At 38.4% G+C, this 72,089-nt stretch overlaps 1 long non-coding RNA gene across 1 annotated transcript; it reads left to right on the forward strand.

The window, feature by feature from the left end:
- Positions 1-854: 854 nt before the first annotated feature.
- On the forward strand, positions 855-55,108 carry LOC115485356 (uncharacterized). Its single transcript, XR_003946112.2, has 3 exons — positions 855-992; positions 54,331-54,507; positions 54,804-55,108. It is a non-coding gene; the product is annotated as an uncharacterized LOC115485356 (long non-coding RNA).
- The last annotated feature ends 16,981 nt before the right edge of the window (positions 55,109-72,089 follow it).

The following is a 72,089-nucleotide window of genomic DNA, read 5'->3' on the forward strand; positions in this document are numbered from 1 at the left end:
GGGTAGGCAGGGGTGGTTTAACCTGCTGGCCTAGAACTTATTTGTGCCTTTCAAAAAGCACATGTGTTTGGGTGAAAAACACCTACCACCCTTTTACCTCTGTCCAAACAGTTTTAAGTTTACTTTTCCAAAACAATTCCATTCACATCAGTTGCCTTTTAACTCTATCTGTATATTAAAATGTAATGCTCATTACTGAATGAAACAAAGTCTTGATTTTAGAGCTGAATATTTGATATTGCAGGGGTGTCCTATTGCTGCACTACCTTAAAGTTTTCAGATTCACTTGGATAGAATATCTCTTTTTTTAGTATTCAAATAAATGCAAAATGTCTCCATTTAGTCTTCTCATTAATGTTTAAAAGATAATTTTCTTAACAATTAATTTTTTGATGTTGCAGATATGGAAGACAGATGTAAAACACCTGTAGGATGGCTCCCCTTGGTCCTGTTTCTTGACTTGGGCAGCAGCAAACTTGGTACAGTTTTAAAATCTTTCTAGTTCTGGTCTAGGTTTAGGGAATTTTCCAGATGTTGATTCTGCTCCCTTGCTGAGTCTCTGCTTCAGCCCCAGCCCACTCCACTGGCCCACACAGGAGCCACAGGGCAGGTTATTGTCAGCTCTGTGGTCTGTCTCTGCAAACAGCACAAGAGGATGATACAACACTTTTTCTATCATTACTTGTGCATGGCACCCTGAAGGGCAATGGGAGCAGGAACTCCCAAAGGAACCACTGAAAGCTAAGCCAGTTTCTCTGCTTTGGCAAGAGGACCAAAGTCAGCCAGGTGGACAGGTTCTGGAGGGTGGGGAGGGACAGGCTGTCACAGGCAGGGAGTGACTGTGGTGTGCCTTGCTCCTGTCTGGTGCCAGGCATGGGTGCTGTGGCTCCTGCAGGCACTGCACCAGTGCTGTTGGTGCTATTGATCTCTTGTCTCCCAGCTGTTCCCTGGCTGTGCTGCAGTCTAAATCCTTCTGGCAGGCTTCAAGCAAGGTAATTGTCTATGCAGAGGCAGTAACAGAGCTCCATGTAATGCTCTACTCCTTTCTTATATGGGGCAGCTTTTTTGTTTGAGGGATTTTGGTAGTTTGTTGTTTGGTTGTTTGCTTGGGGTTTTTTTGGGTTTGTTTTTCTTTGGGTTAGGGCCTTTTTTTATTGTTTGGTTTGGTTTAGGTTGAAGTACTCACAAATGCCTGCCTGCTGTTGGTTGCAGGTGCACAAGTCAGGTGCCTAGAGAGAGGCTGATGAAGAAACCACAGTGTAACCACCCAGGACGTTGCTAAATGGCTTCCTCCATTAACTAGTGACATTTGAGTTAAACTAATGAGAAGCATGTCTGCTGCAATGCAGTACCCATTTATTCTTGGAGACTGCTTTCTTCAGCTTATTTACTGTTTTACCAACACTCTTAGTCACCATTACAGCTGATTAATGATGCCTTTCATTAAAGGGAAACTATTACAGACATTCTTATTTCATCTACTTTGAAACTTTTCTATTTCTGATCATCGTCTTCTGTCCCTCCTTTCTCCTCCTTCTCATCTTTTCTCAGAAATGATAAGTGAGGCAAGAGATAATGCCTTCACAGCCTTTGATCAACTGCTGTACATATGGCACATGATGAAAATCAGACAAAGTAAAGTGATATTCTTGATAAAACAGGTACTTCTACATTAATAATCTGCCATCATCTAAATTGCCATAAAATCCTCAGCTAAACTGATATAAACCTAATGCCTTTTGCACAATAGGCAGGTTTTAAAGTAAAAAACTACATCTCTTCTCTGATATAATCTGTATTTTAACAGAACCTGCTGTATTAGGGATGTTCTCAGGATTTCTACAGCTGGGGTATTCAGCTGCTTGCTTTAGGCTTATCTGACCTTGCCTGTTTTATAAGTAGCTCTCTGAAAGGAGATTTTAGTAATATCAGTAGTGCAAAACACTCAGTTCTGATTTTTTTTTTTAAAAACAAAAACCCATGCATGTGTGTTCTGGGGATTCTGTCCAGGATTCTGGATAGACCCGTGGATCTACTGGATGGGAAGCAGTGGCTGTGCCCCCATCAGGGGATGTCTTTTTGAAACCAATTTACACCATTTGATTTTCTATACTGATGTCTCATTTTGTACAATGAAAATAAAAGATGTATTTTGGGGATTTTTTTCCCATTTGTAAATACCTAAAGTCCTAGGAGTTTCTAAAGATATCTACATTTAATAGCAGGAATTCCTGGAAAAGTAAAGTCAAGACACTTTCTGGGGCTTTATCATTCCCCTCTCTCTGATATGCCAGTATGCAGAGGGCATGACTTATCCAAACCTCAATCCACAGAAAGTTAACCAGCCACAGAAGAGCTTTGTCTGATTGGGAAGGAGGAGCAGAGAGCACACAACAGAAAGAAAAGCACACTTTCAAAAGAATGTGTAGATCAATAATGTCTTATTCATATATCTTTTTCATAAAGAAAATATGATCCAGCTCATAAATGCCCAAAAAATATTCAGCCTACTGCAAAGACAACACCGTAGCACTGTGCTAGAAAGGTGAGGTAATGAGGAAGACCTCTCTTTTCTCACAGGTATCAAGTTACAAATATTTTACACCATGATTCATCAGCTATGTTTGACTTCCAATTTATCTACTTGATTTGCTACTATTCATCTTTCTTCCTTCTGCCACATTGTCTTCTTATGTTCTTGAGCAATATCTTCCTCCTTCTAGGTTTGATTTCCTTTCACCCCAAATCAAGGGAAATAAAGGCTTAGCAATATGTCAGTGGGGTATCTGGATTGAGGGAAAAATGAGAAAGGTAAAAAAGGCAAGATTTCCATAGATTTGTGATCTTGACTGAACAATTTTATTCCATGGCGGAGGCATTCTGCTTGGCAAAATATTTTTAAATACCTCTTTGCAGTGGTGCCACACAAATAGAGACAAAATCTCTTGTGAAAACATTATCTGATTTATTTCTCTGTACCAATCACTGTTATACTTAACAATGTAAGCACATGTCCCTCTAGCACATTTTCCCAATTCTTTAAGCATCTCTTATGTCTTTGTCCAATACTGAGGATGTGGCTGTGCCCTCATGACCCAGAACCCCAGAATATTTTGCACAGCAAAATATTTTCTGGAAGTTGCTCAGGAAAACATAGGTATGGTGCATTTTCTGCTTGAAAAAGGAAAGCTTTTTACCCCTGGAATTGAAGCTACAATTGAAGATATTGTACCTGTGAGCAGCTTCTTGAATATGACAGAGTGTATGAGGAATACAAGTACAGTGAATGGCTTCCAAAGGACAGGAGCTGTTTGCAGCCTTTCTCACCCATAAACACAATTTCTGTTACCCACCAGACCCAACTGGGTGATTACTAAATGTGGGACATGAGAAATCAAATCAAGATGGTGTTATGGAGCTCAATGGACTGTGGTATTAAAAATGTGCTTTACTTAAACAGCTATGAATTTTTTTTTATCTTTTGTCAGAGAAAGACACAACATGATGCAAAGAATTTTCTTGTGATGTCCAAAATGTATTTTAAGCTCAGTTCTTTGTGAATGTTCTCAATTCCACAGCTCCTGAGTGTTTTGTTTATATGATTTCCCTGATCATTACAATGCCTTAAAGCATTATATCCTCTTAGAGACGTGGAATTTGCAAAGTGTGCTATAATCACAGTAAAGGCAAGACAAAGTTCTGTGTTAATACAGGGCTTTTGTTCAGTATATGAGCACAAGGTCAATAAGCAGTACATTGATGAACATTCAGTCTGCACTGAGGTGAAACGAGTAAGACACACATTTAAAACAAATGCTGCAGCTGAGACATTTTCAACAAATAATTGGTGTCCCTGTAGTGGTTTACCTCAGCTGCCCTTTACATTCTGCACTGCAAATATCAGCATTTGCCTTTGTTTAACAGCGGGAGCAGGCACAGATTTAAAACTAAAAAAGACAAAACATGTCAGGGACACCTCATTCACAATCACTTCAAATCACAGAGGACCTTGTAGTGCTTGAGATGATATATTTTCCCCTACACTGTTGTTTCCTGGTTTATCCAGTCTTCAAAATTTCTTATACTCATTTCAGAAAGCTCATAATACATTATACACAATTACGCTCAGCTCTTTTCTCAAAGATTTATCCTTTCAATTTTTAACCATAGGTTGTGGCTTTGAACACCACCTTATCTGCTCAGCACCTGATAATTAAGGGAATTACACAGGACTTGCTAAAACAGCACATGGTGGTGATGGCTTGAATTTAACCTTAACACATCCTTGATAATGCTGGGGCCAATGCCTTAATCTAGATATCTACTGATATGCTCTGATTGTGGTTTATTTAGCTGCAGAGGACCTTGTCAAGCACAAGAGCTGCTGGCTGTAGATCAATAGCTGCATGAGCCCAGTCTGCTCTCCTGGTGATTAGTTTTGCACCAAAGGTCTGCTGGCAGCCTGCCCATGGCACTTGTTGGGCCAGTGAATCTCTTTGAACTGCCTGGCATTTGGATGGCAAAAATGTTTACTGTCTTTGGAAATTCTTATGTGGAAATTCTTATGTTCTATCTTATGACACACTTCTTGGAAGTACCTCATATTAGTTATAAATGGTCAATTTAAAAATATTAAAGAAAAAAGTTGATGAATCAGTTATGGTTGTTAACTGGAGATATATACATAAAAAAAAATAAAATAAAGTTTATTCAGGGTTTCAGATGAAATTACAAGGCATGAAGCTAAACATTTTTTGGTTTTAAACTTTTAGGCTCTTCTTCTTTCTTAGTGTATCAAAATGGAATGAGTAGCATTTCAACATTTTGTCTGTGGGAATAATCTGTGCCTTTCCCTTCCACTTCTTTCTCTATCTTCCCTCACTCTCTTCTTTTTGAAAATTGTTATGCTCCAGGCATACTTGTGGGCACTGTAATAACATTCAATAATACATTTCAAAATGTTATACTTCTGGAAAATTTAAAACTGCAGAGAATTCCAAAAGTTAGGCAGAGAAAATGAAATAGATTTTAATCTAAAAACATCATAGATTTCGCTCCTGCTATTAAAAATTTTCACAAAAGAATAAAAAAAAAAAAGGGGAAAGTGTACAAAAGGGGAGTTATTTTTGCTTTTATTTCAGAATTTAATATTACTATTTGTTCACATTACATTAAAAAAAAGATGGAGATTTTGAATTAAAAATTCATTTTAATTTTAAATGCCTGTCCTCGAAATCATGAGAAATGTCTTTGCATCTGGCTTCAGAATTTAACTACCTGTGCACATGATGGGTGCTGCAGGAAGTGATTCATGCTACCTGTTCAAGGATGCAGCGAGCCTGCCCTGAGAGGTGCCTGTGTATCTCCTGCCAGTGGAAGGAAAGTAGGCTAGAAAATAGTTCAGGCAAGACTGCTTAGAGGAGTGAAGTCAGAAGTGACTCTCCTCTTTTTTGAAATGTGCAGTGGGCAGTCCCATGCATTTGTAGGTACCCAGATCACTGTGATGATCTGCCCTGAAGTGCCTAAACTGCAAAACCTTGAGGCACAAAGAATTTATGTGTGTGTGTGTTTAAAGCACAGAGCATAATAGAACAGAATAACATAACAGAATAGAATGGTTGTGGGGATAACACAAAACTGTTACACAAACTTCAATGGTTATTGTTTTTTATTTTTTTCCAGACAGTTTTTTTGTAAAAATTATAAAGCTGCCAAGCCCATTAAACTGGAGCATTGTGAACAGTTGCTGAGATCATATTAAATAATTTCTAGGTGTTCATGTGATGTTTTTATAAATATTAGATAAGACAGCACAAAACAGCCAGGCATCTTTGAAGCTGAAAGCAATAAATATTTGGTATTTCTTTATGATGGTTCACATTTAATATTAAAATCCTGGTAGTGAGCCTGACTTTGGAAGTCTATATTACTAGAGGTAGATTTATAGCTATGAATCAGGATTTAATGAGGGCTGTACCAGGCCAGTAACTCCTGAGCATGTCTGCTCTTTCTCCCCTAACCCCTAATGGGATATCTATATTCTTGTTTTCTTTCTGACTCTATCAAAAAAAAAAAAAAAAAAAAAAAAAAAAAAAAAAATTAGGGATCATAGTAACACACTCTTCCTGATATTTCATGAGTCTGCTACAATTTCTGTATTAGAAGTTGTAGTTAGTTAGCTTCCAGAAGACTTTGCAGTCAGTGACTGCTTTGAGTTTATACTTTTCTCAGAAGTGTCATTAACATATCCACCCCATTAAAGCAGTTCCAACTGGTGACTCCAGTTAAGAAACAACATTCCGTGTGTGACCAACATTTTTAAAAAGTTTCATCTGTACCATGTAAACTCCTTGGTTAAACTGGAAAGCATTGGTAGCTCTACAACATTATTCACATTTCCTAGGACTAGAGGACAGTAGGACAGCCTAGAATGGAAGGGACCACAGGAGGTTTGCAGTGTGAACTCCTGCCCAAAATCTGACTGACATCAGTCAAATCTTCATACTCCACAGGAATTGGGTTTCATACTCTCTCTGGACAGCCTGCTCCACTTCCTGGCAGTCTTCATGGGACAAAAAAGTAATCTTTTTAAGTTATTCCAGTCATATTTATCAGCTACCTCTTCTGCAGCTTGAAGACACTTGGTCTAAAATTTTTGGCCAAACAGTTTCTTGGAAAATAGTATACAGAAGCACTGGACACTTTGGATTGTGTAGCCATTTAAATCAAAACTGTCAAAGAAAAGAATGGTGATGGAAGCATTTTGTTTTAGAATCACTGTCATTGAAAGAGACCAGAGTAAAATTCTGAATAGATATAAATGTGTATATCTATGTTTTTTTTCAATGGCACATCAATTTCAGGCATTGCAGTATATGACATTTATACAAACCCACTACTAAGAAGGAAAAAAAATAATACAAAACGGTAACTGTATAATGGCAGGCAAAAATATCTGTATTTTGAAAAAAATCCTTTAAATTGCAACTGAAATCGACATTTTTCTTAAATATAATTTTCAAGGTAAGAAACTTGTTGTTATAGCAATGTCTCCAAAGCATTCATTTCTACTGATATCAGAAAAAAAATCCAAATTTCTCTTAAAACACACAGACCAAATTTGATCAGATTTTAATCTAAATTCTACCTGCTGATGGTTTTACAAGTGTTTTTATGGAAGACTGAAGTAACCAATAGAAAAAACCTCAGTTTTCCTGTAAAGTACACAAATGTTATTGATCTTGATCTCCATCCTATCCTGAGACAAAATTTCACTCTATACTATTTACTAGTTTTGTCAGTTAAGGATACTGAAAATAATCTTCTTAGCATCATTTATACTCCCTTTATGCTGTATAATAACAATCAGAAGCTTTACATGCCTGTTTGATAGGAGGTTTACATATAGAACTCTATGTATATTTGCTCTTCAAGAGAGCAAAAAATAGAGTGAACTGTTCAGCTGTGGTACAACACAGATAAAGCTAAAGGTCTCGGATCAAATCCTCAGCAGGCAAAAAATAAATGACATTTCATTGACTTCAATGGAGGTACTCCTGTGTGTGCCAGGGAGGATTGGGAATATGAAAGGAAGCATTACAAGAGCCATGAAGAAAACAAAAGCATTGAAATATTCTAATATACTGTGATTGTGTGTGGATCCCCAGAGAGGTGCATTCTAGAAATAGACCAGGAACTGCAATTACAGTGTGGATAAAGAAAGACAATGAAACCATCTCATTTTAGATTCATAGGGTCAGAAAAGAGAAATTGCCTGACATATTCTCCTCCTTTGAAAACCACACATGCTAACAAGGAAGGGAGAGCACAGAACCTAAAGCAGAAGAATTTGCTGCATCACATTTAAAAGCTCTTGGAGTGGTTTTGTGTGCTTAAGGAAACAACAATGCTGAGTTAATTCTGCAAATGGGGCTAGCCAGAAATTTGAAGAGCTGAGGTGAAACCTGAAGTGAAGCTGAATATTTACAACTTCACTCTGCCCTAATCCTAATGCTGCAGCACGAATACATTTTCATAATCTCTGTGCTTGTGAGTCATCCTGGTGTCCTTTGCTGCACAAATTCACACTGGGCTATGTAATTATTTTTAGAAAATAGGAACTTTGTCATCTTTGCCCTGCAGAGGGATCGGGCGATGCCATTGGATCCCCATTGCTTTCCTGAACTTGTGACAATGAGGAACAAGTTCACACCAGTGATTATTCATGAGCTTTGTCATAATCAGGATGTGTATATGTAGATACAGAGCTTTTGGGAATGGTTTCAATTAGAGCTCTGTGTGATTGGGAGCAGTGATGTTTGCTTCAAGCCTTACAAGCTGATGAAAATAACCTTCCAAACATGGTATCTCAGCCCCAAAGAGCCTGAGGGGCTTCCCATCCTGAAGGAAGGATCTGGCAAAGGAAGAGAAATAGTGCACATGACTGAATGCTTTCTTTCCTCACATATAAGTGTGAGCCTGGCAAAAAGTGCTTGGGATTACTGGACAGCTAAGGGGCTGCATAATGAGATATGGAGACCTTCACCTCTGGGTCACCTGTGACATGAAGTCATTACCATCTGTCAGCTGTTTAGCAGTCTATGTGAAATGAATGTTGTCCTCTGTTCCCTGTGACCAGAACTGCAGCCAGCCAAAATGGCAAGTATTGGCATATTTCAAAGGACACCCAGACCACTAAGATTTCCTCTAGTGCTGAGAATGAACTGACTCCCCCTGATCATAGTTGTTCCTCTTGTGCATATTTCCAACTTTTGCTAGAAATTGATCTTGATTGTGGGATTATATATGCAGTTTGATGTCCCCCACTGCCTCCTGTTAATAACTGTTTAATAAAAAATGCATTTAAAAAGCGGGGAGTTGGAGCCACTTCCCCTGCAGAAGAAAGGTAATTAGAACAGCTCTTGGGGTTCAAATCTGGATTGTGCATAACCCAGCACCTTGTTCTGCATCAAAGTCCAGGGAAAGGTATGATAAAAAATATAAATATGGAAACACCCTTGTGTCCATCTATCCTAAGATGCATACCTATACATCTTCTCCCCGATCTGAAGACTTTCTGAGCAAGGTGAAGTTGTTTGTCTCCTAATGGACCTATCATTCATGAATTAGGCTGCTTCTTTCTGGAATACATTTGTATTTTCTCTCTCTGCAGCATGATAGCAAAGAGCTCAGAGTGCTGGGCTCCTTCCAGCATTTTACCTTCTCCTTACAACTCCATCACTTTACCATGCCTATCTCAGGGGTCATAGCCTCAGATGGAGAACCAAACATCACAGCTGAATCACAGCCTGATGGTCAGAGAACTTTCCAAGGACATTTCTGGACATGCCTTGACATTTCCCAGGGAAATGGAAAAAGCAGTTTTTCTGATGGCTGTGAGGAATTTAAACCCCCTCATCTTCCCACTTCTTGAGTACATAATTTAATCCTTACATGTTAAATGGAAGGATTAAATTAGCTCTCGATCTGCAGGTGGCCCTTCTCTGGGCAGTCTAAAGCCAGGAGAGGGAGACCCAGGGCACCTGTTTTTATTCTGATGGTTACACATATGAGCAGTGGAAAGCTAACAGGCTCAGACCAAGAAAATGTGTCCACACTGAGAAATGCACCCAGCAACCTTCCTCTCGTGCTTTGCCTTTGGCCTTTCCATATGCACAAGGAACAAAAGATGTGACTGATTGCCCAACACAGAGGACAAGAGGAAGAAAAGGAACTGAGGCATAGTGTGTCTGGTTTCCCCACTTGTGCAATGCTGTACAGATAGCTTAGGTTTCAAAGGAATTCAGTAGTAAATGAAAGCTCTTTGTTGTGATACCATTTTTGACAAAACTGCAGGTTATATTTGTGCAGTGACATCAAAATATTTTTTTTTGCCTGTAGATTTGCTATTCACTGCAATTTTGTACATTGATTAAACTGGGCCTTTGTAATGTTCAATATTTACACTATGCTTATGAACAATATATCCAGACTTGTGAAAATACAAAACAGACTCCGACCACTATTCCCTTCTTTTTTGCACAGTATCAAAAAAAATCCCTCATCCCCAAGAAGTGCTGGCTGAGGAGGCACACAGATAGAGATGGGCACAAGAGCCCAAAAAGTGCTGCCAGACACAGCTATTCCCTGAGATAAATATTTCCCTGTAATGCTTGCAAGGACTGAAAACTTATAAACAATAACTTTCAGCCTGCACAGGGAGTAAATTAAAGCAATTGATTGAATAGACATAGATAAAAAAATAAGAAATCATAGACACACTCCATAAAATCACAAGTCCATAAACTCCACTACAGTGGAACTCCCATGTAATGAAAGGTAAAACTCTGCAGGACTTCTCATACATTCCCTCTTTATTTAATACAGTGCTTGGGTTTTACACTGCTCCTGATAAATGAAAGCCATCACATTGTTGCCATGGACTACCCCTTGCTTAGGAATTTCCAAAGGAATAACCTTATGGGCTACTGCATAAACATGGGTCTGATGCATGGAGCCCCTGACTGCAACACTGTGTTGCTGAAGATGGTTTTAGGATGGCCTACAAATATTTCTGAGGCAGATTCAGTTGTGTATTACACACAGACTCATTGTGCTGTGTCTTGATTCAGTGACACTGGGAAGTGCAGACACATCTATCCCATGATATATTTAAGGAGTAACTTCCAGTGAAAACAGACATTTATGCATCTTTGAGTGCTGATGACAGCACTCAAATGTCTGAAAACAGACATTAAAGCATCTTTGAGCATTAATGAAACTAACTGTAAAGCTAATAGGGAGCAATATTAGTTTCTTACAAAATAATGAAAAAATAACCAAACTAAGTGGACAAAGACACAATATATTGATTGGGTTCTATAATTCCTACAATTTAGGGTTTTTTTTTTTGAAGTCATCTGGCTGACAACCTTATTAGTATAAGGCACTGTAGATAAAGTCATTGCTGCATCATGAAATCAAAAGTATCCACCCAGAGAAAGCATCACAGAGAATCACAGTGGTTTTTGCCTTGAGGTTTTACTCTGCTGTGTGAACCCCTGAGATTTCATCTGAATGAATATTTTGAGAATTGCCTATTTCTAAATTTGCCAATTATATTTGTAGGAGCTGAATGTTTTCTGACTTAAATTATATATTTTCTTTAGATAAAGAAAATCCTATGTCTCATAAATATTACATTAGGAAAATAAAAACATGTGAGCTTGTTTTACAGGTAAAGTGACAAGGTTTTAGGAAAAAAATTGCCAGGGAAAAGTTGAATTTCAGAGAGAAAACCAGTGAAGAAATTCAGAATAAAGTAACATGCTTTAAGGTAAAAAAAGAAATACATTATATCCACATTTATATACTTAGAGAATTTATGCAATTCCCATAATTATATATGGAAATAACCAGTTATTATAGACTGGTAATGCAAATGTGTGTGTAGCTGAAAACACACATACACATTTTAGCATAACAGTATGTTGGAATTCATGTGCAGATTGATGTTTATATTTCTATTTGCTAATTTACAAACAATATTTTGTCACTACTGCATAAATATGTGTCTGTGCATGTAATACTAACATCCAATGCTATATTTCAAAGTGTATTTGTTTTATAACTATATGTAGCAAAAAATAAGTTTGAACTATTTAAAGATAAATTCAAATCTACAGATAAAAATGCATATTACAGCAACTGTTTGGAATTGTTGATCTTTCTCAACATATTACCATTGTTGGTAATGGGATGTACTTTGTGAAATTTCAACTTTCTGAGTCAAGGGTTGAACATTTAATCAATAGTTCTCACTGTTATGGGCTCTTCTGGGAAATACTGGGTTGTGATATATGCTATGCATCATGAAGCAGGAGTTAGAGCCTGGTAGAAAAATAATCTGATTGCAGAGTTTCATTGACAGTGCTACTCATACATTTTCTGTATGTCATTATTTTCCATAAAGTCCACATAAAATTGCCATGGTCTTTTCCATTATAGTGTCTAAAAGATGTTACATACCAGAGTGTTATTGCACTCCTGCGAAAACCCATGCCAGCTTCCCACTGGGAGTTACTAGGGGCTGTTAATAAATGGGAATATAATGAACTGGCTCTCCTATTTTCCCATTAAACAATAGATATGGGGACTCCTTACTGGAACACAGCTGGAAAAACTGTGTGTTCTCATCTTGTTAAAATACAAAGATCAGAAGAAGAATCCTTATCTAAATATTCCAAAGTCTTGACAAATTAAAATTCCAGGGTCATAAATTAATAGATTTTAGAACCAAAAAGGAAAGCTATGGTTACTTAATGTGGGACAAGTGAAAGGTAACAATGGTAAAATAATCCTTATTCATAAGAATATCTAGTCTGTTCTCTGAGCTGGATACCAAGGGATTATTCCTGAGTCATGTCATGCAGTCTTTGCTTTACAGAAGGGAATGGGGGCTCACAAGCCTGTGCACATAACCAGACTGAAGGCTGGACAATATCTGGACCAAAGCCCAGTTTCATGGCCCAGTGTGGTGGGACAGACTTAACAGCTTCATTGAGCCATTCCTGCTTCTGCATGGCTTGATAAGCAAGGCATGGTTGTGACAGAGAGTTTTGCTGAAAAATACTCAGGAAGTCCCAACAGGTTATGTTAAAGAGCAGATCCTTCCTAAAAACATTTTTATCAGTTAAAATTTTCATGATAACATGCATGTCTTCTTCCTTCTCTCTGAAAGATAACACCTCCCTGCTGCTTCCAGGATGAATTTTCAGGTTTTGTGTACAAGTCTGATGTTTTACAAAAAGAACACATCTTCCTATTGGGCCCCTCTCACCCATATGTCCCCAGGGGTCAGCAGGAGCCCTTATCAATCCCTTGGCCTGACCTTTTTGGAAAGGGAATACCTGAAACAATCCATGCTCTTGGAGGGTTTGAAGACCACTCTGGACAGTGACTGGAGATTACAGGCAGCTCTATCTTCCTAGAAAATAATTGTAAGTAATGGTTTTCCAGGAGAAGTTTATTTCTGCACTTCTTTTCTTTCACATATTAGAGAAGATTACTGAGCAGACAGCAGCAGTAAATTGAATCTCATTTATTTTTTGTTAGGATCCATGCTCAAAATTTTTGCTTTCTCTAAGATGTAATTCAGGCAGAGAAAATCTCATCAACAGCACTATATGTATTTCTTTTACTTTTTTACTCTGGAGTTTTGTGGGTGAAATGATAACACAGAAGAATTGTGTGTTACTTGTGTGTTATCTTTAATTACAAACATGCTTGCTATTCCCCTCACAACTTTGCAAGAGCAGCTAGCTAAAAGAGTCAACAGATCCCTCTTTCAGTGTGTTTGTGGCAGTTTTTATACTGCAAAGAGCAATGGCAACCAGCAATGTATCTGTTTCTAGGAGGTATTCCTGTTTAGCACACGTCACTAAACCCAGCCATCTAACTTGAAGGAATCATTATTTTGCTACATAACTTACAAGAGACCAGCCCCTGTAAATCAGCTATGCACCATGCATGTATATGCTTTTTTTACTGCCTGTTTGGGGGAAATTTATAGAGCAGTTCTCCAATAAATAACTTAATTACTGAAACGTAAAGGCTGCCAATGTGTTGCAGTGTAGCAGTGTTGCTCCGAAATGAGGCTACATCTTCCTTACAAGAAAAATATATGCTTGAAGAAGTACTGCATTTTTAGGTTGCATGCAAATGAGCTGCTAAGGAATACAGAAAATTTCTTGTTTTGATACAATCTTTTAGTTTTCCCTATACCCTTACATTACCCTCTTCAATTTTCCTCCATTGATGTGCAGGCTACAGGTAGCAGAAATGGTATGCAAATGCAGGAGAGACTCTGTCCTGTGATTTTTGTGTCCTTCAAGAATGTCCTAACTCCTGACCCATGGAGAGACTCTTAAAAAATCAAAACAAACCAGACTGCTTGTGGGATGATTTGATACAACAATGTATGGTACACAAACCAGCTTGGAAATAGGGAAAAATAACAGTGCCACTTTTGGCACAGCTCTGTCATTCTTACCTCTATATAGCTCTTCTTCAATTGAGAGCTTATACACATGCTCATCTTCCTCTCTCCATTTCAGTGTCAGTGGCAGTAAGTATGAATTAAATTTTATTTTAGTTAGTGAAATGTGTCTGCTCTAGACTCAGGTCACACTGATGGGCTGCAGATGCAAGTGATTTGTGTCTGAAATACTTCAGTAGTGAATGCTCAAGTGCATATAACAAAATTCATGGAGTAAAAAGTAACCATATTTACTTTCCTCAGTTCATGCTGAACCACTTCCTAATCTGTTAATGCTTCATATTGCTTGTCATGGGACAAACATATTTGACAGTCTAAGCAATAAATCCAGCAAATATAGCTTAATGGCCTGTCAGAACTGGGAGCACAGGCTCAGGTCTGGTGCAGCTACCTCAGCATCTCCTCCTGCCAAGGCAAAGCCATGGTGTGTCAGGTCTTAATGAATCAGGCAAAGCCCAATGACAAAGCTCCTTTTGACACTGATGATGCAGAATTGGAATATTAAACACCAATGCCCTGATTACCTTTCCATGGGCTTTAAAAATCTCACTGAACTTTCTCTGATGTTTCTCTCTGGCCTTGAGGTCATCCTTTTCTTTGGCATTACTCTTTGAACAGAGAGCGTTGCTTCCTTTATTTCCCCCTGACATCAGACAGGCTTTTACTCCACAGTTTTGCTCAGTAACTTATTCCAGGTACAGAGCACAGAATACAATCTCACCTGAGAACATGATCCCCACATTCTTCACCTTGTGCCATGTCCAGCAAGACACAAATCAGGGAAACATTTTTCAAATTTGATGGAAAAGAGGTTGTCATCTGAGCATCTCATCCAGTACTAATAGCAATGCATTGACATTTCTTTCTGAATAGAGTAAGACAAAACAAAACAAAACAAAACAAAACAAGCAGATTCATGTGCTAAAGATTCAGTACAAGGTAGTAATTTACTTCAGCTACTGACTATATTCAACTTGATTTAAATATCTTAATATTTAATTATCTACATTCATCTTACTGAAATGCACATAAAGGAACATCTTCAAAGAAATTAGCTTTGAACATTATTTACAGACAAGGTGACAGCTGTCTAATGCATTCTCTTGTGCCAAGGGAGAACAGCAAAGTGATGTAAAAAGGTTTTGAACTGTGTTATTTAATTCACATAATAAATTTCAAGTAGAGTCATGTGGTAGGGTTCTGTGTGGTTCACTGCCTTTCTACTGATTGTCTTATTAGATGTTTGCACATCTATGTCTGGCCCACATAAATTGTTTCTCTAGCTGTCTTGAGTAAACTTTCTACTGCAAAATAGTATGCTTTTACAGGAGTGTGTATTCCTCTGGTGGGTGTGTGTGTGTGTGCATATTCAGCATGAAACATTCTCAAAAGCACAACACTGTTTCAAAGGCCTTAAGGCAGAGGAATGTAAATGTGATTGCTTTCGGTGCTGATTGTGTACTCTGCACTGAGCAAGTTCTGTTCTGCCCTGAGTTGCTTATTGACTAGAGTCTGATGGCAAATGGCAGGAAAACAATACTGCAGGTGGGTAGATAGATAGACCTCTTGGGCTTCTGTCCAGTAATGATGGGATGCAAATGTTATTTGTAATGAAAAAAAAACAAAACAAACCACTTTTGGCTTTGGTTCTCTGCATAAAACAGGGTTGGGAGTGCTGTGCTCTGCAATTTCTATAATCCTTTTAGCACTGAGCTGTGTAATGCTGGTCTTTCATTAAAATACTCTTGAGGATAAGGAAGAGCAGTTATACTCCTGACCTTACCAAATTTAGCATTTTGGAGAGAAGATTCAAACTTTAATGTCAAATAGCTGTTGTGTCAGTCCAGAGAGCAGTAAGTGAAAAGAAGACTGAAAAGCTGAGATGTAAAAAGGTTAAAAACTATGTTTCAGCAATAAGGCTCTGCAGAAACTGATTGCTCTGATGTAGATTAAGCTGTACACTGACCTTTCAAAGAAGAAGCATTTTTCTCAGCTGTCACTGTATGAATGCATGAAACAAGCAATATCATTAAGGAAGACACCCAGGCTGGTAGACTGAAGAGATTATGTCAATGAGTCATGACCCACCCATTCAGCAAGTGAAATGAAGGTTAGAGCTTGTACATATGAAATTAATTTGACTGAAAAACTGCAATTATGTTTCTCTCTTAAAAACATATTGGTCATAAAATCTGGGATTATTTAAAGCTTTTGTACCCAAATATATATAAACATATATGTATATAAAGAGCTAAAATCAGCTGTTGTGAACTTCTCCAGCCTTTTGCACCTACATTTGTTTCCTACTCAGTGGGAGACAGCATTCTTAGCCTATGAAAATTATGATTATTTTAGAGACATTTTGCATCTGGCAAATGATATTTAAGAAATTGTCTCTGCATGGTGCTAACAACATCCAATCATTCTTAGCCCTTGTTAAATTGAGCCATTCTGGGATATTTTCACCATTCTTTACAGAAAAATATGACTGCTCTTTTGAGTCCCTAGCAGAAAATGAGACACTAGGAAAGCATGAATGCAAAAAGGTTTGGGCTGTGCCAAATTAGACATTGCATTGGGAAGAGTGTGGTCAGCAGGTAAAGGGAGGTTAACTGCCCTGGAGAGACTGCAACTGGAGTGCTGTGTCCAGTTCTGGGGTTCCCAGCTCAAGAAACATGAGCAACTTCTGGAGTGGTCCAGCAGAGAGCTAAAAGGTGATTATGGGACCAGAGCACCTCACTTATGAGAAAAGGATGAGGGAGCTGGGCCTGTTTAACTTGGAGAAGGGAAAACTGGGAGGGGATCTCAATTTTCAAGGTCTATCAGTGTCTGATGGGAGGGTGGCAGGAGGATGGAGCCAGGCTCTGCTCCATGGTATCAAGTAACAGGACAAGAGGCAAAGGGCAGAAACTGGTGCACAGAAGGTTCCAACTGAATATGAGGAAAATCTTCTTTACTGTGAGGGTAAAACACTGGAACAGGCTGCTCAAAGAGATTGTGCACAACTGCTTGAATATCTCCCGCTCTGGGAATATTCAAATCCCACCTAGATGTAATTCTGTTCAGCCTTCTTTAACAGGGTGGTTGGACTAGATGATCTCCAGAAGTCCCTTCCAAACTCAATTATTATGTGATTCCCTGATTCTGTTAATCTGGGAGATTATTTTTTCTTTGTGAGCTGCAGTCATTTATTAGACTTCCACCAGGAGCACTGAGTACAGTTCTGGTGCTGCCTGCATAAGAAGGAAGTATTGGAGAAGTCCAGAAGAGCACCAGGAATTTCAAAAGATGATGGGAATATGTCCCCTACGAAGTCAAGCTAAGAAAGTTTGGGCTGTTCAGCCTGAAGAAGAGAAATTTGTGTGGAAACCTCATAAAAACTTCTCAGTGTCTGAAGGGGGCCTATAAGGAAGCTGGAAAGGGACTCTGCTTCAGGAACTGTGGTGACAGGACAAGGAGTGATGGGCACAAGTCTAAAAAGGGGAGATTTAGGTTGAACATCAGGAAGAAATTCTCTATTCTGAGGGTTGTGACATACTGAAACAGGTTGCCCAAGTAGCTTGTGGATGCCCCAACCCTGACAATGTTTAAGTCCAGGATGGATGGGGCTTTAAACAACCTGGTCTAGTGGGAAGTGCCCCCACACTTGGCAGGGGAGACTGGAACAAGGCAAACTTTAAGGTCCCTTTCAAGCCTTTACATTCTATGATTCTATGATACAAACCTCAATGAGCTAGCAGCTCAGGTTGAAAGTGTTTCTACCCTGCAAGAGTACATTTTCATGGGGAAAAGTGTAGCACATGCACTGTTTTCTGGCACAAACACCAAGCAGGAATTATTCTAACTATACAGACCAATAAATGAGGGGATGGTGGGGTGAACCTCAATACTGAAACACTGAACAAAACTTCCAGAAAGCCTCAACTCTTGGGGAGCTGAATGCACCTTTGTGTAAACACATTTTTGCTGCACCAGAACACAAACAACCAATATTAAAGCTAGATTTTGTATATTTATTCAAGTTGCACTTGGAGCAGACATTGCTTGACACACATGGGTTTGGTGTGTGAGCTTTTCCTGTCTGGAGGGATCTCATTTGTTGAATGTCTGGGTTAATACAGCAGTCAAGCAAAGCCCCAGACTCAAAAAGTGGCAAAACACTGGCAATCAAATCCTTTTCTTCCATGCCTCTTATGCAATAGAGAAGAAATGGTAAATCTGCAGCATTCTACAAACAGTCTTAACAAACAAGGCAGGTACTTCCACTCACAAAAAGCACAAATAAGCAGAAAAAAAATTCCTTTTCTTACCCAACCCCTTCATTTGTGCTTGAAACTCAAAATCAGTCTAATCCCTAGTTGACCACAGCCCACCAAACCACTTCATGTCAATCAAGGTTATGTAAGCTATAAAGTGCAGACTGGCAGCAGGAATTTTACATGCTTGACTCAATCTCTTTGAAAGGTGCCATTGATCTGGGTGATTCCACCACCAGCCTTTGTTATACCAAGTTTGGAAAGAGCAGTAGGAAAAGGGGAGGAGGAAAAAGAGGCTCTGGCTGTACAGGCTCCAGCCTCAGTCACTTCTAGGAAGGCAAAGAGGCAAAGGAATGATAGGGGAAGACACGGTGTGCTTCCTGCTAGTCACTCTTCCCTCATTCACTGTGGCTGGGAGACAGTGTGCTCTTCATTGAGCGGCTTTATCATACCACCAACATTGTAGCAAGTTGGGTAGAAATGTTCTCCCATTCTAGGTCTGTCTCTCCTTAGGTCATGCTGTTCTGCAGACAAGGGCTTTTTTTGATTAAGCCAAAGGAAAAAATTATTTTTCAAGTTTCACCGCATTCATAGCTATTGATGACACAGGCCTAACACGAGAAAAATTTTGTTACATATGTGAATATTAAGAGCTGTCTGTACCCTTAATATCCATACATTTTTGCAAATGAGAAAAATATAGCTAGATATATATCCTATTAATGTGTTTGACTTTTGAGTCTCTGCAAAGTTGCATAATGAATCTGGAGATCACTGATGACAGAGCAGAAGTTCATGGCCTTAAGGATTTTATTTCTCTTCAATAAGAAAGGGGTCATAGCACCACTGCCACATCCTCAAAAGTTCTGTTCAGGGGGGAGGTGTTCTCATTCACATAGACTAGTGATATTCATAATGATATCTCATTTTCTGCCTGCTCATTGGCTTTCTAGCAAATGTGCCATCAAACAGTATGCATAATTATGCTTTTATGTCCATTATATATATATTCATACATATAATTTTATCCATTCTGCATATTATTTGTCACATGACATTTTAATGTGGACCATCATAAGCCACCTTCGTTTCCATAAGTGGCTCCTGTTAAGAAACTCTAATCTTGTGATAAGTTCATGATCTCTGTTTCACTTAGTCCATTATTCATGCTCCCACACAGTGTTGTCTTTCCTCTTTTACTTGTTTTTGATTTCTACAAGAGACACAAATGAAAGGAGCTTGTGCTATTACATTCTGACATTTAGCATTCCTAATAGTCCATCTTGCATTTAGACAATAAGACCATTTGCTTTCTCTTGGATCACCTCTTTTACATTCCCTATTTGTTTGTCATTGCCTTACACAAACGTGCAAGGGGAGAGACTTTCCTTGACATTTGTCTTGGAGTAATGATAGTCTCATTGTCTTTTGCCATATTTTGTGCCCCTATGACTAAGTCTGAAATTAAAGCTGAGGTTCATGCTGCACAGTCCTTTGTCTACTTGGCTGCAGAAATCTGAACATTGGAATCCACATCCTGGAGCAATTTAAAGGAACTTCTGCCAGAACATGACTGCTTTCTTACCAGTTCAGGTAGCCCAGAAGACCAGAAAAGATCTTTCACAGAGCTGATTGTCATTGAATTTAGACTCATTTCAGTTTCCTAACAGTTTCATCCTTATAGATGTTCACTGCTCATCCCTGTCCTTGTACCCCATCAGTCTGAAACTTTGTCCTGGATTGTGTGGTCCAATATACAGGGACTTGCTCATCATATTATACACAAGAGTTGTTGGAGGGGTTTCAGAACTATGACACTTAAGAAAAAGGCTGGTTTGTATTCTGCTGAGGTTAATAGCTTTGCAGAACTCATAAAAGCATTCACAATTGTTCTTGACTGAATCATTATAAGGAAGCAGGTGCTTATATATAATCATACGTTTTGGGAACTGTCTCAGATCATTTGTCTGGCTCAAAGGATGTACCTCACAGCAATTCATCTGAAAGACATAAAATGACTCAAATTGGCCACTTGGCTTTCATTTCCACCAGAAACAGTGTGAAATTCAAGATCACTTTGTTGTTTACACGTCTTAAGCAAGAGACATAGAAATGATACATTTATATGTCAGAAGTGGTTTCTTTTCTATTAATGAGTAAAAAGTCCCTCTACCTTTTCATTTTATTTTGAAAAGTCTATTATGTAAATTTGATTTGTTTCATGGGTATGAATGTATAAATATTCTTTCTGGCCTCTAATAGTTTTCACCTGACTTCAGGCAGATTAACATAAAGATTATTACTGATAAACCAACACATTTGCAGAAAAATCAGGGATATATTAACTTTATTTATATTTATTTAAAAATATACAGTGATAATTTTTAAAAGAATAGAAAATCTTAACTTTGTTGCATGATTTTAACATAAAAAAGCTCTTTCTTTTATTTAAATAAAAAGTTAAGAATGGTTAAATATTTCTCTTTCAACTGTCCATATCCTCATTGAAGAAATCTCACTTTCTTATACTGCTGCTTCTGGACTTATGTCTATGTGGTTTAGATTCTTCAAATCATGGTTTCAATTATTTTAGTTCTTTAGGTGATACCAGTAAGATACCACTTTTGAACAGAGTAGCTCATGAAAAAGAACACCGATAATTCTACAACTGCTTCTTCTCTTCACAACACAGTTTGTGTAGTTTCTCCTGCTACAGTAAAGATGCACAAAGTGGTGAAAGAAAGACTAGGATTTGATTGATGACGTTTCACACTGTTTGCATAGTCATGCTGTTAAGGCAATACAAGATCAAGGGGACAATACTGCCAGCAGAAGGGCAGCAGCTTTAAAACTGCTTTGCACCTTGTTTTGCACAAGCCAGTGGTCACAGCACACCTGGTAGGTAAGGTCCTCTTACTCCTCTGAGCAGCCTAAGTTACTGCATCTCCTCCTTCAGATGCTGAAACAGTAAAACAGTTTTCTACTGCAAAAAAAATAAAAAAGCAACAAAATGGAAAGAATGTGTGGTGCCCTCCTGAAAATGGATAATTTTTTTTTTTTGTTTTTTTATTCCCATTGGTTCCTTTGCCCTTAATACCATTTCCTTGCAGCAGAGAATCAAACTGCTAAAAGGAAAGATTCCAGGACTTGTTTCCAAGGCTCCAGGAAAGGCTGATGACTATCAAGAAAATGTCTCATTTTCTTTATGACTTCTCTTTTTGCTTTGGGATCAAAACTTGATTTCAAAGTGCATGTATGACGTTATATCTGACATCTCAGTGAAATACCTGGGAGGGCCTTTCAATGTCAATGAATTGCATGTGAGACCTAACAAGTGCTGTGTGTCTTGTTTTGATCAAGCTGTACAATGAATTGTACATTGATTTAGCAACTGAAGTAGGACTTGTGCGATTAATTATGGAAAATTTTCTGAAGTGCCAAAGCATCCAAAGTCAAATGTTGCTATACTAAATCAGTAATACTTCTCTGGTAATTCAGTGTTTTTATTTTTTCCTTTTCAGATGTGTGCAAAGACAGATTTCACACTTTGAAAGTAGAAAACTTTTGCTATAACAACTTTCCTCAGTAGAAGTGATTGCCTTTGGAAGGTGCGATATTCATGTGTCTCTCCACAGATTAATTCTCTTGGATCTTATCAGCAGTGGCAAAAGAAAATGGAATTTCTATCTCCTTTACTGTAATGTAGGCATGCCTAAGCATTGCAATCACTATTTTTTCTAGCCCTTTAAGAATAAATTATCAAGTGGTAAAGAAATACTGACCTCGTTTGCATTAGGTTTCGTTCAGTATTGGTATTTTTACTAGGTGAAAAATAGTCTCTTGTACTGAGAGTTTTTAGGGAGAGAAAATCTTCCAATATACAAATTTGCAACCTAGAGAAAGGTAAATGCAGTTTTCATTTCTCCTTTCTCTACTGTGATAACTAAGAAACCAAACATATTTCATCCTTGCATGCGGCTTTTTTTTCTATATGCTGCTCTGTTCATCATCCAACTAGGGAAAGAAAATCCAGCCGATATTAACTATTCATGGAATTCACAGCAGAATCTAATGTAATTGTGGTGTTGTTGGGCTGCTTACTCTCAGGGAGAGGATTTCTGCTGCCCTTTCCAGACCCAGATCTCCAGCTGACAGTGCAGTCAGCCTGCAATTGGCCATAAGCAGGTGTTCTGAGAAACCCAGAGAAGTCAATAAACAACTGGAATTGAACCTAGACTCTGAAGAAACAGATAGCTTGGGGTTGTGCTTCAGCAGTGGTGTCTGAGCACAGCAACCCAATTCCTCTTTGTAATGAATGACCAGAGGGGAAGTAAAATGGATGCTGAGCAAAGTGGGAAAAGAACAAAAAGTTCTCCAGAGATTTGGATGTCAAATGAATGTATAAGGGAACACTTACAATAAATCTTATTTATCTGGAATTAAACTTATCTTTAAGGAGATTTTCTAACTTGCACTCTCCTAAGAATGACTGATTATTTTTATTTAGTATAAAATTATAAGATATCTACTTAAACCAGCCATTAATTAGTTGCAGAAGTATAGTGTAAGTAGCTTTTAATAATGGTACTAATATAGATAAATATTTGTATCCTCAATACATCGATTAGAAGTTTAAGGAGAAGAAAGGCTCAGGTCAATATCTGAAAGACCAGTCAATGTTTCTTTAATTATAATTTTGGAGGGATTAGCACTACTTGTTTCTAAAAAGTGAGGTGATCTGTTCCAGTAATGAATCTACTCACACTGGCTTGCTGTATGCTCATCTCTGTAAGCACATAAGAGTTAGGTTTGCCTGAACTGAGTTTTCTTTGTAGTTTTCCTCTAGAGATTAAAGTGCCCTGCATAGTAAGAAAGAATATATGACATCTTTCATGAGAACTGGGCTTGATAGAATATTTATTAGAAATTAGTGACTGGAGTAGTAGAAATCTGTCCTTCACAGCTAAAGGAGAGCAAATGACTGTGGGAATAGACTGCAAATGTTTTAGGAATCATGCCAACAAAACTCTTCCCCATGACCCACAGCCTAAAGTCATGACAAAGGCCTAGTGCCCTTGAATATGTGAAAGAGGACAGGCATTTGGAGGTGGAAAATGGTTTTGCCACTTCAGCTTGTACCAATTGCGCCAAGAAATGCTTCTGGGTCTGGTTTTGGATCTCACAGTTTAAAACGAACTGAAGAAATTCCATGCTTCTCACCTGTGGTCCAAAAGTCTTCTGACAACTGAAAGCATAGAAATTTAAATCTCATTAATTTGTCCAGAGGAGAACAACATAAGCTTTTATTTGATGGCATGCACGCCATTCTGAAGAGAAAATAGTCTCTGCTAGTGAGAATAATAATGTGCTAGAAAGAACTAACACCTAGAAGTTAAACTTGCAGATTCAAATCCTTCCTGCAGAAGGAAGGCACACAGGTGCTCAGCATGTACTGGAAGAGGCTGCTGAAAGAAGTGCTGAATTTTTCATTTCTTGGAACTTTCATATCAAAACTGACTGCCTGTCTGGAATTGCCTGGTTGAAATCACATCCTTGTGGTTCAATAAAGGCATACCTGGATGTAAGGCTTGATCAAGGATCTCCTACTAAATAACCCAGTGGTCCTTGCTGACTTTAAAATCAGGCAATCTATTTCTTCTACAGGCTGAGGGGAAAAGAAAGAGATAAAGATTATTTCCATATTTTCATTTTGGGAAGGTGTTCAGAGAAGTGTGATAGTGCGGTATATATATAGATAGATGGATAGATGAGAATCGACGACTTCTTACCTTGCTAAGAAAATTCTCATACTTGCAGTATGATTAAAGAAACATCAAAATAAAACAGATTAATTTTTCCTTTAATTATCACAGTTCCTACAGCTGTTGAGAAAATTATATCTTCTTTAATATGCCAAATTTCATATTATAACCAACAGATAACAAGGGAATAAGGGTAATTGGAATTAAATTTATACAGTGGAGAATTCTCCAGTTTAATGTTGTCTAAATGGATTTTAACATATTGAAACTGCCAGAAACTCACATGTGAATAAAAGCTGTTAAAGAAAAAGATGAGGAAAGAAAAGTAGGATATCAAGTAAATACATTCCAGAAAACTTTTGAAGTAAAATAGTGCAATGCAACTGGCAGCTCCCATGAAGTTCCACTACCATTGATCAGTGCTCAGTTAACATAAGTTAAGTGCCAACACTGATAAGGAATAGATGAGTCTCACAAAACATGATTCTCCTGGGTGACAGGTTATTTTCCTCCATGACACTAATCCTTTATTTCTTGCAAGATGAGAAACTTCAGAGGAAGCTCAGAGGAGAGGCAGGAACAGCAGTTCTCTCAGAGAACAACCTATTTTGATGCTGGTATTTGTTTCAGGTCAGCACCAGTCATGTTCAGAGCTCCTTGCTGTGCAAAGCTTCCCCACAGAAGCATGGAAAGTGACCTTACACAGTTGGTCTTACAGCTGAAATCACCAAGATACAGGGTAGGCAGTGAAGGGACCAGAAGCTGAGGTGACTTGCTTCAATACCCAAGTAGAACTGAATTCAATCCTGGGACTCAGGGATTCTGAGCACAGTGTTGTTTGCTGTCCCTGGGAACTGGGATGTGAATTACCACCAAAGTCTAAGGCAAATCCCAAGAGCACAGCTTCTGCTAGTCTGCAGTACCTTCCTGCTCAGGCACCTGGGGTGTTCTCAGCCAGCCACCTACCACATAAGAAAAAAACATGTCATGATCTACCCTTTTCCAGTTCTTATTGCTGAAGGAGGTGTTACCTTGGGTTCACACAAATCTTGGGCAAAATCCCAGCTCATGAATATCAGTGGAAAATTCTCTGTTGACTTTGGTAGGAGCAGGGTTTTGCCTCTCAGGTTCATGAATCAGAAACAATGCAATGATGTATTTGAAAGTGTGGCTTTTCAATGGCATCAGTAGGAAAAGAGCATTTTCCTGGCCATCCAAGCTATTAACTTTTAGGGTTTGGCCAAAATACATGGACAAATGTGGTCTTTATCTGTATAGAGGTCAATGGTAGGAGCATCTGCATTATTACCATTTTATTTTCTTTCTCAGGTGTAAGAAACAAATGCCTAAGCAAATTTTCTGATTGGCCCCCTTTTCCTGCATTTGTAATCAATTGTAGAGTGATTTTGAGAACATGAACTAAGTGCCTTATAGGTGAAACAAAATCAAAAGATGGGCATGGGGAGAGCCCTGAATGTGCTCGAAGTACTGATAGATACTCAGTCCAGGGGCTAGAAGAGAATTACTCCAAAATAGACCATGGTCAGAGTGCTTGTGGGTGCTGCTCTGCATCATAAAAACTTTTGCTCTGCAGATTTGGTCCTGTTGTACCACACTCCTCACCAATAAAACACAAATATATTTTCCGCACTTATTTGTCCAGGTTTGCATTCTACAGAATTTGGCCTTTACACATGTTCTGTCTGTACAAGACCTAAAAATTTAAACTAGTGCCCATCATAGAAGTCTTATACCTGAGGCAGTGTTTGAGATATATCTGTATGAGTGATTGACTTTAATTCATTTTGCGACCCACATTGATTCCATAGATCTTCTGGATATCCAAAAAGCCAGATACTCTCTAACTTAGGGCTCCCATAGTTCTTTAAGTTAAGTGAGTCCAAAATCATTGGAATTACTTATATAGTCAGAGCAGAATGATTTCAAGGTCTTGTTTTTTTTCTCCAGGCCAAGACAAACAAATGAGAGCCTTGCCTTAATCCAGGGTGGGTATTAGGTACACGGGGAACTGCTAGTGCCTGGTTATGCCCACACTGTGCAGAACACAAGAGGTTCATCATCTCTATAGGCTGGCCCAAGGCAAAACTGTCATGGATTATCAGAAGAAAAATTCAGCTGATATTATATCATGGTATAACCTGAGGCAGTTATGAAAAGAACTTCTTTTTTATGTGCTTTCATTTGAATCTTGGCTTCTGTAAGAATGCACAGAAAATAGATGCTACCCTGTCACCAGATCGTGATGGAGATTTTCCCAACTCAACACCTTGCTCTGTACATTGCAGGAAAATAGAGTTTTTGGGCTATTAGCTTCAGTATTTGTAATTCTATTACAAACACAGAAAGCTGAGAAGGAAATAAGTTCACTGTATAGATAACAATCCCTATGTGGGAATAATATAGATAATTAATACTTCTCTGAAGTATATAGCAATGGCTGTATCCATCTGGACTGCTAGGTCCTATGTCCATTTCATCTCTAGTTTACAGTCTATAAGGTTTCTGAATGCACAAAACTGTTCCACTTAAGTGACATGTATTCTAGGAAGCTGTTGGAAAAGAGGCAACACTTCCTGGAAGGACCAGAGCTCATTCTCAAGAGAGTAGGTGAAAAGATGATTTTATAACATTATATTCTGACACTGTGTGAATCAGTTTTAATGAAGGATATACTTGCTTTATTTTGCAGTGATGAATCTGAAAATATCCAATGCCCTAGGCCTGAAAGAAAAAAGGTGGTTTTTTTAATGGAGTAAAAAGGGGTTAAATCTTTTTATTAACATGAATTTGAGAACTAAAACTAGATAATACTTCTGTTTCTGTATTTGTCCCACAGAAACTGAATAAAAGCAAGACTGTATACTTCATCTTCCTATGACTTGCAGGGATCTGCCTATAAATTCCTATTGCACATAGTATTTCACTCAGATTTTTCAAGGAGGAAAAGATTACATTCCCTAAGTCATCCCAGCCTCCAAAGAACCAGATAATTTTTTTCTTCCAGAATTATGACCTAATTAAAATCATCTAACAGCAATATAATTTAAAGGTCACTTATATATGTATATGTACAAAAAATGTCCAGGAGTCTTTTTAAGCTACTTGTGAAGTGCAACTGTTTCTGCAGTGAGACAAAACAAGCCACTAATAGTAAAATTCCATGATAGTTTGAGATGACAGGTGAATGAAACTTCCTCCTGTCACAACTGAGCCATGATACAAGGAGAAAAATGCAATTATCCAGTTGGAATTTGAGAGGGACATTAGAATTAACATAAATGTTTCTCTAAAGAAATTGGATGATCTACGTGTTACTGAGGAAACTAAAAATACCTTAAAGAGACTCGCTGGACTCTCTTTAAGGTATTTGGACATATGGACTTTGGTTTTGCTACCATTGAAATAAACCAAATTTTCTCACTAGGAAGAAAATGTGGATAATCACCATTGCAAAAATTTCCTCCTAACACCTTCATTTATAAATTTGTCTTTTTAATATCACCCTAAGGGTTCTGCAGTCATATTTTCATGGATATTTATGCATTTCTCTCAAGCAAGAACAAGCCAACATGACACACTACCTGCTCTTTCTAGTGGTAATACTGGCTGATGCCTTTATTATCCACAGTGGACTCTTTCTAAATTTTGGATGCTTCTGAAAGTAAATAGACTAAACAGATTATGTCTATTCATTTAATGTGGTACGTGGTTTCTTTGGTGTGTGGCTATGCTTTTTAAAATGTAATGATAACTGATAAGATCATCTCCATCCTTTTATTCCTTCCACATCTGTTTGAAGAATTTTGCCTAACTTATGCAAGAAGATTGGGGTTCTTTTGGTTTTTTGCTAGTTGAGCTGTTTTCTTCCCTGGCTTTGTATTTGGTTCAAATTATGCCGAATTCAATTCTCATTACGAACATTGTCATAATCATGATTATTTGATGAAATGAAGAAGAACCAAGTGGTCCCAGAAGATTACATACTCCATTACCCAAAAAAAAAACCAAAAACCCAAAACTATAATGTAGCACCATGGATAGGAACAAATAGAAAAATGAATTCTCCCATGGTACTGTGTGATAAGAAGCCTCCTTAGTCTCAGTTGTGATTTCTTTTTCTGAAAATATTAAAGAATAGCGTACAAGTTGAGCACTTGTTGTTACTATATTGCCAAGGTTCCCTATTCCTAGAGTTTTGTTCCTCCTCAATGTTTCTTGTTGGCAGCTCCTCTAAGCACTGACTCTTACTTCCTCTCACAGTAGCCAACTGACTCCAGTTACCGCCCAACCAACTGATCCACTCTTTTATAACACTCTTCTTATTATTATTGGCTACAGCTGAGGCCTGTTAAAGTAAGGCCTGTTCCTAATCTCTAATAATTGGCTCAGCTACAACTCCTTAAGGGCTAAGATTACTTTCTATACTACTTTATTTTCTTGTTATCCCCCTACAAGCACTATTTGAAAAATGCTCTTCCTTCAGATGTAACCCACAGGTATGGCTCTTTAAGTACCTGATTCCACTATAAGCATCATATTTATGAATGGAAAAGCTTTTTATTGAGCTTTTACAGTCCTTAATGTTAACTACTGCAATTAATGACTTCAACTGCAATTAGAGTTCAGCTAAGTGTTTTCTAAACTAATGATGGGGCCTCATGGATATTGCTCATGACTGTCTACTGGGAATTATTTAGCAGGCATGAGACTCCTTATATATAGGACCTCAGTTTGAGCTTTCATGACTTCTCTTCAGATAAATTAGCGATGTCCTGCAAACTCATAGGACCACATCTTCCACTGGTTTGTTTTTGTTTGAAGAAAGACAGTTTTAAAGTTCATTTTAATTTTGCTGGGTGCAAAGTTAAGACTTATACACTGAACGCATCATGTAAAAATCTTCTAGATGAGAAAATTTAGTTTTCACTCTGTAATGCAGAATCCCACTTGGAGGACAGAGACTACCCTGACACTAGAACCAAGCTTCATGAACAAAACTGCTAAACTAGTTCAGGTCCCTACAGCCTTAGAGAAGTTTCACAACAATAAGGTTCACAACAATAAGGTAAATTATGCCTCATCCTTTCAGCTAATAATGTTCCTATAAATTTGCCTTCTTTATGAGCATTCCTACCATAAGACTCCATTTGTCCTAAGAAGATCTGTGGACCACAATACCATAGCACAGACCTCTTAAATGCTTATCTGCAAAAGACTGAGTACATACTTGTCTCCAGGCTTGTCAGTGGATTCTTGCCTTCAAATTACCTGATGTGTCAAAGCTAATCCTGTGCTCAGAAGCCTGTATCTGCAGTTTTGGGTCCCTAACCAAACAAAAAGTTTGCCAAGGGCTCTTTGGCCATTTCCTGAATTCTTTTCGAAAACAGGACCCAGTCAATTTGATGCACTCCTGCCCTGCTCACAGCACCTCATGGAAGGGGCTCAAAAGAGGGCTCAGCTCGTGTTTTTCATCAGGAGACTCTCTTCTACTGTACCTCCAGAAATGCCTGCCATATGAGCACAATTTGGTGTGCTGAGCACATGGATTTTAAGGCAGCTTTTTGGCCAGACTACAGTAATGATGAATACGACCTTCCTCAAATGGGTCCTCACACCAGACATTCTTCCCATGATAAACTCCTGAAAATGTTTTTTTACAAAACATTGCTTTCACAAAAAGTCACCTTTATTTATTTGGCCTAATATTTTATTTACTGTAAGCTTTTAGCCTAGTATCCATACAAGAACTGTAAAAACCCCCAGCATGCCTATCACACAAGGGTAACAATGTTTTAAAACAGCTCATGAGTTTTTGAATTTTAATGGAATCTGAAATCTCACGGGGTTTTTTCATAATTATATCCTCAAAAATTATTTCAGTGTCACTGAAAGTATGGTTTGCTTAGTAGCCACTGTTTTATCTGCTTTGTGTTCTCTTATGAAAGTGGAAGTCATGAGGTGGAAATAATCTATTTCAAAAGTTCCCAAGTAAAATTCAAAAGGATCTGTACATGTCCATGCATGATATTTGAACTCAAAATTATATATTTATTTATTCAAATGATATTTTTAATGGAAAGCCTGGGAGATGCTCTAAACAAGCTTTAAATGCAATGTATAAATGCAATGAGGTTTACATGGTGAGGTGGAATGTGACCTGCACTTAACTCTGTACAATGGACACAAATGTAAGGTGGACACTGTCCAGGGTGGATTTTGTGTTCCTGAGTTTTAGTGAGTGGTCTAATTCAATAACTGAGGTGAGGACTGCTCACAGATGCCTGATCCAAGTGTAACAGGGAGAGTCTATCCAGAGTAGGTCCTGGCTGAGTGAAATGCTGACACTGAGCTGATGTGACAAACCAAGAACTTTTCTCCCATTTCTGTGTGTTTATCTGCACTGAGCTGTGTCATGTGGTAAGTCATGCCAGGTGAAGAATGCAGAGATTTCCCAGATGTGGAGACAAGGATATAGAACAGATGTGTCATCTTTGTTGCCTGCAATGCATCTATAAATGCACTAGCTCTCTCCTCGCAATTCTGTACCAAAATTACATTAAAAAATAAACTGCATCAAAATAAAGCAGAAAGAAAAAGTTAATTTAGTCTAAGAGCAAGTGAATGGGCCCCAGGGTTTAAAAAGATAAGTTACTTGAGTGAGCACAACAAATTTCCAATGGTTTTACCAGACACTGATAATTCACTCCTTGAGTGTTTAGTCTTCTGCTTGTTCATTGTTCTTTTTGGGATTTGCTGGTTTTGGGGTTTTTTTATAGAAGTGGTGGTTAATGGGCTGCAATGAGGATCAGGAGATCTAAACTAAAGCTCTTGCTCTGCTGTGGATTTCCCCCATTACATCAAAAAGTCTTTTTACTGCTCAGACTTCCCTGCATTGAGAGTTACCATTTGGAAATGCCAGTAAGTTTAAGAAGATATTGGAGATAGCTTAGCTATGATAGCACCTGCAGAAGAACTTGTTTAGAGCAAGTGTATTTGGTATCTTTGAAAAGAACTATTATCTGCAGGATCTTCTATCAGCAGCATTCATCAGGATTTTTGTAGTCTTGAACCAGGACAGTTCTAGGGTTTGAGAGTATACTAATTCACTAAAGAAGTATTGCTAGCTGGAGAAGGGGAAAAAAAAAAAAAGAATGGTCTATTGATTACAGCAGGGAGTGACCCAGGATAAACAGTTGATTTTATTTCACACACTATGAAAGAAATGTTAGGTTTCTGGGAGCATGCAGGGAAAGAACAAGTTGGTTTGGTTCACCTGTTGGTTTGTTTACAGAATAGCATTTCCTACACCCAGATGGAAGCTACGAATTTTCTGCTGCTCAAAGACAGGAAAGGACATTGATCTTGACATTCAGGCTACTTATAAACATGTAAATGTAGGTCCAAGTTCTATCTGCTCATTTAATTTTATGGGATAAGGTTATAGACAGTGTTCCCATAGTGAGACAGAGCTCTGACTGTAGGTAGGAATATGCATGAATGAAACTCTTGGCTAAATGTTCAGGAAAAGTGGAAGGTGAGCTGGAACACACAGGAATGGAATCTCTTCAAAGGCATTAAATCCAGTGCAGCAGCTGTAGTTTACATGGTCCTGAATGTCCTGTCCATCAGTAATGCTGATTATCTTTTAATCCCAGAGCCAGATGCACTGTAGCTTTCTCAACAGGTAAAAGTGGTATGAAGAGCAGATACAGAGTACAGTAATGCCCAGCATGCACCAAATACCAAGGAGACAAGTTGAAAAACAATTATATTCAAATAGTATGCACAAACCTGCTCTTTTCTCACTTGCCAGCAACAAGTCCATTTAAATAACAACACCTCAAAGCACAAAAGAAAAGCAAAGCCTCATGAAAGTCTCTTTCAGGGATGACTGCATCACCCCAATCCTTTTACTTTCCCTCTTCAAGGAACTCTTTTTCCCTGATGTGGAGATGAAGAATTAATCATCCAGTTACATAAAATGCATACTCCATGGGGAAGATGCACAAAGCATGCAAGAGAGGGATGCGTTTTTTGTAGAGTAAGGTCACCCTCAGGGGGTGAGAGCACAAGGAAAAGTGCTCACTGAGTAATTACTATTTCAGGATGCTCTGGAGAATTGCAGGCTTGATACCATCTGAAAGAGCCTATGATTTTCAATTAACCCTTTGCTCCTTTAGATTGGTAATTACCTCAGTATATGTTGGGGAGCAGAGGAATTGGAAATGGTTTCATTTGCCTGGTGGTCAATGTCTGCCACAGGTGTGAAACCCAGGCAGGGCTCTCCTGAACTGGTTGGAAAGAGCTGGAGATTCTCAGACCTTGAGGAAGACCTCTACTGCAAGGTCAGGAAGAGACAGGTAGAGAGCAAGCTTCAAGCTTATGATCTTCTTATCTGTTTCTAACAAGGTCTGAAAATGCCTATCAGTGTCCTCCTGACCTGGTGATGCTGGCAGGCTGAAACCAGTGCTGGATTGCCCTGAGGTTCAGGGGACAGAAGCCAATGTTATGTAAATTCAGTACATGCTGAGGCAGCAGGTACCATCAAGAAAACTAAGATATGATGAGTAAAAATGAAAGACAAGAAGATTTTTTTGAGTTAAGAAAGAGGACGGAAAAGAGGATATTTTAAGGTGTGTCAGGTTATAAAGCTTCACTGTGTTTTAATTACTGCAAATTAAATCTCTGCAGTAGCTTATTAGACACATACTATAGTTTTAATTAAGTAATTAGGGAGTTTGATGAAGAATACAAGGATTTTGGCGTTTAAAGTATTCTGGAGAGTGTATAGGCAGGGGAATCTTTCCTCAGGTGCCTCCATACTATATAATGATTAACCTTGAGTGAAATGTTACAGGAAGCACTGAGAGCTTTTATTCATGAGTCACAAGCATAAAACCTGACCCAAAAGCTCTTTGAAAAAACTCTGCAAAGAGAGAACTTTGTCAGCGTGAAGCCTGTAGCACTTGGGTCAAAATGTGCATTCAGGTGTCAGGTAAGGTTTATCTCTTAAAAGGACAGACAGACTTAATGAGAAATCCATAGGAATAAGCAGAACTTCTGTGTTACAATGTGTTGAAGAGATAATGAAGTTGCATTTAGGTTATGTGTGACATAAGTTTCAGATTTCTCACTGAAAGGTCTTGAAAGAAAAAATAGAGTAGGAGAAAATGAATACAGTTATACTCATAGCTGTTCTCCCATCATTCACTGTGCAAACTTATGGCCTCCTGAGTATAGTGTCATGGAATTTTCATAGAAAGGACAAATACAGCCCTATGGGAAAGTCACATCATGCTTGCTTTCTCTTGAGACAGCAATTGGATTTGTCGTGGAGAGGGGAAACCCAAGGTCCCCAGGTTAGCACCAGTGCAGAATGTGCCCCTGGAAATCTTAAGGTAACTGCATGAGAGCTGATCACATTGTTCAGCTGGGAGAGTCCTTCAGCCTTTTGAGGTATAAAGAGTAATTCCATCCTAAATAACATTAACTACCTAAAATCTCTTCAAAAGTGTATCTACTCAAACATATGAATACTGAATAGGCAATATAAACTCTGTGCTGGTAGCATGCATTTGGTAGCAATCTAGTTTCTTATTAATGAATCAGTATATTTTGCTCAGTGGGGCACAAAGACACATTTAATCTTGAAATATCATTAGTGTTGTGTTATTTTGTGGCACATTTCACCTCAAAGATTACTGCATTCACTTCATTTTGAGTAGAAGGTCTAATCCATCAGTTAGTGCCATCTCATTATAGTTCCATCAGAGGCACCTAATGACTATGGATACCTAATACAAGTTTGTGGCTGATTTCAGAATGTGACTCAATGCACTTGGGAGGCATGAACAGCTCTCAAAGCTGAGGAAACTAGGAAGAAAGGGAGAAATAAAGAGGAACTAAAAAAAGAAAACAATTAAAAATAATAACTCTCTAACTGTTGGAAATGAGTATTTAAACATGACCATATATCATTCCATAATTAAATATTTAGATAATCTTTTATAAATGAACGTATATTTTCTGTTACAAGTATGAAACTACCTAGCAATTATAATTATGTTTATTTATATCTATCTCTATATTACCAATTTAATCTCCAGATCCATGTTGATATACACTATATACATAAAGACGTGGATATAAATGTGCACATTCTTAGAATGTGTAAATACCTAAGAATTGCATTTTTTCATCTCTGCATACAGCCAGTTCTATGCTGTAATTAATTTTCTATTGTAGCCGCACAAGAAGTATTCAGAAGAAGAGGAATTGACTGTTGAGTCAAGGAAAAGGCAGAATGTTATGGACTGAAATAAGATAGACTGCTGTGGTCAAAGTACTGCAGAAATGTCAGTGTAGTTACAAATAGCCTGACACAGCCCAGTTTCTTACTTTCATTAGAGATTACAATTCTGTGAGAGTAGAATTTATCTCTGTAGTGCAGATTGTGCTGGTTGGTCTAGGCTGGATCCTAAATCAAAATAGAACAAGCAGAACTGCTTGGAGGGTGGTGATCACCTTTGTTTTGCACTTAGAAGTGACCCCCAGCTATCCAGCTGGTTTGCAGGGGGAGGGGGGTGTGGTTGATTGTTTATTTATTCTTTCTGGTTGAAGTCTCCTGACAACACGCACCATCTAAGTAGCTCCATCTAAATTTAGGGAATTATTATCACTCCTCTGTGGCAGTATAAATACATCAGACTTCTGCTACAAACTCTGTTGTTTGAGACCAGAGCAAATCACCCAGAATCTCCATCTTTGGAAGTTTGCAAATTTGCTCAGCAAAGTTTGCTCAGCCATTCTGCTCTCAGGCTGGTAAGAGACCTGCTCAGAGCAGAAAAATGGTCTTGAGACACCCAGAGGGGTCTCTTACGAACACAGTTTCTATGAGTCTATAAATATGTTTGACTTGTGCTACAAACACTCCAAGTACTGGGAAAAAAAACACTCCAAACTTGTTAAAATATTATAATAATTTCAGCTGGGGAATTCTGAACATTTTCAATTTCTCGTTAATTTATTCCTGAGCTCTGAAATGTTTGAAAACCATGAAAATAAATGTCTGACTCACAGAACATATCTTCTATGAAAATCTACCAAATTTACAAATTATTTATTTGAAACTAGGAATTTTAGACCAAAATCAAAGTAAAGGCTGTCATAATTTGGAATGAATTCCAGTACTATGCCAGATTGCACCATACGTGAATAAACAGGGGACGATGGCACCAGAGCAACTGTATAATTAACTCAGTTTAGCATTTTCAGTGTTTTGCATCAGTAGCTCTAGCAGGAAACAGACAGCTCTGCTTTTTGGCCACATCAGTATGCAACCAGCACTGAAGAGATCAGCAATAACCAGTGAGCTGAAAAAAATAGTTTTCCATGCACACATCTGCTAATCTGAGGCAGAAGGTATTTGGCTTCATACCTGCAGAGTTTGGTGAGAGCTCTGGGTAGCTCTCAGTGGAGAGCAGCCCCCCTTCCCATCACCTTTGTTCTGCAGCATTAACCTGCAGCAATTGTTTAGAAAATAGATGTGAATATCTTAGTCTTGGGCAGAGCTAAAAGAACATCGATCTAAGGGTTTATTCAAGCCTCTGGATATGCAACACTTCTTCTCAGTAAGAATGTCTTGAAAACAGAGCCAAGGACATTTCCAAAGATTGCTTTAATATGATCTGAACCATGACTTTGTTACAAACTCACACACAGCCTAGAGCAGCAATGTTAATATTTGAGGGCTTTTTTTTAGCAAAGAAGCCTATTCTAAAAAAGATGGGGAAATAAATTTGTAAGTGGGGTTTCAAACTCCTTTATTCTGTCCTGTAATTGTTAGAATCTTTATTGTTTGGTAAATGTACTGAAAAAGAAAAAAGAAAAAAAAAGAAAAAAGAAAAAAGAAAAAGAAAAAAGAAAAAGAGGAAGTGCCACGAGGTTCATGGGATGTTTCCTTAAGTAGAAAGTCCTAATGGACACCTGAGATCTTTCTCTCTTAAAGTATTGGTTGTGTTGAGCTGAGGATCCTCAGGAAAGGATTTCAGATGCCTTAACTGACAAGATGTGTAGTAATACTCCTGTGCTGTTCCACAAGAAATTTAGCTTTGTAACTATGGCTACTTACTGTTGTAGAGAACTGGGGGAAGAAAGAATCCATTTTTATGCCAAAGTGGAGAAATGTGGCTTATTTTCATGAATTTGAAGTAACTAGAGAGCTCACCCAGCTTGCTGTAGCCTCTGTAGTCTACTATGTTCATAATGCACTGTATCACAGCAAATTAGCTCCTAACTCCCTCAAATCTTGGCTCAGTATTACTTGACTGACCACATTTCATTTGCTGCAAAATCCTTCCATTTGTTTTGGTGATTTTTTTTAAGAAATGGAACTTTGAATGATACTTTGTTAGCAGATTGATTTGTCTCCCAGGGCCATGAGTTGCATGGGTGTAAGTGAGGGCAGAGCTTGGCTCTAAATGACTAAAATGCAATGCTCCCCTGGCTGTGAGATGCTGAGGCAGTACATAAAAATAACACAGAGCATTAAAGCTTCATAAGCAGCAGAAAGAAGGGCTGGAGTGACCTAGTGTGCCTCCTGCTTCCCAGGAGCCTGCAGAAAGGTTTCTGTGCCTTCAGCTGGTGTTGCTGAGCTGGAGAGCACAGCCCAGCTCCAAGGTGTGGGTGCCTGGCTGGGGAGGAGCCACGTTCAGGATCCAGCAGCAGCTCCCTCGCTGACCAAGAGCGCTGGGCTGACACTGCATGGAAAAGGGTGGGATGGACCACGAGTGTGGGTGCAGGGCTGCTGGGGGGGAGAGGTCCCAGTCTTTGCTCCCCATCTTTCCAGAGATGTGTCCATGCTCACTGAAGTTCCCCTGCAACGTGACAGGCAGGTGAATCCTCTACATTTTGAATGAGTTATATCTCCCGTGGTGTATTGTCATGGTAGCATGAGATAACCTCCCTGGACAGATCAGTCTGTACAAATGTACTCACTGCTTCACAGAGCATTTCTGTTTTCAATCATTATACCTATTGGAGGTTTCAGAATGTGTGATTTTTAGGTAAACTGAAATTGGAAAAAAAATACAAGTGAGGTTCAATATAGAATAGAGGCAGTTTAATGAGAGAGGGAAGCTAACACTGCAGTTCTTAAAGCACAGGGGAAATTTAAGCATGGAGTACCAGAAAAGGGATTTCAGCCTTTGTTCCTAATACGTGTTGCATCTAACAATTCCATTTGTTCCACTGTTCTTCAGTGCCAGAACTAAGCAAATAGTTTGCAATAAATAATTTAGCCTTTGAATTTAACCTTCATTCCTGCTCATGGAGTCACAATGTACTGGTTGCAGTGGTTTCAAACTTATTTGCAAATCAAGATCATGCAACTTTTAGGGGTGAAGGGAAGTTGGAGATATTTTTTATTGTGATGTGCCAGTGTGATATGACACTCTCATTCGATGACGAGGTACTGCTTATCTTCTGTGATCTGATTGTTGCAGTGGGACAGTGAGGAGGGAAAGTGAAAGCAGTCATTTTGAAATGAAACATGAATTTTTCCTTTTGAAAAGATTAACTTCTTGCTACTTATTGAGTAGGAAGGTTGATATGGAGTTACTACAAGAAACAGACAAGACTATTTCTGTCTGAGTCAGTAACTCTAAATACTTGGTCTAGGGTTGCATCTAAAGGGGACACTTGCAAACAGGGCACCTAAGACATCTTCCAGAATAAATTTCACCTCTTGCATTGCATCATGAGATGGACTTTTATGTCAATGAGGAAAGTAAAGGATTCCCTGATGCTTCTACTGCAAAACAGAGGCCAAAACCAGGTCACTTTGGGCTGTGTTTTTTATCAGTCTTCCATTCCTAGCTCTGGTAAAACTGAGTCACTGAATCACTGTCTGTGATTTCAACCCCAGAGATTGTTGGCTTTTCCTCAGACAGGCCCATTTCTTTTGCAATAAGGAGTCACAAAAATTTGGCTAAGAAAATGCCACAAAAGAGTTTCTCATTCTGCAGCTCAAGGCATGTAGAATAAACTGTGAGGATTACTGCTGAGCTGCCTTTCCAAGAAGAAAGAGAGAAAAGCCAGTTGTACATATCTGACATCATAAAATACTACTATGGCAACAACTCACAGTTTGCTTAACATCCATTTGTAAGGAAAAAAAGAGCACAAATGAGAGAAACCAAATTATATTTTATCTGCTGGTTTTTTTGGTGGGTAATTTTATACCTCAAATAAATATATAAGTTTTCAGAATTAAAAGGGGAAGTTTTGGCACTGCCAAAGTCTTCTCTGGGTGATTATGTTGGAAAAATAAAACCTCACAAGTCACATTGCTGGAAAACTACAAGGTTTTGAAAAATCTCAACAGTGCAGAGAAACCTCATGTATCTTTCTTTCTGTTCAGAGGTGGGAATCAACAATATTTAGAGTGGGTTTGGCAGAGCTCATTAGAGGAAAAAAAAATATGAATTCTATATGCAAATGGGAAAAAGCACTAGAGTAAAACAGTAATAAATTGGTATCAATCCAAAAAACAATGAGAGGGATAACACAGATTTTAATTGATCCCTCGGCTTGTAAAAAAAAATGCAATTTTTGTTTTTATAAGTATGCATGAAGTGCTTAAGAATTCAGTTAGTTTTCTAACAGACATCCATAAGCAATTTCCCTTTAGCCCCAGTGACAGATAAGTATCACAATTTTCTGGATAGTGAGGATTGAAATCACAGAAAAGAGTCTTGATAGTCTTTTATTTTTAGAAATCTGAATTAAGCTAACAAAAATATTAAAAATTCCACTATTTTAAAACAGAGATTGAATACCTAGACACTGAAAAAAAGATTGAATCCTTTTTTAAAGGTATAAAAACAACATTTATATGACAAAAATATTTTCCTGTTTTTCTATCTTTATGTCCTTTAGATTTTCCTTTCAAAAAAGATGAGATCTCTTTTATTACTTAATATCTTAAGTTTTCTCTCTTCATTTATATCCATCCTTGAATATAACATGCAATTTATTTTCTAGCAAAATTGGACAATAGGAAAAAGTAAAATGAAAAACATCCTTACATTTAAATGCAGAGATACTGGCATATGCAGGAGTAAATGCCAGGCACCATGCACAATCCAAGGATAATCCTTTTGTGTACTACATGAACTTGTGAAATCATTATCCCAACAATTAACCAGCGTGATTAATGGGACAGGGGAAAGAAAGAGAATAGTTGATGCTGCTGTTCAGTCGGTGCAGAATCTAAAGATCCCCTGACTTCATCTATTTTACTGTACATCTTACTGGGGTGTCTTCAATCTTTTAGAAAGAGAGGCTGCCATGAGTCTTGGGCCCAGCTATTTTTGACTGTAGCAAACATTACATTGGTGTTGCCATACTGCCCCAGCTACCATTCTCTTTTTCTTTCCAATGAATGCACCAGGGTCTTGTTAAACAAATCAAAAATAAATAAAAAAATATATATAAAAAAGAGAGTGAAGGGAGGGAGAGGAGCAAGGCACAAATCAAATGAAGCTGAGTGGGCTCTGTGTGCAGGCTGTGGCCTTGCTCCCCCTGGGCCCACGCAGCACGTGCCTTTTTATCTTAGTGCCTTTAAGCTATGGTGGTCTGTTCAACCTTCTGGGGCTACATATGTCTCTGCACCAGGATAATTGTTCTCAACAGCATGAGCTTAACTCTATCATCCCTCCTGCCTCTTGACTTACTGTAAATTAAACAGTGGCTCTATGAAAAAAAAAAAAAATGAAGCTGGGAAGTTTCAGCAGCTCTTTAAGACTACCTTTTTAAAAAGATAGCTTTTTTTAATGGGAACTATGGAACATTTTTCTGGTTTCCATGTGATGACATGGAAATAATTTTAAACATTCCATTTGTGCTTTTTTTATTCCTTTTTTTTTTTTCTTTTAAGTCTCTGAAGCAAAGAACAATCAGAAAGAAATTAGATTAATGGGAAAGACTAGACACAGACAGAAAATACATGTATGGAAAACATGCAGGAAGCCAAATCCCATTCAGAGTTTGCCAAATTACCCACAACTTCTCTTTCAAAGCCCTCATAATAATGTGCCATTGTCTGCAAAGCCTATAAGAATTGAGTTAATAACAGAGTATGAGTATGTGTGTCAATAACAGTGTATGCAATTACATATTGTGGATGTAAATTTAACAGCACCCGTCTCCTTGGTAAGAAAGGGGAAATCTTTGTGCCATGCACAGTCAAGAATGCTCTGTCAGCACTGAGCAAATAATAAAAAATAGTAATAACAGTCAGAAAGGCTCTTCAGTTCAACTCACATTTTAACTGCTTGGTCTCAAACTCAAGCAATATGAAGTTTTCACAGATGTTGTCATCCCAACCTGTACTGAAAAATGTTCTTTAACTCCTTAAAATCCCGTAAATGTCTTGTTCTTTACATATCCTTGCCTTTTCAAAAAGATCAGGAAATTTTAAACTTTCTTTGTCTTCATCCCAATGCCTTTCCCAGCACCTGTTTAAATTGAAATAAACATTTTTTGCAGAGACTTATGCCTAGTCAGATGACACTTTTAGCAGCACCTTTAATGCTGGCATCCTTATTCTCTCTCTGGAAATACCTGCATCGAATGATTGCTTTTATTTTTGGAAAACACAAGAAGAGATTATCTTTTTCTCAGCAGAACACAAAGAATGGAAACCACTGAGCCATAATTTTATGTTCTTCACTGGAATCTGTCCAAACTGGCATTTAAGTCAAAGCAGATAGCTCCATGTGAAGGTTTAGCTCAGTCAGCTGGGCAACTGCAATTTTCAGGGTCTACATTATTGTATTGCTGTCTGCAGTGGCAACAGTGCTGATACTGCTCAAGATTTTAGGTCTTCCTTGCAGAACAACCAGGATCTCTCATAAAGATTGGGTGTTTTCTGTAATTCTGATAACTGTTTCCCTTAAACTACAACAAAAAATTACTTCATCTAAAAGAACATAAAGTTTATTTCTTCTTCAGATGATTTATTAAGATGCAGTTATACTGCAGCATATTAAGATTCTTTACTGAATGACTCTCCTTGGGTCCTGAGCTGGGCTGCAGAGGTCCCATGTCTCTGTGAAGTCAGGACTGTCAGAAAATTGTTGTGTCCTTTTCAGGCTTTTTACACAAGGGATTTGAGGTTGAGCTCCAAACGGAGCTTTACCAACAGATCTTGAAGGCTGTATGGGATTCTTGCCCAGGCTGCAATGTCCTCAAGGGCAATTCACAACTTGAAACTTTTTTTATCCATCCAGGTTTTAAAAAGTGCTGTGTTGGCCTATGAATCTTCCTTAAGCTGGTCTTGAACAGTATTGCACAAATAGCTCTGCTCACAGAGTGAAAAGGTATTCTGAAGATGAAGTTTCTAATTTTACGTAGCTGTTACTGAGTCTCCCAGTCTAGTTATAATTTCTTTATTAGCAAATAAAGTTCATTGTTAATTTTCCACACCCTTGCTATGCTGGTATCTGTAAAGACAGCATGTTTCATTACCAGGTTTGTCACAGAGGCAGTAAAAACTCTGGCTCACCTATTCACAACTATTGTAATGGCATTCCCTATAGAAATCTGTTGTGGATGTTAATGGGAACATGTCTTTACTAGGTGTTTCTACATACACACTGAAGTATCCATGTGGCAGTGCAGCCACACCTAATGCAAGATAAACTCCAGTGACATGACATGGGTAAGTAGGTCCCAGCCTACAATGACTGCTGCACACCTACAAGCAGAACAAGCTGTGGACACCCATGATCCCAAAGCTGCCAAGACTTTCCTTTCCCAACACCTCAGCATTGGAAGCCCCACAATGACACGTCCAAGGGTGATGTGTGACCCCTCTGTGGGAACTTCAGAAAAGGAGTGGCAGGACATGCTCCTAAGGGATTTGAGGAAGAGCTGTGAAACCCTTCAGAAAAACCAGGAGAAGTAATGGCACATTCCTCTGAGGCTATAGTGGGAAGGTTGAACTGTACTTGGCCCTCCCTGTTCTCACAGTCACAGTTCAATGCTCGTACTGTCTGTGTGCCTGGACATGCTGGGCTGAGCTGGCAGGGGCTCCTTGCTCCTCTCCATCACAACACCAGGGAGATCATGCAAGGCTAACAGGAAGGCTCACAATCTCCCATGTGTTAGCTGAAAGAGCAATATTTGGCCCCTGTCTTAGCACTGTCTCGTTCCTCATCAGTGCAGATGAGCTCAGAGATCTGCAATTAGACAGCTGTAGGTTTCCTCTGCACTAGCCCAAAAAAATATTCATGCCTAACATGTAAGACAGGCCAGACTTTTAAGCTACATATTTTCTACAGATTTTTTTCCTGAGGAAACATTTGGCTTTTTATATTTGCACATTGTGTATGCATGGAAATTGGCGATATCTCCTGCATGAAGCCTCTTTAGGCTCTCTCAGTTGGCTTTGTTCAAGTATCTGATTCATCAAAAAACTTTGTACAGATTGGGCCTGGTACAAAGCCAGTTTAAGTCAATGCTAAAGCAAACCAGGCCCATATATACTCTGCTTTAGTATGGATCAATCCATGATGTTTTAGGCATTCACATTAAACAGCTCTAGCCCAAAACCTTGTAAATAATAATAGTTGTTTAGAGTATAAATGAAGTAGTAAAACTTTCATTTTAAGAGCTACTTGGGATGTAGCCAAAGTACTAAATAAACAAACCTTACACATTTAACTGTTGACCACACTGAGCCTACTGAGAGGCTAAAAACAAAGGAAAACTTCCTCGGCTAAAAAAAAAAAAAATCCATGCCAGGCTAGACAGAAAAAAAGAGGTTGCAAAGTTGCAAGAGAGTGAAATAAAGTAGAGACTCAGAAGAATAAAGTAGAGACTCAGAAGATAGTTAAAATGCTACTCTTGTCTCTAGGAAGAAACCTGACTACGACTACACAGCAGTAAGAATGCCTTTTTATTTCCAGAGCTTACTGGGGCTGTGATAGATGAATATCTGGAATATATTTCTTCTTGTGTGAGCAGACTACATATCACTATCATTAACAGTAACTCAGAATGTTTATCACAGTGCATTTCAAGGAGGCAAGAAAACACACAGGTTGCTGTTCTAATACTGCAATAAGTCAGGGAACCATCAACTTACTCATTGTTTTTAGTGTAAATTTCATATTTCACAAGGTTTTTTTCTCCTTAGAAATGTCTTATGCAAAACATAACAGAAATATATTGGAATGCCATGCCTGAGTCTGGGTAACATTTCTACAGAACAGTTCAAAGCAAAGAGTATTTCTTCACTCAAATGTGTTATGTTGACTGAATAATGTGTTAGTGCAGTCAAGAATACAGTATTTGTCATCTCTGACACCCTGAGAAGATATTTGCTCAAATGGAGTTCAGCCTAGTTCTACAAAATATTTGTTTCTAGGCTCATATTCACTATTTGTGGGTAAGATTGGATGCCTCTATTATTTTCAAATTTGTTCTATCTAAGACACTGTTCAGGAGTCTTAGTGTTTTCAACATTCAGATTTCATGTCAGTAAGAAGTAATTACCTCCCTGAGAAAATCCCCTTTAGTCCTGATTGAGGCCATGTCACTGCAGCAGAAATGTTATTCAGCAGCCACTGGGCATCCTTGGTGGTGACATCTGTTTGGTTGTCTGGTGAGGGATTGAGGTATAATCAGTCATATAGGTGTTGAATAGTATTGGCTTCCTGACAGATCATCAGAACTGCCATAGAAGTAGTTTAAAGATCAGTCTTTGTTTCTGCCACCCAGTGAAACACTGTGATGTTTGGAGATCAGTTTTACTTACAGTACTGCACAAATCAGGACAAGAAGTTACTTCCAAGACAAAAAAATAATATGCTAACAGGGGGGAAAAAAGGAAATTGCTTTGCCTGTCTGTTTTTTCTTTACTGATTGTGAATGACCAGCTGACTAACTCACCTATGGCATCAGAAACAAACAGTTAAACCTTCCATTTTCTCTAGAATTTCTAAATTGATTACATATTACTGCCTTAAATTTAGACAGAACTGTAAGGCAGAGCTTACAGTTCTTTTGTTATCGGTTAGTGAATAAAAGATGAAGATTAGCATGATTAAAGAGAAGTGAAACAGGGGTTCAGCAGTATTAACTCAAGAGAGTAATTCTCCTGGACACTACTGGGACTGTGTCCACGACTGAGGACAGAAGAATTATGCTCTAAGGAAAGCAAAAAGCAGACCCTGTCTAACCAGTCCCCTAGGGGGAATAGGAGTGATTACAGGGCATGATGTTTTCTCTTATTTTATGGGCATAGGCAGCCAACTGGAAAACATGTGAGGAAACCAATGCAACTGGCATCAAATCTAATGTAACTGAGTCCAGACCAGCAGTTGAAAATTATGAGCTATTGTTTGCAGAGCTGAGAGTGAAAGCAGGGACATGGCTACTGAGGTTTTGTGTCTCAGAGCAAGACCCACAGTAAAAAAACTGTTCATACACTTAATTTTCACAGAGGGAAGATTACATGGATAAAAGAAAGTGAAGTAAAGATTTGGTGGGTATATATAGTCTTGTCAGGAAAGCAAGCAAGAGAAATTTGGGGGATTCATCTCACATAACTATAGGCACTATACTACAGATAGCTATATTAGAGCAAGTCACCCAGACCCCTTTAAACTCAGTAGAAATAAATAGCTGCTTTTAGAGTGCAATTCATCTTAACCTCAAGACAAAACAACTAAAATATCTGTAACTGTGCCCCAGAAGTGTCTGTTTCTCTGCTTTAACCACACCGTTGTTCAGATGAGACTGTGCACACTGTAGATGGAGATATGGATCATCCCATGAGGTTTCAGAGGGACAGCAGGAACAAGAGACTTACAAGGTGCAGCATGCAGAAGGGAGGTGCTCCCCCATTCAGCTCTCCATAGGCAGATGTGCAGGAAATCTGCAACTAACCCAGCATTTCTCCAGTAACTTTAATTTTCAACTTTGCCATCATATACTCAGTACCTCTACCTCTGCTGGCTGTATATGGAGGAAAACAGAAAAACATATCATTCTCTCTTGATTTTTATGTAATTAAAAAAATATATAAAGACAGCTTCTAAGTATAGCAGCATTTCAATACATATTTTTCAAAATTAACACCTTTTATTTACATGTAGACCATGTATACAACAGCCTTGGTTGTTATAAAAGAGGCTGTATTCAAGTCACAACCCAGAAATAAGTGCTTCTGCTCTCAGTTCCATTGGTTTCACTGCAAGCTTTGCCTAATGACTTCTCCAGACTTACTGCAGGCACCACACTCAGCTGGGTTGGTGTCCAGACTTTATAGCTGCTGGACTTGAAAAAGTGCAATAAGATCTTAAAGCAGGGAAACTCAACCTAGATCAGACAGTTAGTAGGACATATTTATTGCCCAAGTACTCTTAGGATCCATTAGGGTCTCCATTAAGACCAGTATATTGAAAAGACTAAAGAAATGGCAGAGGAACTGTTACTTGCTTGATGTTATGAGCAGCATGGGCAGTACCATAAACTTCCACACCCAAAAACATAAATCATAAGAAAGTTATTGGTTTTTTTTGTAACATGGAGCTAAGAAAATGTTTTTCTCACACTGTTTCTGAAGGCATTTTTGGCTATGCAACTATATGTCAGACAAAACCAAGACATTACAAGGTCCTTGAAGTAAAACTACCTGATGATACTATTAAGGAAGATACCACACTTTGCTGACCTTTTCTCTAGCACTTGAGTTTAGATGTAGCTGCTGTATAATACCAGAACATTTTGAGTTATACAATTCATATGCATTTTCTGTGATTGATGCGAAGCTTCTGTGAGTCATAAAAAACTGGTGAAGCCAATATGACAAGAAAGAAAACTCTTACACAGTACTTTCAGAAAGCTGTACTTCAATGCACTGTGATTGTTGCTTTCCCTTCAACGTTTGTTAAAAAAAACCTTACAGAATCTGGGATACTTTGGGCCTTGTTTCACTAGATATTTTCCAAGAACTTAAGAATCAAAAAGACCTTACACTGCTTATCCCTGTTCTGTGAGAGGCAGCAATGTAAGATGGTTTCAGCCTGAAACAGTACTAAAGAACCAGATATTTAGTTTTTCTGACTTAAAGGGAACAAGAATATTTTAATAGGCATTCTTTTCAGTAAGAGAAAGAAAATGCATGATAATGCTTTTTTATTGTGCACACGCCAGAAATGAAAAGATCACCCTCTGAATATTCCAGTCTTAAAAGGCATGTCAGAAATTATAGTCTCCAGCCTCGCCTTCCTGCTTCCCAGCAGTCAGCTGAGGCCTTGGAGCTCACACTCACACTGCTGCATTTAACAGCCAGTCTGATCCCTCACCAATTTATATTTTCAGCTTTCAGAACTGCCTGTGGTCATGAGTTTTACAATTTATGTGTTGTTTGCAAAGTACCTCCTTTTGTTAGGTTTAAGTCTACTGTCTAATAACATTTTGTATGACCTGTTGTCAATGTGGTGCCTCTGCAACTTCTGCCTGGCAAAAACCTGATTTTATAGACCTCTATTATATTTTCCCTTACTCATTGCTTGAAGAGTCATACTTTATTTAGTCCCTCTTCCCCAAAAAAGCTATTCAATAATCTGATTTTTATTGCCCTTTTCTGTACTTTTCCATGTCTACTCTATAATTTTTGTAATAGTGGGACCAAAAATGCACATAGAATCCAAGAAATGAGTGTGCCATTGATTTCTACAGTGACATACTAATTTCTGTTCTGCTTTGCTCTTTATTCTTTTTCTGACAATTGAGATGATGCTTTTTCCTCTTGTAACTATCAGTAGGCACTGAGCTGACATTTTCCAAGAGCATTCACAATGAGTCTAAAATCTCTTTCCTGAGGCTTATTAGGTAATTTAGAAGCTCTTGAAGTATACATCCAGTTAAAATTGTTTTTCTCACATGCACTGAACTTAGCAGCACTGAATCTAATCTAATGTTTAACCACTTGGATGGTTGATGCTGTGAGATGTAGCTGTAACTTCTCACAATCCACTTAGGACTGACTTTCCCATCTCACTATCTACCTCACTTTTTACTACTCCATCTGTAAAACCTATCAATCTCTGTCTAATTTACCAGTGCAGTTAATTTTTTTATTAGCATGGCTTATCTGAAATCTTGGCATAAATTGCTTCAGGGATTCCTTTAATGTATCTTGTTTTATATGGTAACTTTTTCATCATTGTGCATGCTTAGTCTTTTGAGACGGGAAGACCTGTTTGAACATTTTTTTTGTTCTGTACTTTTTCTTTCCATTTATTTTTTTAGCTACTCCCTCTTTTACTTTCAATTTTGAGCTTCTATTTTATGAGATAGTACCATGAAATATAAAATGATAATATGGGCCTAAAAGCCATTAATTTGTGAGCTGGATTCAGCATTTAATAAAGAGAACAGTGAAATGAATAATGATAGACTCCCTGTCAGAAAGGAACTAAAAGGTGACACCAGAATGTATTCCATATACTACTTGTACCAAAGCTGTAGACACGAAATTGTGCCTATTCCTTAGGCACAATCTCCACTCACGGACAAAAAAACTCCTCAGAAGCTGTGCAACTGTACAAATTGCATTTCCTTCATTCTCCACGAGAACAAGCAGCTGCTTGAATCATGACTTTAGATTTAAAATAGGAAATATTTCCAAATTCTCTAGCAATACAATATTTCAAGTCAAAAACCTTCCTGATGCACTAGGACTTATCTGAAACCTGCCTCTCATAACAAAGCAAAATTTGCAGGTGCTTTTAAAAACTGAAGTGTTCTTTCTTTGCTGTTCTCGCTGCTGTTCTCTCCCTGTCAACTCTGGGGAAATTTTGAAAACTTCTATCTCCTTGATTTTGATGTAGATTATAGAGTGGGAGGTGTTGGTACTACAAAAACAAAGTAATTGCTTGCCTACCCTCTAATGAAAACTACTGCATGAAACATGACTGTCATAAGTGATGATGGCATTAACTAAAGCAGTTGGGTTTATATTTGATTTTAGTGACTGTGCTGATTATAAAATAAAGAGTTCAATTCTAATAATATGTATGCATTCACTGGGGAAAAAATCTTTATTCAATGCCACTGTTCCCTTTTGCACTGATATTTCTGAATCAAATAATAGCTATGAAATGTTGGGCCTGCTGCTCTTCTGGCTGGTCAAATTAAGAATAACTCCAGAGAAATCTATGAAACCAATATAATCCTAATCTCATTGTCTGTTCATGCATATTCCCCCTCCTAATATTTTTTTTTTTTTTGCTTCCTTCCTCAATTTTGTTCCTCACTACAATTTGAGTTGGGGCAATTTTGGACACCCATACCTAACAAAACAAAATTAACTCAGATATTTCAAGGGAAAAAATACGCAGCACTACATCAAGAAGAAAGAGCAGTCTTATATGGGAGTAAAATAGACTCATGTTTCATTCTGCTCCAAATGGCCTTCCTTTACAAATGGCACCATGCAGCTGGGACTGAGCTTTTACAGAGGGTAGACTCTATCTCATCTTCCTTGTTCTATAGTGACTATTGTTTTCAACATTGATGATAAAGTTTTCCGAGAGTCTTTTCAAATGTTTCTGCACTGGGAATATTGTGTTTTTAAAGATGGAGAGCTTTCTCTCCCCTCTTCATTTGCTTCTGCACATGGCCCTAATGTGCTCATCTCTTTCACCATCTCATTTTGCATGTTTCCACACTTGGTGCTTTTTTTGCAGCTCCAGTTCCTGTGTTGTGTGGCTACAGGAAGAGATCATCTTTGTGTAAATTAAAAATGAACAAAATTCTTCATCTGTCATACCTACAAAGAATGGATGGAAACATAATTCAGGTTCATCTTAAAATATTAAAACTCACTACTGATTTTGAAAGTCAGCATGTTTTGGAAACATAATTATAAGGCAAATTTCATAATTTCAAGAGGAAGGTGAAAATATTGAAAGAGGTCCTTGGATCTGATTACAAACTTACAACTGCACTGTCAACAATCAAAAATCTTCCAGTGTTTTACTTCCTTCCTTAAATAGACTCTAATCCCAAACCTACTGGTTTCTAAGCAAGGCTGAGTACAGGAGAATTCTGTATGGGTTCTTTTAATCCATATTTTTATTGCAAGATTCTAAATGTTAAGCTTCCTAATGGAGCTCTCACACTACTGTATGAGGCACTTTTTTGTTTTCTATTTATCCTTTCACTCTAGAGCACAAAAACTTCTTTTTTTAGAAGATTAGAAACACAGAGGACATTTTTCATCAGATCAAAAGGGTTGAAATACTTTATACTGTCACTCCTCTGTCTGTTGAAGTTTGTCTGTGGCACTGCAGAGTCTATTATAGGGTGCTTTTACTTTATTCTGTAGTGGGATAACTTCCCAAAATGTCCTTCCAGTTTTCCATTTAAGAGATGTGTGGGATGAGTAGATTTTGTAGCTGCTAAAGCTATTTATTGTTTACCTGAATGTGGATTATATTTTGCTGCCTATAAGAAGGCAGTTGTGGAAAGAGATAATATCATCAATTGATATTTATGAATGGATAGTTTTCTTTTAATGGTGAAATCGATACTTGTCCCTATAACAGTTTGTTTTACTTCTAAAACAGAACAATAAGCAGGATCACCAGATAGCTTTTCAGATTCCATAAGTAAAAAAATCTGCTTATTGGCTCTATTTTTATCTAGATTTTTGAATCTTGTCCTTGAGCCAGTTACAGTGTTCAAGGGAGATTATTAATTAACCTCTAGTTTTATCATATTCTCCTTGGTTGTGCAATTCATTTAAAGACCTATTCCATATTTCACTGAAGGTTATACACATAGATGTGGTTATGGATATGTGCATCTGTGTGAGTATTTATGGAATTGTCAGCCTGCAGAGAATTGCCTGTGACGTACACAGATTTATTTATCTGGTTATTTGGAGCATAGTTTCAAAATAATTGCCAGATGAGATTGAGATTTTATTGCTGGTACTCTCTATTTCACAGCTTTGCTGAAGTGGTTTAATTATCAGCTATTAGAGGTGATAATTCATGCACCAAATCTGAAGGGAGCTTTAAAAAAAAAAACAACAAAACCCTCAGTACGCCTTCAATGCTACAGAGAAGAGTTCTGCGTGCTATTTATACCCCCCAAACTTGCTTTTGCCATAGCAAATAAGCCATGATGTAGTGCTGCCTTCTTTCTTTTTTTTTTCCTTTGGTCATTTCATCCTTCAAGTTGTGCTCATTGGCTGTGGTTTTGTCCAGGGGCTGGCTGCTGGTGGGCTGTGTGACACCACAAATGGTGCTGCAGAGGAGACACGGGCTCGCTGCTGGTGGCTCACACTCCCCCAGGGCAGAGCTCGCCTGGCAAAGCCCCAGCTGTGCCCTACCAAGGCCATGCACAGGGGATGCCTCCTGGTGCTGGGGCTCAGGATTGATGAATACACACCAAGTGCTTGCCCTTAAACCCTTCTTCAAAGATAAAGTACTTGAGCAAGGTGTTTAGCTGGAGCTGTTGTATATGGGGATAAAATGGGGGAAATGGCACCTCCGTGGGAAGACTGTCATGTGGAAAGGGCAGAAATGTAGCTGTACTTTGAGCTATCCTGAAATCATGACATCAATACCTATTCATCCTCCGTGGAACCATGTTAGCCTGATGTTTGTGAAGTTAAAAATAATGTCATAATCTTACAGATATCATCTGTGTCTGATGTGAGGTATTGATAACATCTAGTACACTGTTAGGGTAATACATGTCAATAATAACCTTTTTTTCTTTTTTTTTCTTTTATTTTTTTGCAAAGCTGAATGTGTTTGAATCCAAGATTTCTCAAACCCAGGTGCTCAGGCATCTTTGTTTTCTTTTGTTGGTTTATAAAGCTGTACATACCCTGAAGATAAAATCTTTCCTTCTATCACTTGTTCCTGTCTTACATTCTTTCTCAGATTTTCCCTATTTACAAAGCAAATAGGAAATCTGTTTTGAGATCTAAGGAGCAGGGTGAAGGTCTTTGTAGATTACAATTACTTTAATTAAATTGCTTTCTGTGTTAAAATAATAAAGCTTTGCATTAGAAAAGTGGCTTACCTGGAGAAAAGTTGGTATTTTTTCACTGTATTTTGATGTAAGGTTATATAAGCATATGAAGTAGTAAAATTATCACTATGGCTAATATTTTAAACTTCTTAATTAATTTTAAATTAAATGTCCTCCATTCTAGGCTTGCATTAGGAAAAAAGTAAATCTCAAACATTGCTCCCTTATTTTTGCTGTTTCAAATATCAAAAAAAATGCACTGAATTAAGAAGAAAGAAAAACACTAAAACAAAAGCAGAAAGTAGAAAACTTAGAAGTAGTTTATACTTAGAGGAAAAAATGTTTTAATTAGTAAAAATAAGATAAAAACTAACATAGAAAAAATAGAATGAAAAAGATCCATGAAAAGGAAGATAAGCTAAATGTATTATTAATGTTAAAAAGGCAATTAATTAAAATAAGAAAGCCAGGGAGGTCACATGGCCACGGTTTTAAATTTATTGATATTACATGTCAACTTTTTTTAATTATACATATTACAAACTCTCAATTTCCTTCTGGTTTTCTGGTTTTTCCCATTGTAAAAGGAAATTACAACTCCCCAGTCAATTTTTTAAAAATTGTATTTCACACTATGGTTTAAAATAATATTCCCTATTTCTCAGTTTATCCAGTCACAGTCACTGGAATTGTGTGTTGCCATGTGTTTGTTCTTCTGACTATCATTTGAGAGAAAGAGGCTGCACTGAATGCCCTGACACTGCTTCAGTGACACCAAGGACTCCATCATCCTGAAGTGGCATTGAGGGAACTATTGACAGACCAGAGGAAACACCACAACTGACACATTTCTTCAACATCATTGAAGACAATGAGGCAAATTATGCCCTTGATATTAAACATAAATTATGTGCTCTGGATTTTGTTCATATGGATTTGGCTAAAAACCTTGTTCATATTGGATGACAGTATTCTGAATGTGTTGTAAAGGGGTAGGGAAAAGGGAAGCAGAGGAAAAGTAGAGTTTTTTGGGGTTCTTCTATGGATAAAAATACATTTTTATTGACTCATTTTACCTCAGATGAGTGTGTTGAGAGAATTTTTAGTTTTGCTTCTTACTGCAGCAGATGGGGATCCCAGCTGCTTGTTTCTTTCCATCCTGACAATCTGGTTATATCAGTTTTTCCAGCAGCTTGCATGTCGAAGGCTTAATCACAAAGAAAGAGGCTAGAAATATCCCTTCTGTAGAAAACAGAACTGAAGCTAGAAATCAATTTCCACCTTTTCTTCTGACTTGGGTCACTGGTAGTGGTGACACCAACAAAGGGCAGGGGTCAGCTTTGCTAGTGGCAGGGTGACCAGAGAATGCCATGGACACCTTGCTTCTCATCAAGCAGCCTCTAGTCCTCTGCTCCTGTAAAATATAGGTGACCATCAGTCCAAGACACTTCCCATCAGACTGGGACAAAGCAAGATTTGCACCTCTAAGTTGAACCTTGAAAAATTTTCCAGCTTTTTAAAGTTTGAGGATTTTATTTAATACCAAGTCAAGGTAATTGGACAATGTGAACTTTATGGCTCAGCCTCATAACCCAAAACTGTAATGACAATTTATTTAGAGGGAGATCTGATATTAAATTGCAGCACTGATGGCTGTGACTCCCTAAGCAACTGTCTTGAGAAACTTTACTTTTGGGATTGTTCCTAACCTAATGAGGCAGAGTCTGGATGGTATGAATCAGGGAGAAAGACAACATGAATTATTGAATGATTTTGAAGAGTGAAAGAGGAAAAGAACAGCGAAAAATTTTGAAAAGCTAGATAGTCACATTGAGAGTTTCTTCTCTGTCTGGTAAAGTAGACATATAACAAGGAAAAAAGCCCCAAACCTCTGCAGGACTATTTTCATGAAGCTTTGTGGAGCAGAATTTCAAAGTATTATAGGTAAGGTCTTGAACTCTTCTTCAGCTACATATTTAAAATGTAGTGATTAGTCTAAGGAGTGAAATCTAAAAGGTTTGTTTAATGAAATGTTTTCCATAGGACCTTTGCAGAAATGGGAGGAAACACAGCATTAACTACAGCAAAAGGAAAGATTTGCAATTAAGTAATTTTTCTAATGATACAAAGAAATATCTGTCTCTTCTATTATATTCTCTTTTCATACTAAGCAAGACATTCAAACCAAATCTTTTGTAGCAGGTCATAAATTTAAAAAAAAAATCCCATTTTTGAAACATTCATCTAGCTTAAAGCATTTGAGGTCTGCTTTTTGAAAGTTTAGAGGATTCACTGTCGTGAGTTAAACTGACAAAAATTGTTTCTTTTACATGGCAGATTCTGTGCTGTGTCTTCTGAAAATAGTGATAGATACCTTAGAATGGGCACACAAGGCTGGTGGAGATTTTGACCTTTATACTCTGTGCTGCTGCAATGTGTGCAGCTCCCCAGTACTGAGTGCTGGCCAGAACTGCAGGCAGAAAGGAGCAGTCCTCTCAGCAGAAAGTGTTTGAATAGTGTGGAGCGTGGGGCCACATATTAAACAACTCTCCATCTCCATAACACTGTGCTTCATCCTCTCTGAGAGGTATATTGGGCTTTAACTGGATGGATGTCACTGCTACGAGTGCAGAGCGAGTGCTAATTCCTCAGGGGGCTGTTGGTAGCCTCTTCAGAGCTGTAGTAAATAATGACTAAGTCCATGAATTACACAGAGTTAATGCACTGAGCCTTGTGCTCTCTATATGCCTTGTCTTGCATTGTAGCTGGTCTACTATTTGCTGTATTCTCTGCAGTTTCAAATAATGTTTAGGCAATCTTTGACCATGAAGAGTCTCACAATCTCACTCTTAAACAGTGCTGTGCTCTGTTTGCTGAACCCCAAAGTGTGGACTGTTGCCCAAAGCCTGACTGAACTATTCAACATCCTTTACTTTTTCAGCCTGGGAAAAAAATCCCATGGGAACTGCTTTGAGCCAGAGTCGAGGTTGATTTTCTTCTGCTATTTCACCACTTCCAGTTCTAACCTGAAGTGGAAAACATGTTGGTGCATGAAAATTTGAAGATGATTTCCAAACTTTCACACTAGCAAAGAGGTGCAGTCTGAGCTCAGATTAGATTCAACTGCTCTGCTTATTTGTCTTAGTGAAAGATTTGTCTCTTCTTCTAGCATGATAAATCCCAGCAAAGGAAAACACAACCTCCAAAAGCAGAGTGTACCTACCTGTGGAGTGGGAATCACTTTATCAGTTATCTTCTCCAGGCTGTCTACATTCCATCTGCAAGCAAAGGAGAGAGGGAAGCATTTCTAAAAGCTGATTCATCCCATCCTGACTGTTTAATGTAGGTGAGTAAATTGCCATCTGGATGGGCCTGCCACTGGCTTTTTCTCCCTGCACAAGCTTTAGAGGGAACCTAGATAATCAGTTTAGACTAGACAATTTTTAGATGAATGAAGATAAGTGTGATGACTCCTATCCTCAGGTGTGCATCTGTGTGATAGAAAAAGCATAGGTGGTGGGAGAGATAAAAGATGGGCACCATTTAAACACAGTGTGAGGGTTATCTTACAGTCTCTCTATATGTGTTTGCTTATCTACTCTCTGCATGTGGTTTTGTTAGTGTGATTCTCTTTTGCTCCAGGATAACCACAAAAAGGGGTGCAGAGCAAATGATGTTTCTGATCAGCAACAGGTAACACTGCCAGCCATTGGATCCTGCTGAATATCCACACAGAGGATCACCAGCATCTTGGAAATCTCATGATACTTCAAAGCACAGACTGGCATCATGTTGCATGGTGCCTAAAGGGTTCAAATGGTTTGGAAGTTAAATCACTTCCATGGTTTCTGTGATTTGCATGTGAAATTGATTTTATTGGATTTATTTGATCAGGAAGCACTAGTGTTTCCCCAAGGAGTACAAATAAACCTGTTACTAGAAACTGAGTAGATGTGATGAACCATAAATCTGGGAAGCACTGGCTGAACGTTAGCAAATTTTACATAACTGCAGTTATTTTATAAGGTTTTAATTTCCTGTATCAGTTCATGTTAGAGAAAAACAACACTTTGAAAGGACAAATTGAATGAAATTCTGGTGGATGCCAAACCCCATCATTTTCAGAAGTACATTCCTGGCTTTGAAATCTATTAATATTTTGTACTTGAAACCTACAGACATTGCTTCCTCTGCCTGATTAATAATTTTCTTTGAAATGTTAACATTTATTATTTATCACTGATCCCTATTTAAAAGCCCATTTTTCTCCTTCAGTTATGACAGTGGAAAGCTCAAATCTATTACAGCAAAGCCTGTAGTCCTCAGCAGCTCTAATTGCTTGGTTGTGGCCTGTGCCCCCCCTTGCCATGCAGTGTCTTTATACAGACAAAACGAGGCAGTACCAGCTGCTGATGCACCTGCCAGGCCCTGTTCAGGGGATGTCACACCCCTTGAAGAGAGCTAGGTGATCTTTGCCATGTCCCCTCCTCACCTCACACCTTCTGTGATGTCTCTGGTGACCATGTTATCAGCTTAAATGTCCTGAAAATTAAACTTTTTTCCCCCTTCTCATTTCATAGAACAAGTAATGGGAACTTCAACTATGCACTTGTTGTGGGTTCTCATAATGTCTGTGTGGCTTCATCTTTTTTTAAAGCCCATCAGCTCTCCTGGTGCTGCAAGGAGAGGCCAGCTCCAGAGGTCACTTTCAAGCAGACCTGGCTTTTAATGGCAGAAAAATAAGAGCTTCATTCTTATAAAAAGGAATTAATCTCACCTGAATTTAGTTGGTAAAAATTAGGTTTCTGGTCCCAGCCTGTCATCCAGATCCTTTTCTGGTCAGTGGAGAAGGACATGCTCTTCCAGAGACTGATTTAGTAAGACAAGTCCTGTTCTTGTTTCTTTGTCAATAAATTTTTTGAGATAGGAGTAATTTTTTTTAATCATAGCTGTCTACCAGTTCTGTGCGCAGGATGATAAACTGATGACAACCACTATAAAACAAATTAATCAGCCCAGTGTTAGTTCTTATATATCTGAGTTTGTTATAAGGAGGAGCCAAAGTTTCAGTGTTACACAAGTCCTTCAATAAGATGTGCAGAACTAAACCACAGGTAATTAGAATCTAAATTATCTCATTGTTTAATATTCAAGAATAAATACTGTCTTGTGTTTAGATTTCCAGTTTAGGGGGGAAATTACTATTATTTGCAAGGTCCAATATCAAGGAAAATGTAGCAAGCAAAGTAAAAAATTCTACAATAAAAAGTTGACATAGTTATTTAATGGGAAGAATTTTGGTTTGGAAAACTATCATTATTTGCATATTTTTTTCTATTCACATAAACATACAAAAATTCAAGAAAATATTCTTATTGGCCAGGATGGAGAGTTCTCACATAAGAATTGGTATTACTATTTGTGTCTGTTACAGTGTTTAATTGGTGTATGTAATTTCAGTTGCTTGGTAACAACAACTTAAGAATTTCCACACCTCTGTGTATTTAAAATCTCAATCTAAAAATCAGAAATCTCTTTAGAAAAGCATCCAAAACAAAAAGAAGACAATTAAAAGTGTTGAGCATGGAAATTTCACAAGCATTTAGCATTTTTTTCTAATTTCCTGAAGCAAAATAAACACTGTAACTCCATTATTTTCCTAAAGGCTTTTTTTTTTGTTTTGGGGATTTTTTTGTGCATGGAGCTCCCAAATAGAAAGCAAACTTCATAACAAGAAAATGGGAGCCTTGCCCCTAGTTCTAAATTTGATGGTTTCACCTATTCCAGTGAATTTGCTTGCCTTGGAGAGTCTTGACTTTCACCCAACAAGTTGAAAAGAACTCCTCACTCTTATCAGTTGAAGGTAACTGTGGTTGCTCAGGTCTTGGGCCATGGCAGGTATGGATACCAGGCTGTAAATCACTAACTGTGGCCCACATATACCTGGAGTTATTTCTGACTAATTATTGTTTTGAACTAGAAGCATTCGCAGTTTTTTACTTTGTTATTCTCCTTTAAAATATTCCTTCTAACTTTCCTTTTCTATGCCATACAGCATTTTTGAAGAGTTAACTTGGAGTTCCAGCTTGTCTGCTGGAAATCCTTGTGAGGAACAGGGTCCATGATACTGCTTTTTCACACTCCTGTTAGTATTTGCCTATAGCCATGTGCTCTTTCTTACCTTAAACTTCATTTCTAAGTTTTTGAGGGTCTTTGCCACATCCATCACAAAATGTTCTGGTCCCTGAATAGAATTTTGAGACACCATGGATGTAAATAATAAATGTATTTTATCTTTACAGAAAGTCACTAATCTTATGGTGGTCTTTGCTCACCTTCAGATCCAGCATTGCCTCATCCATCAATCTCTTACCTACCCTCATGTTTGAAAGCAAAACCCAGAGAAAAGTAATCATCAGCAAAACCCTCTGTGAGAAAGAGAATGACATGAGTTTGACAGAGCCGTTGGAAAACAAGCCTGTTGCCTTTGTTGAGTTTCATCTATACTTAGCTTTTTTGCCATGACTAATCCATTCCTTCACTCTAAATTTGCCATGGCAAAACGACACGCCTGGATCTTTATACTGAGCACCAAACACAGCTAAACCCTTCACATGTGCTATCAGGGAGCTGCTTGCTTTCACCACCAGAAAGGTCATGCCAGAATGGTCAGAATACAGAACAGCCTGGGATAGAAGGAAGTGACACACTGTTATGCAGAAATCACCCTTATCACTTGTGTATGGAATTGCAATGTCTATATGCATCACTCTCTAAAATAAGACCAAACCATATGGAGAGATTTTAACCTCCCTCCCATAGCAAAATTGCATTACACCATTGTAACTCTCATCCTCTTTTAACTCTTGCAGTTACTGCAGTTACATGCACAAACACTCTGCAGTGTTTCTTCTTCATACTGCTTAGCTGGGTTTTCAGCCTCATGCATAATTCTATGAGTGTAACATCACATCAAACTCCTTAAACTTGAACCAGCAAACAACAGAAGAAATCTAATGTTTAACCACTTACACACCCATGATAGAAAATCAGAAAAAAATAAATAGATGTGGTTATTTGGCTTTCCATCTGTTCTATTTTTCCAGAAAAATGCAAACCATGATCCTGGACACTGCTGTGGTTTCTTGATTTGACATATGTTCCCAGTTTTTGTGAGAGAAGGCAAAGTACAAATGAAGTTTGTACAAATGAAGAAATGGACTGTTTACTTTGAACAGTCCATTTCTACTCAGATTATGGAGAAAAGAAACTCCACTCCTAGTATGTAGCTGAATACCCAAGCCAGACTTTTACAATGTGCAGAAGTTTGGACTTTCTTTATGACCTTTCTCTTGATTAAGCTTCTGTGATGATAATGAGAGAATAAATCACCTCTGTTAATCATGAAGTATGAGCTCAACTACTTAACTTGTACAGCAGAACAGAACAAGAGCACAGCCTAATGTTTCCTGTGCCTTAGAGTTACTGTCAGCTTTTACCAAGACTGTGTCTTGGCAACAAACCCTTATGGGATGTGCTTTGCTCCTCCACGGGGAGCCAACCTTTCCCTGCTTGCTGCTGGGGACTGCACTTGTATCTTGTGATAGCTTGAAAACTGTGGAGCACCTTTAAAATGTGCTGTCACAGATGGTTCATTGGACAAGTCTCCTGCCCTGGCTCACAAGCAGAGAAGAAATTTATGTTTCTTACATTTTTCCTATAGCTGCACAGCAGAGGTTAGGACAGAGCCCCAGGCATGTTCTAAAGCGTCACTAATGTTTTCCATATCTGCAGAAATAGGGCCAAGTCTGAGTCCCTTAGCAGTCCATGGTGAAACTCACTCTGAGTATTGGGACAGACACTTGGCCTAGGTTTCTCAGTTTGTTTTATTTTATCTGGTAGTCCCTTGTGCTTGAGGAATAAACCATTAAGTCTGGATTTATATATCCGCCAAGAAAGAACGAGAATCAGAATACAGAGAAAAAGGAGAAAAGAAGAAACAAAGCTCCAAAACACTTTATCATGGTACTGACAGCCTACAGAGGAGAGAAATGGGGTAGCTGTGTTGTACTCTCAGTCCTGGAGGACCAAATGAGGGAATCTGAGCATCAAGCTTGGCAAGGCTGCTCTGCATTGCTGCGAGGCAGGGTGGAGCATCCTGCAGTGGGTCACACGGTGAGCAGAACAAATTTGTAAGCTTCTTCTTTCTTCAGAACATACCAAACCAGTGAAAGCATGCATAGCCTTAAGCTCAACTGTCCATGGCAGTGAAATACTTTCTGTGATATCTCGCTTTGCTTTCTTCATTTTTATTTCGTTTCCTGATGGTAAGTTTCAACTCAACAAAAATTATTACCTTTATTTAGATTGCATAATATGCAGTTTTATCAATCCCCCTTCTCTAGGGTGTAAGAGAATTGATAAGGTCCAACTTAACTGGCCGGCTGCTGTAAGATATTGGAACTGGGGTCATTCTTGTGCACCAGAACAGCAAAGTCAAGGATGTGCTGCAGGATAGACAGTCCCTCAGGAGAAAGGACTTGGAGGCTGCCAGTGTGCCTCTCCCTGTTGGCTTCCCCGAAAGTTACATGGTGTGGTTGGTTTATTTTCCATGAAGGACCCTACATTCCTTAATATCTTGATTAAAGTCCTGCAAACTGGGGCAAGGGGTGTGTATATGGGGGTTTTGGTTTGGTGTTTATCTTTTGCTTGAATAGATTTCTCTTCTGTTTGGGGCTGCATGAGCTCGCTCAGAGCAAATCCTATTCTAAGAGGTTGTTGCCAGGAATACAGTAGAGGATGTCTGGTACTCCTAGAATTTGTTACCTCTATTTGCCCAAGAGGTTAGTCCTATCATCCAAGTCAATGAGGGAACTAGGAGAATAATTTCTAGGGTTTTTAGATGTGATCAAACTGTCATAAGTCTCAAGATTACTGGTTCCTCCAAATGCATCATTTTTTGGCCTTGACTTATGGCTCTGTCCTGGCTCAGGGAGGGAAGTCTACCCAATGCATAAGGGCTTCTCAGGGCAGAAGTTATCTCCAGCCACTTGGGAAGGTGCCCAAAGGTGCCAGTTGTGTGGCCATGGACCCATGGAACACTGCCTCACCCTGAACTGCAATTCCTCTGTCTTCACTAAGTTTCTATCACCAATACTGCCTGACCATCAAAGTACTTCAGTTAGATCTATTTGGACTGAAAAGTATGGGTTTTTTTTCCCCCCTTTTTCTTTAAGTGTGCATGTTATTTTGTGTTCCTGTTAGAGAAGGCAGATGGAAAGATTTACACCTTGCACTTGAAGCTGAATGTGTTGACATTTACTGTAGACCTTAGAGACTTTATGTGTCTTGACTGTCTCAGACTAAGCTTCAAGGCAGTTCTTTCCCAGACAATTTTTGCCTCCTCAGAGACTAAGCTCTGCTCCAACAAAGCTGATGCCAGATTGGAGTTGTCTTATTCTCTGAAGTTTGTACCAAGCAAACACTACAAATGAAGTCAATATGCCCAGAATCAACCCCACACATCCCATTGAACAGAATCATAGAAAGATAGATTTTTTTGAATTAAAGGAAACCTTGAAGATCATCTGGTTCCCACAGTCTTCCATGGACACCTTTCACTAGAACAGGTTCTTCAAAGCTCCATCCAGCCTGGCCTTGAACACTTCCAGGGATGGAAGATCAATATTTCTCTATTCCAGTGTCTGGATGAGACCATCATTGTCACAGTGAAGAACTTTTTCTTATTATCTAATATAAACCTACCCTATTTCATTTTAAAGCCATTCCTCCTGTCCTACCACTGTATACCCTTGTATAAAGTTCCTCTCCAGCTCATTCCTAGTTTCCCTTTAGGTGTTGGAAGGTGCCATAGGGTCTCCCTGAAGCCTCCTCTGCTCCACACTGAACACCACAGGTCTCTCAGCCTGTCCTCACTGCAGAGGTGTTCCAGTGATCATCTTCATGGCCCTCCTGTGGACTCACTCCAACAGTGTATCTCCTGAAGACTTTAGAGCTAGGTGCAACACTCCAGGCTGGTCTCAGCAGAGCAGAGTAGAGCAGCAGAATCATCTCCCTCAACCTGCTGGTCACTCTGGTGCTCCCCAGGATACAGCTGTCTTTCTGGGCCATGAGAACACATTGCTGGGCCATGTCCAACCCCTCATCCACCCAGAGCTACCCCAAATCTCAGAGCTTCCCTCAATCCATTCTCTTCCCAGCTTGATTTTGTGCTTGGGTTTATCTTGACCCAGGTGCAGTGTCTTGCAGGTGATCTTGTTGAGTTTCATGGGGTTCACATGGGGCTTCCTTTTGGGAGGCTGTTAATAGAGATTATCTCTCCTCTCTGCTGATGTGCTGCATCCCAGCAATGCCATTTTTAATGTGGTTGATATTTGCATGAAGCCAGCAGATCTATTTGCACCAGGTACCTCTGTTATGAGTTGAAAGCAGGCAGGGGTATAAGTTGTGGACATATTCTTACCACATTTGTGATTTTATTTTGCAATATGTGTTTCTCTAAACAAGCAGAGACATTAATTTTCATATGTGAAAAGATTTACTACCTGCAATATTGCATTGAAGTAGTAATATTTTTGACCACTCTTGGAGTGAAATATTTTCGTTCATATTTTTAAAGGCTGTGAGAAAGTCAGAAATCATGGCAATAAAACAAAGCTGTTTGTTATTCTGAGCAGAAGGTTATTAATAGGAATATATTATGGATAAGGGGATAATTCTGTCACTGTACTAACTAAACATGCCTTTGTCAAGGGCAGGGCTGAGGTATCTTTTTTTATTTCATGTTGTTTGTGAACCTGTATATAGCAATGTTGAAACAGGAGTCTGTATTGCCTGTGAAGACAGACATGGACACAGGCAAAGGGATGAGAAGTGATATCACATTATGCAGCTGTGCTGCAGTCTTTTCAAGAAAGGCTGTTTTTATTGTATTAAATAGAGTCAGCCACACCTTATCCTCTGCTCCATAGGGCAAAGAGCCTGACGTCATTTGTCTGCTCGGCTGGTGCTTTGGTCCTTCCAAAATGCAGTGGCCACTGAGCCCCTTTCCTGGGCCTCAGGTTCCCCAGTGCCCTCCCCTTTCCCCCAGAATTGACTGGGTCAGTGTAGCACAGCCCAGAGAGCCATGGGCAGCTTGTGATGACCTCCTGCCTGGACCCTTGGCCCTCTTCCCAGTGCTGATATAATTATTTTCAAACTTTCCAAAGCAGTGGATATTGATTTTTGCATTTGTTTGCTATTTAAAAAACCCAAAATAAATAAAAGGCCACTGAATATGTGCCTCCTTTTCATCCTCTTTTACATCACTGTTGTCAATCTATATATTTTAGCGTGACTTTCTACGTGTAGATTCTTATGTACTGAGGGCTAATTTATGTTCTAGAATTTACTTTCAGCCACAGCTCTATGGTATATACATACAAGAGGCACTTTGCTAAGTGTAAGTGTTCTCCTGTAATGTGTGCAGTGACAGGGAGACAGACACAAGGATCCTTAGGAGTACGTAAAAAAAAAGAAAAATTGGGATTTTGCTCTAGAATAATGGTCAGGATGAGTTTATCCTTCCCTATCATCATAAGAGAGTGTAGGAAGTTGAGTCTGGTTAGATGAGGCTAACCACACTTGTCCTGGGATGCTGAGCATCCCTCATTGCTGCTTTCTGTGAGATTACACTCACAATTAGAACAATTGCTGCTAGTCATATTTTATCTATCATATTTCACATTACTGTTATATTGCACTTATTGGGTCACATTGCCAAAATTAATCAATGAAGCACAGTTCACAACCTGTCATCTCATGTGCAGCTCCAGCTGGACTACTTTCTTCTGACCCTTGCCTTTGGAATGTGTAGTGTCCCAGAGCAAAGAAACGAGGTTACTTACGTGAAAAAAATGTTCCCCAAAGGGAAGAAAAAGTTAACAGTCAGACTTTTAGTTTATTGTACATGTTAAGATCTGATTATTAGAGATACTTCTACCCAAATTAAGGTGCAAATGAGACCATATAGTCTGAAGTCAATAGTATGGATTTTAACAGTAACATGAGAGAGAGATAGAAAGAAATAGAAAAGAGGGGAGAGAGAGGGAGAAAGAGAGTGAGAGAGAGACAGATTAAGTAGGAAGACAGTCACCATCACGAGAATCCAGAGAGTCTCACTGGTCCTCTTTGCCCTGGCTTCTTGGGGTCCCATGAAACAGAGTTCAGTGGGTATGTTCAGGTACAGTGGGTATGTTCAGGAACACACAAGCACCTCCCCTGCAGGGGAGAGGTTTGCACTGTCTTTTGCAACAATGTGGATCTTACACAGTCCATAGTGGAAGGCCTCAGAAACAAGTCTGGAGGAGCTTGGTGGTATTTGATGGTTTGTGACATCTTCAAAGACATGATACATCAGTGTAGTTGAGCCAGTCATGCCCCATCAGGAGGGAAGAATAGCCTCAAGCTTACCTGTGAATGTGAATTTCATCTTCTGGAATAGAGGGGGGGTGAGAGGAGGAGTTTTACAGAGCCAGTTGTGTAAGGGAGGAGAACTGGCATAATTGGCATGGTAAAAAGCACCATCCTGCCTCTGCAAGGTTTACTTCTTATCTGTCTCAAAACCCACCTTGTAACTTCTGGGAATGGGTTATGAGGACCAGAGGCTTCCCCACCACATACCCAAAAACTCTCCTCCTTCCCCTCAGCTGGGCAGGGAGAGCATGTGCAAATCTGGCCTTATCAAATGGCTGATAGTTTTGATTCATTAACCATTAACATTTCAGTCTCTCATAGTCCAAACTCCCAGAATCCAGCAGGAACATTCTGTGGAAGGTGGGCTTTGGTGGTTGTGGCTGAGCAGTTGCTCCTTTGCACAGTTTGTTACTGCAGGCAAAGTCCTTCAGTGATCTTAACAGTGTTTGAGGCAATTGTGATCTTTAAGTCTCTAACATGCTTGGAGCTAAGAACATTACTGAAGAGAAAGCATCTTTTTCTCTTTTTCTGCAAAATGTCTAATTGAAAAATGTTTAATGTTATACCTTCTAGGCCATTTATTCATGCAGAAAAATAATTTAGGAAAAATTTGTAAATCTGAATGTGACCCACAAAGTAAAACAATAACAGTGATTCTAACAGAAGGAAAAGTATTTAATAAGGTGTTTCACACACTTCATACAATGCTCTTTTAGCTGTTTGATTAGCTGGATTAGATCTCTAAGAAAAAAGATGTGTCATGCTACATAGAGGGGGACACAGTTCATTCAATGTGACAGCTCAGCCCATAGGTGAGGGAAAGGATATTTTTCAAGTCGATGTTTTTTTCCAGTCATCTCTAAACTGCATCACTAAAATTTCCCATGGTGGTATCACAGAGACAATACCCACCCTAATAAGGCTGCATAACCTTCTCAGTCATATCACCTTTGACATTACTGACATAACCAGATATCAGCACGGAGTTGATTCTTTAAGTTTCTCTGCAAATGCACACATGGGATTCCTGTGTCTTTTTTTATCTGAACACTACTTGCATTATGAGTCTTATGAAGTCATGTGGATTCCAAAGTACTGCAGTTAATAGGATTAATAAAGACTGCCACAAAATTGACATTTTTTACAGACTCAAAACCAGTTTTATAGATTTCCACTTTATTTTTATGTCTGACACTTTCCACAGCATGATGGATAATGTTACAGTGACAGTAAATAGAGTTGACAGTAGAAAGACTCCTCATGGAAGACAAGATTTTTTTTTAATGGCTCATCTGTTGGGTATCTCTGCAGAATTGACTCCAGGTTGTAACCATTTTCATGCTATAGCCAGAGGGATGTGTGGACTGTGATTTTACCTTGAAGGTTTAGCTAACACAGAATAACAAGGCTTGTGCCAAAGTGAATTTTATTGCAGTCCTCTGAAGAATTTTCACTGCATTCTGACTTTGTGGGGCTTTTAACTTCAAATTTGCTTTTGAATGGTTATCCATAATGGTTGAAGGTGTTTCATTTGAGTCAACTGCAAACCAAAGAAAATCAGTTACAGAGAATAAGGAGATTCTGATATTGAGCCATAAAAAAATAATTTTAAAATTAATCCTATGGTAGAGGCTGCCTAACTTAACTGATTTTACAGAGACACTTTGCAATAACTAGACACATTATAATGCATTGTCTGTATCCAGGTGTTTGGGCATCACAGTAATGAGTGCTAGGGAAACACAGAAATTCATATTAATTAGCATTTCAAATAGACATTTGGAAAAATCTCTCAGGAACACCTTTTCACAAATCCCATTCCTTGTGGGTTGCTGGGGGGCTGCCTGGACCAGTCTGCATGGGAGATTGTAACTGCCATGACCATGGACAACTAAGGCTTAAAATTTGCAAAATGATAAAACAGAATAAATATTAATAGATTAAAATTTGCAGAATGATAGATTGCAGATAATTTTGAGAAAGTGCTTATTTGTTCCTTATGGAATAAAGACTTAGCCAAAAGGTCCTGGGAATAAATATATATTGTCTCCTCTTTTTTGCAGCTGATTTTGTCTCAGCAGACAAAAGTTATCCCAAGGCTTGTGTTAAAACACAGTTGAGGGAAGCTCAGTGTATTCATATGTAAAAATGGTTAGCCAATGCTGTGATGAGTCACCACACTGGATCTGCTGGGTTTTACAAAGTTCATCTTGTGACCTTTTCAGTGTAAATATGGTGTGATGGAAACGTGCAAGACATCTACATTAAACCTTGGATTCAGTCATTTTACCTTTGGCTGGAGGTTTGACAAATTTTATGAAAATTTAAGTGCTTGAGGAATATGCACATGGCTTGACAGTACTGTGCTCCTAACAAAGGTAAAGATTGCCAAAGTGTTCCCTTTCCTAAGCTCGGAGCACAGCTTCTAGGATCCACATCTTGGTATGAATCCCAGAATGAGCTTAAAATACCACAAACTGGCTGTTCAGAAGCATTCTTTTTGCTTAAATTCATATTTTTCTCTGCCTGGCTACAAATAGCCACATTTCCTAGAGTTAAGGGAAAACAAAGACCAAGGAGGTGTGAACATAGAAACCCAGGCAGGTAACGAGGTGAATATATGTCTTTTCTCAGGCAGAATTCCTTTGTGATTTTCTCTAACCTGCAGACCTACTTAAAGAATTAATCTTTACAGCTCTTCTGGGTTTATTTTTTGCTTTTCATTGGCACTTCTCTTTCTTGCCAAATAGTATTTGGCATTTGAGAAAAATTTCAATTTAACTTCTGGGCAAAATTCTGAACTTACACACACTGGCATACAGCTGAATTCTCTCAGTTTATGTTTTGTATATCTTCATATTACTGAGATCAAAATGTCATTTATTCCTACTCAACTGTGATCTTGATTTTTTCTTCTGTGCAGATTAATGAAAGTTTTTACAAAGAGTCTAGGGAGATGTTGTTTTAAGCCCATACATGTACACATATATTAAAAAAAACCAACCACATTCAAAAAGACCTTCTAAAGCAGCATTTTTCTGATAGAGAAAGTATCCTTTTCCATGAATCACCACAATTACTTTCAGTTACAGCCACAGAAAGTTCAGCATTTGTTATATATCCTCAACAGATATTTATAACTTGATCCCTTCTATGAAGTCATTTTGCATCATTTTCCCCTTGATATTACTTCTGAGAGTGTAATTTTCACTAAGACCTCAGGAAATGTCAGCACATACACACTCATGAATTTAACCTGTCCCTACATATTAATTAATTAACTATTCAAATTTTCTTTTGTTTTTATTCCTCTTTATCACTATGTCATTTTTAAAGGAGCAAAACAATGAAATATAAATAGCAACAGTTCACAAGTCATTGACACTTGTTAGACTCACAAAATTTTTATCTAAATACAAGGAAGAGGCAATTATTTAATTGAATTTAGAATAAGTGGGACTGAAAGGAAAAGGTTAATGTAATCTAGTGATCAAAAATCTCCAGTATCACCATTCATGACAAATCTCCCTGCATATTTTTCTGTATTAACTCTAGCTACTGAGTTGCTAAATCACTTTTGAAATATGTGAGTTCGATTTTCCTGCAGCTGGTCACATTTTGATAAACACTTGTTTTTGAAAGTGACAAGAATGGCATAGGAAGCAGAGGCACTGCAAGAGCTGAGAGTTCTCAACAGCTCCACAGCTGGCAGGAGTTTTTCTCAGGTGCAATGGCTTATGTGATGACACTGTAGACTAAAGGTTTTCCATCTGTGAGTGGAATTTTGAAGAGTTGGGAAGGGGTCAGGGGCTTTCTTTGGCATGATGCTTGTCAGCTTTTGGTTGGTCACAGAACATAGCTGCAGCTATTAAAGTGAGAGTGAAGGCACACTGGGAGCTCATTTAGTGCTGGGACTTGCTGAGCAGCACAAAATGAAGAGCTGTGTTGTCATATTGGGAACAAATAGTCCTGTATCTGAAGGGAAGTGGGCCTGGTTGTATTTAAGAATGTTTTGTGGTCTCTTGAGAGCTGAAAATTCAAAATACTTAGTGTTTGGATTTTTTGCTAATTCTCACACTCATTCATTTCTCTTGTGGATAGCTTGGATATCTTTAATTTATCTGAAGAAAATGCCTGAGCGTCTAAACTTTCACTTGCCTAACTTCTTGTGTCTACACTTGAGACAAATGGATGACCTAAGGAACAGCAGATAGACCTACATGTCCTGCCCTCCCTACCTACAGTTTCCAGGAGTAACTAGCTTGGAGTCTTTCTGAAGCAGATAGGGCTTCTCTGAGGACTCCACAATTCAGCACCCATTGAATGAAGATCTACCTCCTTTATATTAAGTCCAGATTCTCTTTGCTCCTGAACATTTGCAGTGGAATAAAGAGTAAATAACATTTCCCAAGCACCCATACCAATAATGACAGTACACACTTTTTTATTCTACAGGCTGAAGACCCTTAGTCTATTTAGATTTTCCTTATACAGAAGTGGTTTTCCACTACATTCTTCTTGGAATATTTCATGTGTTTGTTGTTTTTCTCTACTTTTTAAGAATGGGGAGCAAGTATAAAGCATAATACCTGAGACATGGGCAAACCACAGATCTATTCAGCAAGATTGTGTATGTACTCTCCTTGCTCTCTACTCCTCTCCTAATGAGTCCTACTGTTTAGATGACTTGCTTGATTGTTATTAATCAGTGAGGTGATAGATCCATGAAATTACCTATTATAACCCCATGGTCTTGTTACTAATTATCATCAGCCAGAGATGTGGTGCTGGATGAGATTTCACGTGTGTTTGGTCAGGGTTTCCTCCATGTGCATTTACTCACATTTTTCCACACTGATCAATAAAATGACTGGTGAAAATCAGTCCCATAAAAGAATGCAACTCTTCAGCTCTGCTTTTGTGAATATTTTAGAAAACTTCTAGTATTTTCAGGTGCCTCCAATCTTTTTTCCAGACAAGACAAGAATATTATTATTGCACTAGCAGCTGTCAGAAATAAGAAATCTAATTAAGTCTGTCTTCCAGGTGAGCATTCTGTCTTGGGGAGGTAGATGTCCAGATAAAGAACAGTTAAAGTGGAAATAACAGTAGTTTTGTCTGGTTCAGCAGCATTCCTAAAGGAAACAAAACCCTTTTGTCCTTGTGGCTGCAGATACCATCTCCAGGAGCTGCTGTGCAATGCCAGCCTGGATTACACCCAGGTCAGCAGAGAGGGATGCCAGGGGACACGGGTGAGTTGCAGCCCACCAGCCACAGAAGGGGCAAGCTGTGAACAGCAACCACAGCTGCAGTGTTTTCCCAAGAGTTGCAGTTCATCCCTGCACTTTTGGGGTAGGTTTTGCCACATTTCTCTAAGGTGTGGGGCCTGGATAGTTACTGCACTATTAGTTTTTTCTCTCTTTGGTTGTGTTTTTATACAAAGCATGTGCAAGGGCTGGGTATAGGGTGTGACTTCTTGCTGTTCAGTCAGATTCAGAATTTTGGTTATAGGCACCTCAAACTTCAATTTCTTGCACATCACCTCAGGCCAAAGGAAAAAGCTATTCAGGAAACTTCTGTCAAAAGTTCCTCTGAAATTCTCTTCCATCACTTCAAATGAAATATGGTTTGTTAAGACTTTTCAAATTTGAAAGCATGAAAAATGAAATAAAAGTTTTCATTTAACACACTCAAGATAAAATTAAAGTGCTTCACCAATTTTGGAACAATGTTTTGATTTGGTGTTTATTTTATCTAAGGGGGCCATTTCTGATTAAACTTATTTTGTCTGTGTATTAAAGATGTTCAGAAACTTGAAAACTAGGATACAGTGTTTGTGTTCTGGAAAAGAAATGCCCTAATCAGACTATCACAACTTTCTGGTATCTTTTTGGTTTTTAATCAGGAAACATTGAAATGTTTGTTTCTATTTCAAAAATGAGAAGAAAAAAAATCAAAATGGCAATTGTCTTTGTCTTAGCTCATTTCTATACGTGGAAATTCCTGGCATAGTCCCTCAGCTCCTGCTGAGGCTATAGTCAGCAACGTGAGGTTTACTTAGTACAAAAATACTGTCAGGGTTTTAAGGGCATTAAATAAAACAGTTCATCAAATTCCTTTTCCTTACAAATGATTCTGATATTTGACAGTAAAATGCTGGTGTGTTTAAAAAAAATAATAATAATAATAATAAAAAAGACTTCAGGTAATCTTAATATAATAAAGGGGAAAAAATTAGTTGTGGAAGACCTCAGTCTCCAAAGAGGTACCTGATTCAAACTCTGAGATAAGATATGCTGTAGCTGCTCCTTGGCATCTTATTCTTCCAACTTCAGTGACTGAACTATTTCAAGCAATGAAAGCTATATTTTTCTGTGAACCTCAATTTAATACCTGGACTCTGCATGTTTGAAATTGCTTCGAAACAAAACTACCAGTGCAGGGGCAGAGCCCTGAGCTCTGGGACTGATGAAAAGCACTCAGCAGGCAGAGATGTGCTTGCTGGAGTGCCAGGTGGATGCAGGAACCTTGGGCTGGTTCACTGCTGTAATAGCTTTGTGCCTTCACCCCTCTCCTGCTGTCATCCCACTCATCCAACACTGAAGGTGATGCTAGACTGACAACTTTTGGTATGCTCTCCTGTGTCCCCTGCCAATTTCCTGTCATTAAAACCCCCAAAACATCCACAGAAAGGTGCTTCAGGATGTTGTAATTAAGCAGGAAAACTATTTATGAAGGCTGAAGTGCTGAAATAGACACACACACAGGAGACAGGATGAACATGACACAAGAGGGGTCCTTCCATTCTCTGCTGGTGCCTAAAAAAAAAAAAAAAAAAAAGAAATTACTGCAAAAATGGCTCATCCCCAGCAATGCCAAGTAACATGAAAAAAAATTCTCTACTGTGTTTTTTTTCTGCTTGTGTTGGGGTAGTATAACAGTATTGGAACTATATTGCAAGTTCTACTTTAGCTATAAAATGCTTTGTGAAGAGGCAGATTGGAGTCAATCAGTTTTAATTTTTATGAGTCATTCTGTTTAGCTGAAACTTCTGTCATACACTTGAGTGTTGAAATAATTCCAACTTTGCTCTGAGAGAACTGTTTATCAAAAAAAAGTGAATGACCATTCTGATTGGAAAAAAATTCTGGAACTTGTTAAACCTGTAATGGAAAGCTCTATGGTGGGATTGCCTGTAACAGTAAAATGGTAGAACCTGACGCCTCAGGTAATTTCTTGAAATCTAGTCAGGTGTCCCATGTCCCTAAATTTATCTTGTACTTGACAATAAATCTATTTTTTAAGTGCTGCCTTGTAATCAATTGTATTTTAAAGGCATTCTTAAGTCTGTCAAGCACTTTCTTTGTCTGGACATCTGGACAAAGGGCTGCCACCTGCAAATGCTGATATGTCTGTTTAACTCTTTTCCAAACAACCATTTTAACTGCAGTTTCCAAAATAGCTCAGCATTTTTCACTTTAAGTTTCTGATTTGGGAGTAAGTTACATACTTCTATCTGCTGCAGTTTTGTCAATCACTTTCTGAACTTACAGCAGAGTATTCCGTTTTCTTTCATGATTACTTTGTTTTCCTAATTGGTTCCTGGGGAAATACTTTTCCAATTAAATACACTGTCTTTCAAAAACTTATTTATGAAATGGTCTTCATCATCCATTGTTTAATACTCTTGATGCATTACAATAGACTAGAGAAGTACAACTGGCCTTAGTAGAAGCTCTGTCAGCGTGGCCTCATAGCATTCTTATTTTGGTGATTTTCTACTTTTGTCTTAATTATTGTTCCAAAAACTTTTCTGAGGATTCATAGCCTGTAACTCTGAGAATTCCCTGGTTTCCCTTATTGGAAGGAAAGAGCAATGTTTGCTACCCTGCCACTCTGTGTTTTTTAATGAGCTATTCTGTATTCTTTGTTAGAAACAGCAGCTACGCTTCTAAGAGATCTCCTGGAGGGCTGCCATCAGTCAGGTGACATGCTGCTCTTTAATTTATCAGTTTAATTTTCCTACTCTTCTTATTTTGACAGATCAGCCTGACATAGTGTGCTCTTTATTTCCTGATAAGGATAGAGCTTGGATAGGTACCTTGGCTGTATTTGCTATGGTGAAGACTGGTATTGAATTTTTGGTGCACTGTAAGGCTGTTCCTAATATCTAAACTCAACTTATTTCAGCCTGTCTTTATGTTTTACAGTCAGGTTCTGTGTTACTATGTAAAATTCTGATTTGGTTATAGGTTTCTGAAAAATTTATTTCATTATGACCTTATTACAATTTCAGGCAATGCAGTTAAGCAGTTTCTACTTTAAAGCTGTTGTCCTCAGTATATGAACACTGATTTCCCAACATAACCAGTGTACCTGCTCCTATTTAATTCCCTTTCCAAACAGTGGCAATAACCTGTCCATCTCCATCTCACCCCAGCTGCCCTTGCATTT

This window comes from Serinus canaria, chromosome 4 (genome assembly GCF_022539315.1).
Source record: "Serinus canaria isolate serCan28SL12 chromosome 4, serCan2020, whole genome shotgun sequence".
Classification (NCBI taxonomy): domain Eukaryota; kingdom Metazoa; phylum Chordata; class Aves; order Passeriformes; family Fringillidae; genus Serinus; species Serinus canaria.